Below are 72,089 nucleotides of genomic sequence, written 5' to 3'. Positions count from 1 at the left end.
GCAAGGAAGAGGAAAATACCGTCTTCTCCTTCATCCTCTTCCTCTTCTTCATCGCTATCAACCTGTGCTTCAAGATCAAAAAACTGAGACCCGTCACGCGGAGCCTTGTGTCGTTTCCCGCGGCCACCACCACCTCCATAATCCTCATCGTCGTCATCTTCATCTTCCTCGTCGTCCTCCTCCGCCAAGTCGTCGATGAAATCAGATCTCCCGCGCTTCTTACTCGAACCTCCACGACCTCTCCCTACGTCTTCGTCGACGTCGTAATCCTCGTCGTCCAATAACTGCTCTTCCTCGTCTTCATACTCTTCCTCTTCAACGTCATCATCTTCATCATCGAATCGTCTCACCATCGTAGCAAGTCTAACGAGGGCTCTGAGGTTTTTCTTTGTTAATGTATATATCCTATAATTTTTTTCTTTCTTTTATTGGGAAGCGAAACTCTATATATGGAAAGGGCAGATTACATAATTAAATAAATAGTGCGGGATTTTTATTTTCTGCAGAATTTTTTAATATGGGCCGGATGGAGTTCACTTGGGCCGACTTGAATTTTTACCTAGAAAAGACAATAACAAGGTTTTATGTTAAAGTTGAGTGACGATAAAATTGGCCCTTTATCGTATACGGGTTAATTATTTAGCCAATGAATATAAATGACTTTATTTTAAGAACTACGATAATTTCTACAGCGTTGAAGAAATTTATCATATCCATGTGATAAGCTTTTCCGAAAAATATATGTTAATGGACTCATGTATGTGAGCGTCGTGGGATTCAATATTTTATTATATTTTTTGAAACTCGTCGTGTGGGAGTAACGAGTTCCAATAGTCATATTGATAACTTTTATTAAATAGAAACTACTAAATTTTACATCAGAAGCATTAATTCTCACATTACATTATAAACATTAACTCCCATGTTACCTTAGAAGCAGTAACTCATATATTATATTATATTATATTATATTATATCATGTTAGAAGCATTAACTTGTACATTATATTACAATAAAATAGAAACATTAAATCGTTACCCCTACATTTAATTTTCATAGTTAGTTGACTCGTCAGATGTTAAGTTCTTCAATCCTGCATTCCTTCTCTTGTTTCATCTTATATATAAATAGTTCAAGTTCTTGAAGTTCAGCTTCTATATTGTCAAATGCGTCTTGAGATTTGTTTTTGATGTGAAAGGAGTTATGACTTGTTTATGATACTCGATAAATAGGTCAACCTTACTCATTGAATTGGTAATGTATGTGTCAATCATTGATCAGAATGTATTATCATTGTTTAGATAATCCATTGATGAATGTTGTGGAACCAAAGAAGTTGGAAACCTAAACTATAGTAAAGAAATTGTTGAATTTTCATTATCATTAGCTTCAACCATGTTTGAAGTTTTCGTGTTGAAGTCAAAAAATTGGATGTCTCCCTCGAAGGAGATGATGAAAGATTTCCCCTCACAATAAATTGTTGTCATGAAAATTTTCGAAACAAGAACTTGAACAATGAAATTGTGTCTTTCATATATGCATGACTATATAGCACTGGAAAAAAAAGAATTTTTTTCATTTATATATCACTAAAATGTCATTGTGAAATTATTATGATAAGATATGATCAATTATTAAATGTGCTCAACAAGTTCAGAAATGAGGTAATATATCACTGAAAAGAAAATTGACGTTTTGAATTCATATATATTGAAAAGTAATTTTGAGGTGAAATACCACTGAAAAGTCATGGTGAAATTATTATGATAGGATTTGATCAATTATTAAATAAACACTAAAAAGTTAAAAAAATTAGGTGATATATCACTGAAAAGAAAAATGACGTTTTTTATTCAAATATCACTGAAAAGTCATTTTGAGGTGTTATGTTACTAAAAAGTTATGATGAGATTATTATGATAGGGTCTGTTCAATTATTAAATGTGGTAAACAATTTCATAAATGAGGTGATGTAACATCCCAAAACTAGGGCTAGTGACTAAAATGTAAGTTTTGAAACCTTGAGGTCTAATTTTGAAAAATTGAAAAGTTTAGGGACTTAATTGGGAATATTTTGTGAATGATTGTTTAGTAAATATTTGATGGAGTAAGGGGTAAAGTGGTCTTTTCACGTGAAAATTTTTTATTTTCCCTTTATAAGGAATTAACCACGTGGAATGAGAAGGAAAAAGAAAAAGGAAAAGTCTGGAGAGTGGAGTCTTCTTCCTCCTTCAGTTGTGAACCTAGTTGTAAAATGTAACACTCCAATTTAAGGGTTAAATTTAAGAAATTATAAAGTGGTGAATTTAATTTGTATTTTTTGAAGAAAGTGGGGATTAAATTGTAAAATTTTAAAGTTGGTATACCATTTTAAGAAGTACATGAAATTCAGTGGCTAAACCCATGATTTAACCACTTTTTATATGTTGAACTATAAATTCCCCCGTGCGCAGGTTCAGCTGAGATTTTCCAGTTTTTCCTCTCTAACAACCTTTCTTTCAACTCCGATCTACTCGCCGTCCGACCTCCGATCGACGAGCTGAAACCACCATCGTGTTCGTTGTCAACCAAGGAATAAAACCCCTCAGACCTCTCGTCGTGAATCATCACCGTTCGTCGTTAATTTCAGTCGGAAGTATCGTCGGTAATAACTCAGTTTTTGTTGGTTTTCCATCGATTCACGACGACCGGTTCATCCGTTTACGACACCTCCCGCACCATCGTGTTCCTTGCATCGTTCCGAGTCTGTCGGTGTCATCCTTGGTCTCCGTCGATGGCGGCGCGTGAGGAGGTGAAGCGGTCAAAGTTTCCGATTCGTTGAAATCGAGCTCACCGTCGTTCAAAATTGTGAACCGAGCTTTGTAAGTATCTCAAAATCGCTTAAAATAATTTTTAGGAATTTTTCTGGGAATTTAGCACAGTCCACGCGCCGCCACTGTGCGTGAGGAAGGAAAAAATGACCGGTTTGACTGGTTTTGCTCCTATTTTGACCGGTTTGACCGGTCATACTCCGACCCGACCCGTTTACCCGACCCGTTGACTGTTGACTGGCGTTGACCACTGTTGACCAAAACTTTGACTGGCTTTGACCGGGCATTAAACGACATTTAACTTTGACCGAGTAAACCTATTCTGACATTTTTCGACATTCCAAATCCGATTCCACTTACCGTTTTTCGAAATTCGAACCCGAAGGCCTCTAAATTGCCGGTCAAACCCGTTGACTTTGATTTTGACCGAAAATTCCAAATTTTTGAAAAGTTTTATGCTTTCGATGTCCTGAATCCGAATCCGAAGTCTGTTTCGCCAAATTCGAACTCGGTAAGCTAATTTTCACTGATTTATCACCCGATTCGATCCGTTTATCGCAATTAAGCTCCATTTCTGATATAATTTATGTTGATATGGATCCGAGGATATATTGGAAGATGATTTCAAGATCGAGGGCGTTCGAATGGAATTTTTATGGTCGATCAGTATGGCATGAAAATCGAGGTAATACTTTACTACCTCTTTATGCTTTATGAAACATGTGAATATTGGTAAATGCATGATTAAGATAATGTTGGTCTCATTTGTGTAGTTAATTATTCTTTACACTCGATCTGAATACGTTAAAAGGGTTCAGTAATTGATTATGGTTCAGATGATTTTTATAAGAAATTGAGGGATTGTTAGAATTAAATTACAAGTTTTGTGCTTAGTGATAAAGAAATCAACATGGATTTGTAACTTATAGTTTATTTCATCAAAGGTTAAATGTTAAAGGTACTTGGATGGGAAATTATGAGAATATTCCGGTAGGGTAAAATTATGAAAATACCCTTATGTTGTAGGATGATAAGAATTGTCCCTGAAAGTTGGTTAATAACTCTAAAAAGACATATTGATCCGATATAACTACTGATGTGCATAAGAAATGTTAGTTTTATTTTGAAATTACGGATAACCGGTTTTTAACCCCTAGAGGGTTTGTGCAAGATATTAGAATTCTATTAAGGAATCAATTCAAGATAAGAGAATGTTCGGGAAAGCAATTGATCATAGAATCTCTAAATTATAATTATTTTCGTTAAGAGCTAATATTGAAATTATCTGGTTAAGAAATTATGGAAATGCCCTTGAGAGGTAAAATAATCCGAGTTAACATTGAATGAGAAAATACTTTGAGAATTCGTACTTAACTTGATTAAGTACGAATTTTATTGTTAAGATCCTGACTTAGTTCAGGAAAATTCATGATATTCTGTTTGTAAAATCTGAGAAGACACTTGACCCAGAAATATCCGAGTTATAAGTAAATACCTGAAGAATAATTTGTCGGGGTGCTCTGTTGTCAGAATTGTTCAAAAGGACTGAAATAAATAATAAGATTGAATTTAATAATAAGATCGGACGGAAGGAAATGATTGAAATACGCTGAATCTGTAAAATGACCAAAATACCCCTATAATGTAAATGACTCAAGAATATCACCAAGCTCAGGAATGATTGAATATCCTCGAGCTCTGAAATGAATGGAATAAAATTGAACATCAAAATCACCAAAATACCCTTATGGCCTATTGATGTAAGGTAATTTTACCTTCTCGTTTGATTGTGGATCTAGGAAGGAAGCAAACAACCTACACAAGTGAATGGCTCAAAAAGAGAGGGTTAAGGGTGGTGGATGTATGGTGAATAGGTGGGCTGTTTAAAATGAGAGATGGAAGCGGAAGATGATTGAAATGGTTATGGTTATGGCGATGAAACAAAAGGATGGTTGTGAGGATAGTATCTTGAAGAACGCTCAAAGAATAACCAATGCTATAGAGAGCAAAGACCCAATCTTTATATTGTTTCTTCAAGGGGTGGTGATAAGTACTTTGACCCACTAGTTATATGAACTAGGAACCAGAAGTATCAAGATGAAAGAAGAGGGTTGACGCCACAAGTATAAATTATACTTGATAAGTCGATAAAAAGTCACTAGGACTTAAAGAAGAGAATAATCTCACTTTGATTAATAAAAATGGTCTGATTACAAATGAAATAGGAAAGCCTATTTATAGTTTTTGAAGGGACTTGGCCGAATAGGTACATGTTGGTTCGGCCAACCCTTGTACCTTCCTAAACTAACATGATTTTTAATGAAAAAACAAGACTTTAATGAAAATACATGCTCTTGGCCGAATGGTTATGTGTTGGTTCGGCCCTAAGGATGATTTGAATGCATTTAAAAGTTATTTGGGCGCCAAAATGAAGAGGATAAAGTCTTTGGCCGAATAGGAAGCATCCCTTGGTGTTTTGGCACCAATTTGATGTCACATGGAGTGCACATGCTTGAATTATGCATATGGCAGCCTACATGAATGCACATGGGTCTTCTTGGTATGCTTTGATGAGGTTGCAACCATAGGATGATGTCTTGAAGTCCATGGAATGAAGATAGGCAACAACTAGGCGTGAATTAGCTTCCAGCGTGTATCTAGATGACATGGCATCCATTGGGCAGCCTAGAGATGAACTAGCTTCAAGGTAAGCTAGATGAGTGTCTTGGTAGCTAACTAGGTGAGTTATAGCTTGATAAACTCAAGCTAGTTAGCTTTGGTCTTCTCAGATCCTCAGCTACTCTCCCAGCTACTTCCAGCTACCTTTAGTTCACTTTTCAGCACTTTGGTCCAAAACTCTCCTCCAGCTAAGTTCAGCTACATGCTAGCTCCTCCAGCTAAGTTGAGCTTTCCTTAGTGTTCCACGAGCTGCCATAATCCATGTGAGCTATTTGTGAGCTACATTTGATGTCCAAATAATCCACCAAGCTACCCCAATGTGTGCCATGATCCAATGTACCTACATGTGCAAGGAAACAAGGTAAGTCCATGATATTGAGCTGTTATGAGCTAAATACCTTGCTGCCATGTATGATTATGGTGATGTGAGCTATGTTTGTAGGTCATGAGCTAATTATATCATCTCAAATTATGTGTAAGATAATGCATGAAGCTTAAGAGCTAATATGAATGCATATGAACTAATGAAACGATTTATAATGATGCTGCCTTGATGTATATATGATAATCATGCTTAATATGATTATAAGACTATCCTAATATGCTTATAACATTGTGTATCAATCATAAAGATATGGGTATATGTTGTATGCATGAATATCTATAACATGGTATTCATAAATGATAAATGGAAACATGTAATAATAATATCCTAAGAAATGATATGTAGTCATAACATATATTTGAATAATATGAAAAACATAATCAAATAAGCATATGATGGAAATAATAATATGATAATTTATACTAACATGTGAATGCATGCTTATGATAGAATAAAATGTATAAATGATATAGTATAAGATAGGGTAATGAAGAACTCCCTTAGAAATAGCTTTGAAGAACATCCATGGTGTGTTCAAGTCATGGAAAAAGTTGGAGCTAGTTTGGATCGTATCATCCTCCCCTTCTTTTAGGCGATTTGTCCTCAAATCGAAGTAGTTTCTCATTGAAGACATTCTTAATGTAGGAAGGATTGAATCCTTATGTTTTCCTCCAATAAATGCTTCACACGAAATGTTGAAACTCTTGGCTTCAATTTTGGTAACTTCACGTCCTTTTATGGGAGGACACAATGTTTGGGAACCATCATATGTCCTTTGAACGGGAGAGACATATCGTTTGGTGAAGATAATAACTCCTTGGTGCTGATTTAAAAGATCATGTCCTTTTACCTTTGTGCCTCTCCGAATGATTACCTTTAAGGTTGGTAGTATTTCACCATAAGGATGAAACAAGTTGCTGCAACACAAATCAAAGTTAGTAAATGAAAAACTATTAACAATATGAATGGAAATAGCAAACCATGGAGGATGTTTAATGGGTGTTGGTTGCTTGATGATGAAAAATTCCATTGGTTGCTGAAATCTCTTCAACAGTTGTAATGTACTTGGAGCCTTAATGATCACAACTTGTGGCACTTCTAGTGACACATCTTTTTGAACTTCAAGTGGCATAATTGTTGGAACGTCAAAGGACATGTCTTGTGGATTACCAAAGGTCACACCTATTGGTTCTTCAGAAGACACGTTTCTTGAATTTTCTACTTGAAAAGATATGTCTCTTTGAATATCCTGCAAGGAAAAAGAAATAGTAGAAGAATAATTGTTAGGTAAAATATACTCATCCTTTTCAAATTTGCCACTTTCAATTTGCTCCACTACTTGCAAAACATCCTTTTCAACTCCAACAGATTCATTTCCAATTGTTCTTGTCTCCTCAAAATGTTCTTCTTCAAAGCTTCTTTTTATGGCCTTCATTTTCTCCCATTCTTCTATGCGTGACTTAAGGGTCACTTGGCATTCATGGACTTGGCTTGGTAACAAGGGTGCCAATATGATTTTCTTTCCTTGATATTGGAAAGAGTACTTGTTAGAGAATCCGTCAAGGGTAGCTTTCTTATCATACTGCCAAGGTCGCCCTAGTATAAGGTGACTTGCACTCATGGGCACCACGTCACAAAGGACTTCATCTCTGTATCTTCATATTGAGAAAGGTACAACAAATTGTTTGGTTACCTTTGCTTTACCCACATCGTTGAGCCACTGAAGTTTGTAAGGATGAGGATGCTTGGAAGTCTTGAGACCCAACTTTTCCACCATGTGAGTACTTGCTACATTTGTACAACTTCCTCCATCAATGATCACCACGCAAATTTTATCTCCCACGTGACATTTGGTATGGAAGATGTTCTCTCTTTGTTCATCCTCTTGACTTTGAATGTTCAAAGTCCTTTTGACTACAAAGATGTTGGATGGAAGAGACATGTTAGCAAATAAGGAAAAAAAACGAAATGTGTGTAGGACCTTACCAGAATGTACTCTCACAAAGCCTCATGAGTCACTCCAAGGAAACTTGAATGTCACTCAATCCGCTCGTGTTTGCAACTCTAGGACTTAATGGCTTTTACTTGTCCTCTTCTGATCTCACACACTCTAGCCTTTTTCCTCTCGATTCTCTTGTCCCAAGTTCTAGAGAACTTTACTCAAAACTGTATCAAGTAAATTTTTACTTGTTTGGCGTCGGCTGCAATTGGGTTAGTTGGAATAGAAAAACAAATATAATGAAATGGTGGCTTAGAAATAGAAAGAATAGAAACAAAAGGGGTTACTCACACAAGTCACTTTACAACCTTCTATCACCACAATCAAAGGCTTACTTGAATGGCTTGGTGATGAGAATTGTTGATGAGTGCTTCTAACTTTTCTTTCTTTCTTTTTCTTCTTTTCGAGTGCTTTCAATTTCTTCTTTTGAGTGCTTTTATTTTCTTTGTTGAATTTAAGAAATTATAAAGTGGTGAATTTAATTTGTATTTTTGGAAGAAAGTGGGGATTAAATTGTAAAATTTTAAAGTTGGCAGACTATTTTAAGAAGTATATGAAATTTAGTGGCTAAACCCATAATTTAACCATTTTTTTATATGTTGAATTATAAATTCCCCCGTGCGCAGGTTCAGCTGAGATTTTGCTATTTTTCCTCTCCAACAACCCTTCTTTCAACTCCGATCTACTCGCTGTCCGACCTCTGATCGACGAGCCGAAACCACCATCATATTCGTTGTCAACCAAGGAACAAATCCCCTCAGACCTTTCGTCTTGAATTGTCACTGTTCGTCGTTAATTTCAGTCAGAAGTATCGTCGATAATAACTCGATTTTAGTTGGTTTTTCATCAATTCACAACGATCAGTTCATCCGTTTACGACACCTCCTGCACCATCGTGTTCCTTGCATCGTTCCGAGTCTGCCGGTGTCATCCTTGGTCTCCGTCGACGGTGGCGCGTGAGGAGGTAAAGCGGTCAAAGTTTCCGATTCGTTGAAATTGAGCTCACCACCGTTCAAAATTGTGAACCGAGCTTTGTAAGTATCTCGAAATCGCTTAAAATAATTTTTAGGAATTTTTCCGGGAATTTAGCACTGTTCATGCGCCGCCACTGTGCGTGGGGAAGAAAACAATGACCGGTTTGACCGGTCATACCCCAACCTGACCCGACCTGTTCACCCGACCCGTTGACCGGCGTTGACCACTGTTGACCAAACTTTGACTGGCTTTGACCGGGCATTAAACGACCTTTGACTTTGACCGAGTATACCTATCCTGACATTTTTCGACGTTCCAAATCCGATTCCGCTGTCTGTTTTTCAAAATTTGAACTTGAAAGCCTCTAAATTGCCGGTCAAACCCGTTAACTTTGATTTTGACTGAAAATTCCAAATTTTCGAAAAGTCATATTTTATGCTTTCGATGTCCTGAATCCGAATCCAAAGTTCGTTTTGCCAAATTCAAACCCGGTAAGCTATTTTACACTGATTTATCACCCGATTTGATCCGTTTATCGTAATTAAGCTCCGTTTCTGATATAATTTATGTTGATATGGATCTGAGGATATATTGGAAGATGATTTCAAGATCGAGGGCATTCGAATGGAATTTTTAAGGTCGATCAGTATTGCACGAAAATTGAGGTAATACTTTACTACCTCTTTATGCTTTATGGAACATGTGAATATTGGTAAATGCATGATTAAGATAATGTTGGTCTCATTTGTGTAGTTAATTAGTTTCTACACTCGATCTGAATACGGTAAAAGGGTTCAGTAATTGATTATGGTTCAGATGATTTTTATAAGAAATTGAGGGATTGTTAGAATTAAATTACAAGTTTTGTGCTTAGTGATAAAGAAATAAACATGGATTTGTAACTTATAGTTTATTTCATCAAAGGTTAAATGTTAAAGGTACTTGGATGGGAAATTATGAGAATATTCTGGTAGGGTAAAATTACGAAAATACCCTTATGTTGTAGGATGACAAGAATTATCCCTGAAAGTTGGTTAATAACTCTGAAATGACATATTATTGATGCGATATAACTACTGATATGCATAAGAAATATTAGTTTTATTTGGAAATTACGGATAATCGGTTTTTAACCCCTAAAGGGTTTGTGCAAGATATTAGAATTCTATTAAGGAATCAATTCAAGATAAGAAAATGTTCGGGAAAGCAATTGATCATAGAATCTCTAAATTATAACTATTTTCGTTAAGAGCTAATATTGAAATCATCTGGTTAAGAAATTACGGAAATGCCCTTGAGAGGTAAAATAATCTGAGTTAACCCTGAATGAGAAAATACTTTGAGAATTCATACTTAACTCGATTAAGTACGAATTTGATTGTTAAGATCCTGACTTAGTTCAGGAAAATTCCTAATATTCCGTTTGTAAAATCTGAGAACACACTTGACCCAGAAATATCTGAGTTATGAGTAAATACTTGAAGAATAATTTATCGGGGTGCTCTGTTGTCAGAATTGTTCGAAAGGACTGAAACAAATGATAAGATTGAATTTAATAGTAAGATCGGACAGAAGGAAATGATTGAAATACGCTGAATCTGTAAAATGACCAAAATACCCCTGTAATATAAATGACTCAAGAATATCACCAAGCTCAGGAATGATTGAATATCCTCGAGCTCTGAAATGAATAGAATAAAACTGAATATCAAAATTACCAAAATACCCTTATGGCCTATATTAAGTAAATGTCTTGGATTAATTAAGGAATCCAAATAAGCATAGGTGTTAGACTACCTTTAGAAGTTATGGAATAACTTAAGTGAGCCCATCAACCGTAATGATATGTAAGTACCTGAACGAAATAGGTATCAGTTGAAGATGTGTTCGTCTTCTCAAGTGTGGTTCGATGGTAATTTTAGAAGTACTCAGCTCAGCTCAACTCTATATCGTATTCGGTAATAAGAAATGGATATTTGTTAGACAAATCAACCACAAAGACCAAATTAAATTGAATGAAAGTACAATATGTATATGAAATTCAGAAACGTTTGGATTACCCTGGAGAACTCAGAAGTAACTAGAATGGACTTGACTACTAAATGAATTAAGTAACCTTAAAGACTATGGATTAAGTAAGTGATTTGGATGAGTCTGGAAACATTAATGAACATACATGATGTAATGTTCTTATGGATCATGAACTACAAATCAAGCACGTCAGCATTTCATGATATAGTGAAAGCGTGAAAATAAAATAAATACATTGGAAGATCTATTCAGTGATGATTCCGAAGATGATTTATGGATAAGAATTTTTGGTATTAAAGTGTAAATACCTTGGAAGGACAACGAATTGACCAGTCGATAAGTATTAGCTCTGGGAATTATTCATCTAAGAGTTGTTCGATAATCCGATCAATCGACATAGATTGTAAATGTCCTGAACCTTCAATTCTTCCTTATCAGCTCAAGTCTCATTTTGAATAACTGATGATTCTGTCAGTTATTGATCTATTCCAACAGTGACTTTAAATTCCAACATTCTATCGACATACTGAAGATATGTGTTTTTCTGTTTGATAAGATTATCCAGTACCTCTGAATAATATCTGTAAACTTTGGTGTGTTCCCTAATTATATAAATATTTTATCTGATTTCCGACTTGAATTTTGTTCTGATACATTACCTGAATTCTGTTCTGATTTTTGATCTGGATTCTGTTCTGATATCTGATCTGAATTATGTTTTGATTTCTGATATCTCCATTTAACGACGGAGAAATGTTTTATCTGGGGGGTTTATTGTTGGAGGAAGATTATCTGCAGGCTTCTCGGCTATGTGCTCAGGGCCTTACTGGTTGAACAATATTGATACCATAAGTCTGAATTTGACAAAGGCATTCATGGGTATCGATACCTGGAAGGTAATATCGATACTAAGAGTACCGATACCATAAGGTCAGTAGAGGATTTCGAATGCAAGAAGGGTATCGATACCTTGGTATCGATACCATAGCTAGGGAAGTATCAGGACCATGTATGGGGTACCGATACTACTCAAAGTGGAAATTATATTAAGCATTTCGCTTAACTTGAGTTAATAAGGATCAAATTATATCACTTAGAATTCTGAAATACACATCAAATGTTTGAGTGTGTAGATATTGATCGGAAGAAAATATTTTAGGAATCAATGAGATAAGATCGAACAAGGAATAAGTAAGAGATTGATATTGACTAGTGAGGTCAGGTGAGTGCATATTAGATAATATATGATGTTTAATGGAAATAAGACTTACAACAAGTTTATTTCCTATTATAGAATGCATGAATTCATTAATATGAGTATATGTTTAACATGATATATGTGTGTTATTGGTTATTGCATATGTTATATGATATATGTTAGTACATATTAGTGCAATTGTGAATAAGTATAAATGATATATGTGATAATATAAGAATATGTTATAAGATATATGATATGAACATAAAAGATCATATAAATATGAGATATGTGATTATGAATGAAATGGTATGAGCAATATGAAAATAAGTAATGTGCTTATATGATCACAAGATATGAGACATGACATGAGATATATGAAAGTATATGTGATAAGGTATGTGATATGTGAAAGTGAACCACATGTCTATATGAATATGGAAAATGATATGAAAGAGAATGTCCATGTTATGTGAAATGAGAGCTAGAGGTATAGTTGGCATGCCAAGAGTCGAGGGTTCTACGTGGTCCTTTGGGACATATATGTAATCCTTTGGAACATATATGCGGTACTTCGGTACACTTATTTGGTCCATTGGAATATGTATATGGTTCTTAAAGAGTGGTCCTTTGGGACATAGTGGTCATTCGGAACAAATCCTACGTGCCCCTAGTGGGAATTATACGAGCTGTGGTGATAACATATATGCACAACTTCTATGTACTCACATATCTTTAGTTCTCACATGTGTACATCGGCTAATAAAGAGATAACAATAAACGTATTACATGTGATGTATATACTTTTGTGATATGAAATGTGTTACAGAAATTTTATGATGATGATGTATACATTGTTTGGTTAACAATGTTAGGTACAAGAGCTTATAACTAAGAGATATGAATGATAATGAGGCTAATAATAATAAGGTCAATAAAATGATATGTATATGTATGTATTTATATTTTGATGCATAATGCGTTCTATAGTTTATTATGATTACATGAAGTGTGCATAGTAGGAATTAGTAATGATATGTTATAGTAAGTTTATTTATGCCTTACTAAGTCATCGACTTAGCGTGTGAGTGTTTCATACGTAGGTTATGAGAAACAATAAGAGAATCTAAGAGGAGCACGACAAGTTAGCCTCTCATTTATGAAGTTCAGATTAGAAAAGACTTGAATTATATATATTTTGTTTTATTGAAAGTAGTTGGCATGTAATTAATGTTTTGAATTATATACGTTCCTATCAGTTTTGTAAACCAATTATTTTAAATAAATTTGAAATTCTTCATTTTTTTATAAAAGTATATGTTTTGGAAAAGACAATGTGACACCTCGGACTCGGATCTGGGTCGGATACGGGTTGGGGGTGTTACAGGTGATATATCACTATAAAGAAAAATAACGTTTTGAATTATTATGATAGAGTCTGATTAATTATTATAATAAGGTTTGATATATCATTGAATTTAGGTGATATATCACTGAAAAGTTCAGAAACGAAGTGATATGTCACTAAAAATATTCTCTGTCATTTTTCATTCATTGGTCACTTAAAAGAAAAAATGATGATTTTATTAAAAATGGTCAAAAACATCATTCAATGGTATGATATATCACTGAATTTAGGTGATATATCACTGAAAAGACAAAAGACGTTTTGATAAGGTCTTTTAAATTGATGTATGTTCTTTGAATCTTAAAAAATACATCTACTTTTTACAAATTCCTTAAATCAACACAAAATTCTTTGAAACTAACAAATTTTTTTACAGTTGTTGGTTCCAATGGTCAAATTCTACAAACTGATGATGGCGTTGTGTTTACGTAACAAAAGCCGATAAATATGATGTTCCATGTAGATTTATCTCATCGTCAAATAAAGTAAAAAATTGAAAGAAAACTTGGAGTTTTTATTTCATGTTTGAGTTATCGACACATGATCTCATTAACTCTACTCACATATGGAGCAATCCAAATCGAAGATAATGACAATATTGTTATTATGGTTGGACTGAATCAAAATAATCAAGATTTATGATAAATGACAAATGCATCTGATCTTTCTACCTCATCAACAATTGCACTCGCCGCAGAATAACTAAGAACATCTATATCACATGAAAGTGGTGCAGATGATAACCTTGTTGGTCGATTCGGTGAAAACCTTGTTGAGTTTAGTGAGGATGATGAAACCGTCATTCCAATGATAAAAAATGACGATACATCAATACTGTCATGTCAACACCGAACGGTCAACAATGAAAAATATTAGTCAAAAGACCACATTAAATTTATTTTCTGAGTTTGAGGGTCATATAAAAAGAAAAAATAATATGAAGGTCATATTGAGTTTTTTTTCTCCAAAAGAATAGTAACCTCTAATGCCTTATTACCATATTTTTTTGTCAAACACAAAAAAATGCAGTACAGGGTTAAAATTAACAAAAATAAATTTTAATTGTTATAATTTTAATTTAATTTTACGGAATATCTTTAATCTAGTTAAAAAAAATTATGTATAGCATGAATAAATGGTGGGTAATCGAAATGTCAAAATTTTGTCAGGTTAAAAAATAATAATAATAATAATTCTAGAGAAAATTATGCCCAACTCCATATTTCATTTTTTTTTTCCATTTAAAAGAAAAAAGGTCAAATTTGATTGAGTTCAGAGTCCAACTAGCCATAGGTTGACGCAGATCCAAAATTGAGATTGAACAAAAAGAAAAAAGGAAAAAAATCACTAGAAGCAAAGCTTTTCAATCAATCCCAGGAGAAAGCGGGGAAATTTTTAAGTCCTTATTCGTATAAACATACTACAGAAACGATCTTCCTCTCTTATTCATGGTCATTTTTGTTATGTAAGATCCTCAGTCCTAAATGCTTCATTTTTTAATGTTATTCTTTAATTTCGATGATGGAGGGAGTTTTATTGGCTTGATCACTTGAGGCAGTACATGATATCGAAGCTTGCTTTTTTTATTTCCATTACTATCTGAGATGTGGATTTTATCTGTTTTTTCATTAAAAAAAAACTGATCTTTGTTTTCTTGTTTATCTATGATAAATGATGTATTCAATAATATATATATATATATATATAAGTTAATTACTGGCTCAGAATTGGGACGTTTGATTGCTTGATATCCTTTTTATTTTTATATGGATTGTTCCTATTATTGGGGTTGCTATAGCATCTTTTAATTTCCATTTTGAGTTTATTGATGATCATGTTCTAGGGATGGTTTCGATGAGCATTTACTTATTATGTTGATATGATTTTTAGTTATTTTAATTTAACTCTCAACATTTGCCTCAATGATATTTGATAATAAAGTTATTGATTTTGTTTTAGGCTGTGCTTATAGAATAATCTGGGATTTGTACTTTAACAAAAGAGGCAGGTTCTCATGGCTACTGGTGCGGCAGCTTTTGTTGAAAGGGCAACTAGTGATATGCTGATTGGTCCAGATTGGGCTGTAAACATTGAGCTATGTGACATTATAAACATGGATCCACGGTATCAATCTTTTTGCTAATTGGTTTTGTGGCAAATTTCTGTTATTTTATGCATTTTTGCACCTGTGATTGTCATTTGGGAATTAGGTTATTTGATTTTCTTGGAAGCACAAGTAGTTTTATTGGAATCATGTGAATTGTGGTATGAGTTATGCTATGTAGGCTACTTAGGAGATTTTAGAACTTGCAACCCTTGTTTGCTGAAGAGCTGAGCAATCACCTCTTTAATTGTTTTAAGTCAAATTTGTGATGTAATCCATCTTTTGGTAGTGTAATATACCATCATAAGAGATTATGATACAATTTTGTGGAGTGTTTCACTATTATTCAATTGTTGTCCAATAATGGAGGTGGAGCTTGGGGGAGATTGCTGGGTTAACTTGATTTGTTCTGCCATTGCCATAGATGAGAGAGGTTTTTCAAGCTTCAATCAAAATGACTTTATTTTTTTTCAAAAGAGAATGATGAAGGGAGAGAGGCTGGAAGGATGAATTTTTTGGATATTTTGGATATGGTACCGTGTGCTATAGGTGAAGTGGAAGGACAATTTGAGTGGAAATTTATGTCACAAGAGATGTAGGATGAGATTTTTCAAGTCTTGCATATTTGTGTCTTGAACAAGGACAGGAAGCATCAGGCATTCTCATGTTTGTACCCTACGCTTGGATTCATTTAGCTTGACCACAACAATTAAAATGTTAAGACAAACACATTGGTCAGAATTCACAACTTCATGTGATGTAGGGCCTGAATGATGGCAACCTTCCTATTCTATACTCTCTTGTCACTTCTCAGTATTATTTGGTATATATATTTATGTATATGATACTTTTATGTTCTATGATTTCTTCTAGTTCTCTCTCTCACTCTCATTTTCTTCGGCTTTAATATCTTTCCTGTACACTTTGTACAATCAGATTTGTCTTGGGTTGTAATTATCTGTTTACTAGGAAAAGCATTCCAGGGTCCAAAGTGTGAACGTGGATGAAAATGAATAAACTGAAAGTTATGGTCCAATGCTAAGAAATGCACAATGTTTGTTATTATCACGGTATCACCTATTTAATTGTTTGAATTCTGATTCTATGCTCCCAAGGGGTTTTGTGTTGACATACAATCCCCCCTCATATGAAAGTTGCATTGTTGTCCTGTGATTGTGTTGAATGCATTGGCACCTTGCCATAACTTGATCCTAGTCTATTATTCACTTTCACTGATGCGTTTGGATCCTAAACCATCTGGACTTCAGTGATAATCTTAGTCGAGGTTTTTGACATTCTCTATTTGTCTATTGTAGACAGGCTAAGGATGCTTTGAAAGTCCTCAAGATGCAACTGAGCAATAAAAACCCAAAAATACAGCTACTAGCTCTTTATGTGAGTTACATTTTTCTCCCTCATGTATTGTATATATTGCTCTTTAAGATATTTTCTTGGGAATCAACTCTGATGGTGTAATAATATGTATACCGTGGATATCTTCAATAATTTGATTTAATCATGTGGTCTCAATTGACTATTTACATAGTACCATCTATGTTTTTCCCTTAGTGGCGCATGATGATAAAGAAGTAAAATTATAGCATGTATCTTATATATTCAATGTGGTCTCAATTGACTATTTACATAGTACCATCTATGTTTTTCCCTTAGTGGCGCATGATGATAAAGAAGTAAAATTATAGCATGTATCTTATATATTCATCCAGGTATTAGATGCTCTCACCAAAAATTGTGGAGAACATGTTTTTCAGCAGATTGTTGAGTGTGATATCTTGAACGAGATGGTTAGAATCATAAAGAAGAAGGTGATCGTTGCCTGACCTGTGATATCTAACGTTTTTTTTGGTTTCCTCGCTTTTGGTTCTTACTAGTCGTATGCTTTCTTCTGGTAACTGCACAGCCCGACTTGAACGTCAGGGAAAAGATACTTACTTTTATAGACACATGGCAAGTAGCCTTTGGAGGCCCCGGGGGAAGGTATCCACAATATTTTGCAGCATATAAAGAACTACGGGTAAATTCTCGGTTTTCTGTTTACATGCCTTTCATTTTGTTAGCTCTTCATAAACACCTGTTTTCCCAAGGATGAATATTATTGAACTCGTTCTTTTTGTGCTTGGATGTATTAGGTTTCCATTCATTTTCCATAGTTTGATTTTTTTTTTCATGTATTTGGAGGGTCATATCTACATACCCATGTTTGGGTTTGTGTCGGACATGACTCCATGAGTGTCAAGTATTTGAAGAAAAATGAAGAGTTGGTGTAGCATAGTCTTTTCATATCTGTTTCTTGAAGTTGAACCTTATTTTGTGTTTGTTTAAGGTTGCTGGAGTTGAATTTCCTCCTCGTGAAAAGATTAGTGTACCGTTATTCACTTCACCTCAGGGCAATCCGGTAACACACCAATCGGTTCCAGCATGTCAAAATGCTGTTATTGAGGTCTCTAAACAGTCTGATGATGTTTCTGGCTTGAGGTACTAATGTGCTAGGCCATTATATTCTTGTTGTGGATTAAACAGTTGCCTTTGGCACAAGATCTGTCTGGTAAAATATTTTTGAAACCTTTTGCTTCACTTGATGACATGGATTGAAAAAAGAAAATCAATTTCTTGTTGCTATCTGCAACTCTTTTGCTTGGATCAGATCTTTCTTCCCTTGCTTATCATGTTTTTGCTTTATGTTTGCTTATAATTTGTAAATTATTTGTGAATATGTAATATATATATCTTCACACCTTTTAAGTCATCATTGCTTATGCTAAATTGTATACATTATGATTTACATAATTATCTAACAGTTTCTGTTATGTGTTCATTGGCATATTTAAACATATATATGTTTGTATAAAACTATAATAATGTTGAAATGATTTTTTTGAACTTAACTTCTTTGATAAATCCAAAAGTGATATTACAAAATATGAAGATATAACACGGACACAGCATGAATACACAAATTTCTTAAGTTCTATATGACATAAATTATTAATGTGTTAAAATTTTCATAGAATATAAAATATCTGAAACATGATTATGACATGGCAAATCATGAACACAGTGTGGATTATTTCTAACCGTGGGACATAAAGCTTAAGACTTAAGCTATCCCTTTTCTTTGTTGAACCATTATAAATCACTTCAAAGGTACTACGCTGTATATCTCTTTCTGTCTTCACAGTTTAAAATCTTTCCTGCTACACATAAACGAGGGCTATTGCAGTTATCATTACCCTACAATTACAATGAAACTTGTCTACTTGCAGCTTGGCAGAGATTAAAAATGCTAGCGAATTAGCAGATGTCTTAATGGAAGTGCTTAGTGCATTGGAGCCCAAGACTCCTGAGGTAAAAACTTTGTTCTATAAATGGACCATTATGCTTGTCTCGTGTGCTATCCTGTTCTGTTTTTTCAGATTATTTGCTCATTGATTTCGGTTGATTTACTTGTTTTAATGTGCAAATTGCAACGAGTTCATTTTTCTCTTGGTTTTCTATTTAGTACCACTGAAGCTTATTGCTCTAATTGTTAATATGTTTATCTGGGATAAATTCCGTCAATCCTGTTTTCCGGTTTCACTTAGTGCAGTGTAAAAGCTTGGTTTTTTTTCCTTGCCGTGGCATGGAAATTGATTCTCCATTTTGACTATATTTTTGGACTTATTGCATCAATGAAACCTTTTCCATATTTTAAATGGAATTAACATTTTGCCTAAGCCCATTTTTCGGGTTCAATATTTTTATCCTAACTTTTTCAAATATCGATGGGACTTCGGACTAGTTATGTAGTCCGGTCCTTAGACTGATCAAGATGAAAAGTAACCCTAGAAACTAAATATGTGCACACGCATCTATCAAAACCAAATAAGAAATAAATAATATAAAAGTAATAATAAATATGATTAATAAATATTACATACTCTCCAATGCGATCCTCATGCATGCCACAGATTAAGTTAATGCAAATCAACTGATTTTCCAGAAATGAGCAACTTTTATCTCAGGGATTAGCATTAAATGATCAATTGCAGCGCGTTCTTTTGCAGCATGATGATATTCTGAAAGGAAGCATCACTAGTGCTACCACAGCAGTAGCAGAAACTCATATTATGCCAGTTGTCAATGTTAACCATGATGATAAATCGGAAGATGAATTTGCTCAGCTGGCTCACAGGTGACTTATACCATGTTATTTTTCTGCATATCTTTTTGTTCAAACATATTTCTGCTAGTTTACCAAAACTATTTACAATGTGCCGGATTAACCTTGAACTTCAAAACCATGAAAAATTTGGACAAAGAAACGTCTACCTGTTCCAGTTCATCCTCTTAGCACATGGAAACAATTTAAGGACATGCAAAATCTCTTGAAGCAATGTTGCTCCGGCCTTTTATTTTTCTTGAAACATAATATCTGATATTCATGTTTGATGCATATATTCAATCTTGGGTATTAGGATATCCTTAAAGGATCCTCTAAATATATGAAAAAACTTTTAAAAATAGTTAAATCCCTGTATTGGATGGATACTCGATTGACATATTCCCCATTGAGTCTGAGGAACATAATGTTGATGCGCTGCATGCACTGCTCTCCGTTGGACTTTTTGTTTTCATTGAAGGAACAGCTTATATATAACTGAAACTTAAGTGGAAATTGTAGGGGTTTTGTCGCATCTTCTCTTGGATACGCTTAAAGATTGCTTTAAATACTGGTTCAATGGGATTAGTCTCTGCTTAGACCGTTAAACGGATGGGTGGGAGACACTTGTGGTTCATACAGAAAAGATTGTTTTGAATATAGTTTGTTGGAAAAGAATGGGAATGCTCATATCGAGTGCATCCAATATAATATTTGAGAGACTAATCCTTTATAAAGGGAAGTCTTTTTTATTTTGTTGTTTTGGTTTTCATCTAATTTAATGAATCTCTGTACTCTTCTATTACAGGTCGTCAAGAGATAATTCTCGAGGACATGTCCAAAGAGCACAAAACAGTGAGCCTCCTCGAGCCATTCCACTTCTTCCTCCTCCTCCCTCGTCGAAAAGGCCAGTTACTACAAATGCCAGCATGGTTGATTATCTCAGTGGTGATAACTACAAGTCCGGGGACTCCACTGAAGTTAACGAACCTGCTCGTCATTCTGATCCTACCGATGCACTCACGGACTTCTCCCCTGCAGCTAACTTCAATTTTAGCTCCATCATCTTCTTCCCATTCGGCTGACCCTGGATCCGCACCTGCATTCATTGGACAAGCTAAACCAGCTTTTTCCTTAACCAAACCTGCTGATGCTGAGCAGCAGCCTCTGGCTCCATTGGACATTCCTGCGGGAAACTATCTGCCACCTTCAGATTTTAATCAGAGACATCAATTCTTTGAGCAACAACATGGTTATACTGGTAATTCTTCTCATTCCATTGATGTTTTAGGTTCCTCTTATGACAGCTTTGTTGGACGAACCCAAAATCTCTCCATTAACTCGAAGATCCCAACCCAACAAGTAAAACCAGAAGATGACTTCTTCAAAGATCTTCTTGATTTTGCAAGTGCCAAGCCATCTTCATCATCCAAACCAAATAATATGCCGTTTTGATTGCATCGGTTACCCTGTAGCCCTAGCAATTTGTGTATTTTACCGTTCATAAGCGCGTAAGGTATTATACTAGTATGAATTTTGATAGGTTATTAACTCGTATAGATTTTGAGACATTCGCTTATTCATAGTATTCGTTTTTTTCCCTTTTTCTTTTCAAGTATTTATGTTGTATTCATATAGTGTTTAGGTTTGCAAATTGCTTATGATTTGTATGGCCCTAAATCTCAATGTCAGATTGTCTGTCCTCTTTGGTTTATATGCAAAGCTTTGGCTATTTTAAGTGTAATTTAGCCCCTATTTTAATTATTATCTATAATTTAATTCTTAAATATTTTTTAATATAAATTAAATTTTAATTAAATATTTGAATTTATATTAAATGATAGTTTAAAATATGAATCTTCAAAAAATGCAAGTTTTCTAAATTCTAAAACCATGGTCGCTTTCTTCCTCCTTTCTCTTTCTTTTTTTTATTCTTTACAAATTGTGTCAATTTTATTGATTAATCAAATTTTTTCTTCTATAATTTTATTTAACAGATGACGACACCAGTTTTGAAGTTAGTTGTTATCGTCGATTGTTTTTTTTTTCTTTAATTTTTTTAGTTTTTTAAATAAGAATATTTATGTCTTTGTGACATGTTCTCTGCCTTTAAGACACGTTTTTCTGTCTTTTGGTAGTTTACGGTTTTTTTTGCCGATGTTTTCATTTATCTTTTTTCTCTGGGTTGGATTTGACATCGCTACGACTGATCTAGATGCGCTTATTTGTTATCGATCTTCTCTACTTTTGATCATCATTGATTTGGATACGCGTTTTGCGTTCGTGAATGATTTTCTCACGTCGCTTGATTCTGATTTGCGATTTGTCGATGGTCTTCAGTAGCTTTATCCCCTTTTGTAGTTCGTTTTTCGATGCAATAAGATTTGTTTGTATCTTTATTTTGTTCGAGCATTGGTTAGATTTTTTAATTTTTTTTGTTAGGTGACTAGTTTTTGTGTTAATAGTTATAAGAAAATATCCTAATTATAATTTAGTTCATATTTACATTTATACTAGTAAACATTCATTGTAATTTTGATTTTTTTTATTTTTAATAAAATCAACGGCTTTCTATAAAAAAATATGAATTTTTAATATTTTACATAATAAATAAAATTTTAATCATTTTTTATAAAAAAAATATTTTTTTAAAATTATACAATACATGTTAAAACTAAAATCAATGATCAAACTACATAAAAAAATTAAAATTAAAAGCCAAATTACATGCAAAAACAACAGTAAAAAATCAAAAGACACATTAATCCACCTATAAATATCAAGCAGCCCGGTTCGCAGAGTCTGAGCATTAAATCTGAAATTTTGACGAATCGGCAAAGCAATCGGAGAGGGATCGGGTGGCTACGGTTTAAAAGGTATGGCCTTCGAAATTTGAAAATTCCCTTTGTTTATACAATCATCATCTCTTCAATTTTCCTGTTTGCATTTTCTTTTTATCTGTTTTGATCGGATAGCGAAGTGGATGAGATCTGACGTACATAATAAGATTATCATTCAGTTAGGGGTTTTATCTAAATTTCACGTTTTAGTTTCTCATGTTTCAAGATTGTTATCTAAGACTAGTGTTTCTGATTCTTTTTTTTTATTCAACGTGAAGGCTATGGCGGGATCTGGTAGTTCAATGCTGTATTCATTTCTTCTATTTACTGTGATTCTTTCAATCCAAGGGATGTATAGAGGGAAGTTAGCGTCAACAGAGCTTTTTACAATACTTGGAGGATTAATCAGCTCCTTACTGTTTCTGGTGTCACTAACGGTGAGTCGTAAGCCCGGATTCCACCCCTTTTTCTTATTTATCCGTTTTATGTTATGGGTAATGGTTTTAATCTGATTGTATTATGCATTTTTCAATGTTGTAAACTACGTTATTTTGAGTTGTGTCGGATTCTGGTGTGTCCGTCACAGGCATTTAAAATTTTCCAAGTCTTTTTCATGTACTTGATTTAGCACAGTAATCATTGTTTTTCTTTCCTTTTGTCATCTTAGTTCATTGGGAATTTCCAGGAAACATCTGGAATGAGAACTGGCTGGGGTGCTGGTAAGTATAGATTGCCTTTCTTTTTCCTTATTTATGGTTGTTCATCATTAACAAAGATCAGAAAGAATGAATCTTTAATCTGAAATGCACGTGTAGCTTTGCTTTCATCTTTCATGAAGTTTGATACTGAAAAATTAAACAGTAGTAAGAAGCTTGGAAGGTTAATATTCAAAAGCTGTTGGTTCCTAGTATTGTTAACAGTTAGTGAAGAACCTGCCACTAGTTTTTCTATTTAATTTGCACACTGTTCTCTTGGTTCTCTGTTACATAATTTGTCATTTCTTAAGAGCTTAACGTGAATTGCTCTTATTGTTTTCCTTTTGGCAGTAATATTAGCAGAAGTGGTTTCACTGATTGCTGCTAGCGCTGTTCACCGAGTTTCTATCACGACATGGTAATGTTAAGATTTGATTCATTATCTTCATTTTCCTTGCAGTTCCTACCTTGCATGCTTCATGAGATTTTCTTATTTCATTGATGGTATGGTTTTGTAAGTTTAAATTATGTTGGAAGGAAGATCATTCATGTTTAAGCAAGGTAGCTTATGATTATGAAGCAATCCACTGTCAGAAAGAAACCTGTAGTTTCTGTCAAGAATGTCTTATTGTCTTGTAGTGGAGCCAGTGTGATGAATTTGAACCTTAGATTTCCTGTCAACAACTGTAGTTGTATAGTCAGCACGCTCTCCCACACAGGAAAATTGAAAGAAAAAAGGATGATAAGTTTGCTCCCTGCTGTCGAAACAAGGTCAGTCTGAGCATGAAAATCTGAAATGTTTTTCAATACAAGACATCACAGCTTGGTTGGTTGTAGGCTTTCAGTTTGTAGAAATAAATTTTAAAATAGTATGGACCAACCAGTACTACTAGTAATGGCAAATCAGTTGTTTTTGTTCACAAATATGCATACTAACAACTGCTTTTTATTTTTTGTATTCAACGCAGTTTCTTGTTTTCGATTGGATTACTTTATGAGATCAACAAGATTTCAGGAGTAGTGCTTTCCAAAAGTGAATCCAAAACAAAGAGGCATTGAGTTGAAGTATTATTACTCTTCATCGTAATGGATATATGATTAGAATCTTAACCTCTTTGTGCTACAATGGCGAGCTGTAATCTATAGTCATCGAAGATTTGAAAATATTTTTATTGCAGCTGTTGCTGCTAGTCATTATTCGTGGCTTCAAGGACATATACATAGGTTATTGGATTTAGCTCATCTCCCACTTTCCCTCACCCGAAATATTTCCTTTGTGAACACAGTTTTGAGAATTGCTAATATTTTCCAGTCCGTTTCGCTTTGTGCCATTTGTGCTTTTTGCTAAATTAACTTTGGTGACGTATTCTAATGAAAGTTAATGAGACATGGTGTTAGTACTCTTCAGTTCTTATGCAATCGAATTGGTGGTTCATGTTCATATTTTCATGGCATCATCCATGGCCAACATGCAATGGATTCCTTTGAACTAAGAACTTTGAGAATCGTCATTGTTTTCTCGACCTTTTTTACTTTAGTGTCATATGTGCTTGCTATATTAGTTTTGGTGAAGTGTTCTAAAGAAAGTTAATGAACATAAAGTATTTTATTTTGCAAGCAAATCTTTGGTCAATGTTTATGTTGACATGACATCGTCCACGGCCAAATTAGCGATGGATCCATTTGAATAAAGGGACTCTGAGAATCGATATCGTTCGGTGTCATTTGTTACCACAAGTTGAATCTATATTGTTTTCTTGACCAATTTTTCTAAAGAAAACGTTCCTCACCGAAAGTTGAACGATGCCAAATTTTCGTGCTGTTGTTGGCATAGATTTTTGAGACGTTAGATTTCACCCAAACACTATTAAATGGGTAAAAATAACTAGACTTGGGATTGAAATCATGATTTAACCTGTATCCGAAATGCAAAGAACGTAAAAGTTGTTTGGAAAATTACTGTTGAGACTAAATTTTTACCAATCCAATTATATTCTATTTAACCTAAATATTTCTTACAGTTCTGAACTAGCAATAGATTGGATTCAAAGCATCATATTTTAGATATTGTATTTCCCAAGTCCCTGATACCCTCCGTCTTTGGAGGCCTATTTTGAGGGATTGTTTCAGGAAAGACGGGTTAATATACGGTTAATATACGGCAGTACCGGATACATTAAAATGTATTTAATAAATTCGGTTTAGCGGTACCTATTATGTTGACAACTAATAATATTTTAGGTAGAAAATATGAAAAACTATTAAAAAATTTGGTAACCGGTAAACTTTGGTTATCGGTAAGTATCTATCATTTTTATAAAAGTGTCCATACTTTTAACATATCAAGTAAATTTTACCGGTTTTGTCATAATGAATCTGGTTTTGTCATATTTTTACCTGTTATATTGTAATGTATCTATCCTTTTTATAAAAGTGTCCATACTTATTTCACTGTGAAAATATATTTATTATTATCTTTGGTTAATATTGTTAAATTTAAATTCTAAATAACATTTTATAAAATATCAAAACAAATTATTAAATTAATATGTAGGTGGAAAACATGAAACACTATTAAAAAAATTGAACATAAATTACATAACTTAAAAAAAGTATATCATTTTTATAAAAGTGTCCATACTTATTTCACTGTGGAAAACATATTTATTATTATCTTGGTTAATATTGTTAAATTTAAATTCTAAATATATTTTAAAATATCAAATAATCAAATAATCAAATAATTTTTGTGTAAATGAATTATTAAATTAATATTGTAGGTGGAAAACATGAAACACTATTAAAAAAAATTGAAACATAAATACATAACTTTAAAAAAGTATATATCATTTTTATAAAAGTGTCTATACTTATTTCACTGTGGAAACTATTTATTATTATATTTGGTTAATATTGTTAAATTTAAATTCTAAATAATATTTATAAAATATCAAATAATTTTTGAGTAATGAAATTATTAAATTAATATTGTAGGTGGAAAACATGAAACACTATTAAAAAAAATTGAAACATAAATTACATAACTTTAAAAAAGTATATATCATTTTTATAAAAGTGTCCATACGTATAAAGTAGGTCTAAGTCATGAAGAAATATTAAAACGTATACCAGGTAAAAATATGATAAAACCGGTAACAAAATGATAAAACCGGTAAAACGTTACCGGATATGTTGAAAGTGTCGATACTTTATATAAGGATCGACACTTTGTGAATTTAAAAGAGAAGCAGTTTTAGCGCTTATAATGTGTCGATACTTTAAAAAATATATCGATTCACAACGATAAAAGGTAAAAATATGATAAAACCGGTATCAAAATGATAAAACCGGTAAAATGATACCGGATATATTGAAAGTGTCGATACTTTCGTAAGTACGTGTAATAAATTATCGACACTTTCAAAGAAATAGGTAATTATCCTTTCGAAAGTATCGACACCTGACAAAAGTATCGACACTTTTGTATTTGTATCGAAAATATAAATAACATATCCGATCAAAATATAAGCTAAATCTCCTCTGAAAATAGAGAGCGGACGAGTTTTGAAAGCGAAGCGTAATTGTTGCTGCATTCAGAAGGCGTTTCTAAAGCGAAGTTTGTTTGTTTGTTGCTGCAGTCGAATCGAAAAGTATGTTGTCGAAACCCTAATTTTTTATTATTACAGTAATCGCGATAGGGTTTTTATGTGTTGTTTGGGGTTTTGTAGTAAAGAAGCATTTGGGAACGATTGCAGGTAGAAAGTGATATTCAAGGAAAAATATAAATGTCGATACTTTTATTAAATATTATAGGTAGAAAATGATATTAGGTTGTATAAAATGTGCCGACACATTTTGGTGTGGCATTCAAATTCTTTTGAAGAAAACCGTTTTACCACAAGAGTAGTTATCTATATTTGTATATTGAATAAAGTGTATGTAACAAAATAATTTGATTTGCGTAAACTGATATATGAAGGAAAAATGGAGTCAATGGGTTGGAAAATTGTTGGTGGAGCAGATGACTTTGAAATTGAGGTCGAGACTCGAAAGCAACCCAAGGGTGGATATATGTACTTCTAGTAAGTATCAATGTCTTTTTTATTATTGTTGAAATGGTAATTGGATTAAAGTATCGATAAACTTTAAATTGATTACAAATTTTAAATGTTGACAGTATGGCCGAATGCAAAAGGATGAAGGAAGATGACACACAGAGCGGTTCGGTATGTAAAATGAAATTGACATTGAGTAGTATTTAGTGTTAATGTATTGATTAAGAAACGTTTATGTTTTATATTAGGTGACAAAAGATGTGAGGTCCAAATGGAATTCAATGAGTGATGCTGAAAAGGAACCTTACATCACACAGTCAAGGAATGATAGTAAAGAATACAAAGAACGGAGGAAAGCACATGAAAATAAGGTATTCATTAAACTTGTAAATACGTTGATACAAAATATAAGAACTATAACATTATATTGTTAAAAATGTAGGAAGTGTCGACAAGATGTAGTATTAAAAGGGTGAATTTATTAATTAAACACCTTAAGGAGAAGGGTCAGTTGAATGTGCTGGGAGAAATAGGTTTTGGATCGTGGTAGGAGTAAGGGATCGACCTATTCGGAGGGAATTGTGTCGATCCTTGATGGCGCAATTGATGTCAGGCAATGTATTGCTAAATATGGTGATTTTTCATTTCCTCTCGGGATCCCATGCTGGCAGCCGTATTGGGGGGTAGAAAATAAGGCAAAAGTGTTGTAGAAGTCTGTCAGAGTAAGGACTGGAAAGCACTTGCCTCCAAATATGGTTTGAAGCATAAGGTGACATATGCTGAAATTGAAGACGAAATAAAAGTGGATCTTACGTTGGGGATGAGCTGAAGGCCAGAGTTCTATTATACCTTGTCGGTATCTTTCTTTGTCCAACGGGTAATACGTCAACGAACAAAGAACATATGAAGCTCATTGTGATGAAGGCTTGAAGGGTGAATTCAATTGGGCTAAATATATCCATCGAGATTGATTGAATCAATAATCACCTTTAAAAGGGCAGCCAGAGATACCTCAAAGGGTGCATAGCAATCTTAGAGGTAAATGAGTTGAAGAACTTTTTTGTGTTTTTATATAAAAATATAATTTATTATAAATGCAGGTTGCACTGTTCGATTTTTGGTCGGGCTGTGAGGCAGTGCCGGCTTATGAAAGAACGGAGTGGCACGCATCCGTGCATGGGGGAAGGAAGAGGTGGTTAGAGTGATGGTGAAGTTGAAGTTGGATAGAGCGAAGAACCAAGAAAGGGTAATAAATGTAATTAAATAATATTAAGAATATAATCAATGTCTTAATATTGTAATTTAATTTTGAAGGTTATTGGCAAGGATGTAGAGGAGGCAGTGGAGGCAGAGGAGAAGAAATGAGGGATGGTTGTATTGGGGGATGATGGTGAGTGGGACGACGGTGAGGGAAAACGTAGTAACTTCGACATTTTGATGTCTGAATTGGCTGATATCAAAAAAATCCAATTTGAAATCATGCAAAGACAATCAAGAGTCGAAGAGAAACTTGAGAGAGTCGAAGATACACTTGAGAGGCATAAGGGGGTAGTGGAAGGAAAAAAGATGGAGTGGTGAAAGAAGTAGAGGTGTTGAGGGGTGAAGTGGTGAAAGAAGTTGGGGTGTTAAGGGTGATATTAAGATGGTGACGGGTGAAAATTTGAGGGAGTGGTGAAGGAGGTTGTGGAATTGAGGAGTGAACTTACGGGGTGAAGGGGGTGGTTGATAAATACTTGGATGAAGGAGATCAATTGAAGGGTGAAATAAAAGAGATGAAGAGCTATGTAGAAAAAAATACGATGAACTGAAAAAATATGAAGAAGAAAAGAGGGAGGAGGAAGAAGAAGAGATGGAAGAAGTGAGGAGGAAGGAAGTCAATGTCATTTATACACCGGAGAGTGTTATAGCAGCAGATTTGGATTCGGAATGTCCTGCACCCCAGAAGAAGAAGCAGAAGGTAAGTTGAATAAAAGAAAACTTAATTTGATTTTTATTATGTTGTTGTGAGAAAAATTTGTATGCAAAATTGTAGGTTGAAAAAGCGGATATTCCAAGCGGAATTGATGACATCGAAGCTGCAATTTGTGATTATTTATGGAATAGCGAGTTAGAATCGGAGTAAGTGAATATATTGTTTTGTGAGTGATATTTAAATATTTCATGACAACATATTAATCCTAATGATTCATACAGATATTCTGTAATCTCAATGGGAAATCAATTCGCTATTGTATACGACGTTGCAACGTTGAAGCCTACGGAATGGGTTGGCGGTGTGGTAAGTAGAAAGTAGAAAATGTTAAAACTTATTGAATATGTTCTGATTGTGTAATTAATTTTGTTAGGTTATCGATTTGCTCGCCTGGACAATATGCTACGATTCTCAAAAGTCACTCCGGATGATTGGCTACCTTCCATACCTCTTAGCGGTGAGTTAAATTAATAAATGTTGAAAAGTAGTGTTATAGACGGTAAATTAATAATGTTTGTTGCGTAATTACAGCAACAGGCGTTGGATGCCAACAACAAAGAAAGTGTTGAGAGTATTTCTACCTTCTGGGGTCTCATATTGGATAACTATGTGAAATTCACCGACTGTGAGAAGGTAAGACACCATACCAATTGCAAATGATGTTTTCGGATATAGAATGTTGAATTTTGTCAAATTAGGTGTGAAATTTGTTGCAGATCATGATCACAATAAACTACCATAATTCACATTGGTATCTGTTGGTGTTGGATATGGTAGATCGTGTTGCAACAATATATGATAGTATGTTTACAACTGAAGCAGCTAAATAGAGAGTAAAGGATGCTAAGAGATTGGTATGTATGTATGTATGTATGAAAGGACATTATGTAAATTATAATGCATAATTTTTTTGGTGCATAACTTCTTCTATTTTAATACAGATTAAAATATTAGATTCTTATAATAAGAAACGCATTTGGGTTGAATCCTGTGGATCTCTAGGAAAGTATCCCTTGAAAAATTTCAAATTTGTGGAGCATAAGAAGAATAAGCAATTGAATGGGTATGAGATGTTATCACAAATAGAAAGCTTAATTTATGCAGTATTCATCATAATTGACATGTGTGGTTTTCAAATTTTGTAACAGACATGATTGCGACATGTATGTGATGATGTGGATGGAATCGATCGGTTCTATAGGGGCAACTGGTGATTTTGTAAGTGGATAGAAAAATTTGTTTGTGGTAAAATTGTTAAAAGTCGTAGATTGAATGTTGTAGTTGACAATACTTAACGTTCTGACAATTTGAATATAGGTTGTTGGAGACTGGGATCGATCGCGAATATTAAACGATCTCGTAAGCCACAATCAAAATGAACGAAGACAGGAGATAACAAAAGCTGCCATATTACATAAGAATAACAAAAGGATGCAATGATGTAAATGTAGGGTTAATTTTGTATAAGATTTATAATTTTGTACACGATTTATATTTTTGTATGTGAATATAATTATGAATGAGATGAGAAAAGTTAGCAGTATGTTGTTGTACATGTTTCTTATACACATTAAGGGTCATGTTGATACTTTGAAGTAAAAGGCAAATTTATAATATGGCCAACAGGGTGCAACCATAAAGTGTCGATCCATATATAAAAAGTGTCGATCCCAAAAACATCGAAAACCAAAAGTATAATGTAATATGTAATTTTTCAATCTAACCGGTACAAGTATACCGGTTTTATGAGAGAATATGTCTAAATAATGTGTCGACACTATTTTAGTTTGTGTCGATATTTTTGTTCCAGAATAAATGGAAAACAGGGTGCAACCATAAAGTGTCGATCCATATATAAAAAGTGTCGATCCTAAAAACATCGAACCCAAAAGTATAATGTAATATGTAATTTTTCAATCTAACCGGTACAAATATACCGGTTTTATGAGAGAATATGTCTAAATAATGTGTCGACACTATTTTAGTTTGTGTCGATATTTTTGTTCCAGAATGAATGGAAAACAGGGTGCAACCATAAAGTGTCGATCCACATATAAAAAGTCTCGATCCCAAAAACATCGAACCCAAAAGTATAATGTAATATGTAATTTTTCAATCTAACCGGTACAAATATACCGGTTTTATGAGAGAATATGTCTAAATAATGTGTCGACACGTTTTGTGTCGATATTTTGGTCCAGAATGAATGGAAAACAGGGTGCAACCATAAAGTGTCGATCCATATATAAAAAGTGTCGATCCCAAAAACGTCGAACCCAAAAGTATAATGTAATATGTAATTTTTCAATCTAACCGGTACAAGTATACCGGTTTTATGAGAGAATATGTCTAAATAATGTGTCGACACTTTTTAGTTCGTGTCGATAGTTTTGGTCCAGAATGAATGGAAAACAGGGTGCAACCATAAAGTGTCGATCCATATATAAAAAGTGTCGATCCCAAAAACATCGAACCCAAAAGTATAATGTAATATGTAATTTTTCAATCTAACCGATACAAGTATACCAGTTTTATGAGAGAATATGTCTAAATAATGTGTCGACACTTTTTAGTTGGTGTCGATATTTTTGGTCCAGAATGAATGGAAAATAGGGGTGCACCCATAAAGTGTCGATCCATATATAAAAAGTGTCGATCCCAAAAACATCGAACCCAAAAGTATAATGTAATATGTAATTTTTCAATCTAACCGGTACAAGTATACCGGTTTTATGAGAGAATATGTCTAAATAATGTGTCGACACATTTTAGTTTGTGTCGATACTAATTTAAATATCAAGTGTTTTTCCACCGTTCACTATATATAGTACTCTTAATCGAGAAACCCTAAACATAAAGGCAAGCAGGCAGAAGATAACTCTTCCTCTTTCTTCTACCGTTATCATAAGTGACGATCAGATATTCAGGTAAATTTATCGATATTTTATGGGTTTGATTGATTTCTATATTGGAGTTTTTTTCCTGAATGTGTTTGTGTTCCATTGTAATAGCATCCAACCAAAATGTCTCCAAAACGTCGGCGTCAGAAGCGAGGTCTTTCTCAAAGCTCTTCTCAACCCAGTTCTTCTCAACCATAACCTCCTTCTGTAACAAACGATTCTTCTGAGGAAATCAGGTCCTTCGAAACTCTGAACTTTAGATCCGATATGGAGAAACAAAGATGGCAGACGAGTTTTAAAGTAAGGAAGATTCGTCCCGACCGTGTCATTGACCTGGGTTTCTTGTTTGATGATAAATATGCATTTAGTTTTAAATCCACATTTACATCTTGGGGTTGGCTTGAATTCCTTGGTGTAGAACCAAGATATTATCTCAACCTAGTTAGAGTCTTCTACAACAATGCTTCCTTACAGCACGAGCCTAATAAGACTAATATAATAGGAATTAATACACATGTCATGGGGAATGATATATATATCTCCAGAAACTATTGCGGAGGGTTTAGGTGTAGCGAATACAGGGGATTCAGATGAAAATGGTGTAGATTAGTCTACAATTAAACGGGTTGCTAGAAATAGCCCAATTCACCTCGATGTAGAGTCGAGAGTGTTTCACAAAATGCTCACATGGTATATCCGGCCTAGTGGGGGGAAACATTCAACGCTTCGAGACAACGATTATTGGTGGATAGCAAAGTATAAATCCAAAACGGCTCCAAACATTGCAAAACTCATATTTAATACAATTGTATATATGGTCACAAAGGGAGCAACAATTTCAACTACACTACCATATGGATGTGTCATCACCCATCTGTTGAAGAAGAAGGAAGTTGATTTTTCGCATGACGCCCCTGTTTGCTTAACTCGCAAGATTGACATGGTATTTATTAAAAAAGCGAGATATGATTTTGTTGAAAAACTCGGTTGGAAGCGTGTCAAGGAGGTCGGATTAGATCAAGAGAAGGAGGAAATGGACCCCGTTGGCCATGAAGAAGAGCAACCAAGTGGAGACGCAATGATGGAAGAAGCTCCAGTTGCAGAGGATGTCACAATTAAGACTGTGATGGAATACATGGTCAATTTTCGGGAGCATATTGATTCCCTTGTGAGTGGAATGCGATCCGATACTTCATCATTGCAACGTGAAGTCTCCATGTTGCGTAACGAATTACGTCAACGACATCAAACGAGTTAGGTAATTCATTATCTATGTTTCTTAACATTTACACGTTCTGAACTTTATTTTATTTTCTTTTAACAGATGTGGACAACCAAGCGGTCGCAGAAGATGAAGCTGACGATGAAGATGACGATGATGATGACGATGAAGATGATGACGATGATGATGATGATGATGAAGATGATGATCCAAACAAGTATATCGTGTCTGCAACGCCGCCTTCAAGAAAACTTTTAATTTTTGATCTCAATAGTGTTCGTGCCTACATCCCAAGACTGACTGCAGGTTTTAATTCTATTATTTTGTATCCATTATTTTAACATATAAGCGTAGAAATTTAATCTCATTTTCTTCATGTTGTAGATGTTGTCCTCAGAAGAGGATTATTTGAATTTATGCAATTTTGTGTCGACAATTTTGTTGTTGCCCTTTGGTCTTCAAAGATGAGGTTAGTACATGTTTGAAGCAATTGAATTACTGTAGTCAAAATCGTTAATATACATTTGAATGTTAACATTCAAACTTGATTACAATCTCAGGCATAACGTCGACCGTGTACTTGAGAAACTACCTGTATTTTCTGAGCATTTTCTATTCGTGTGGGTAAGATGAATGTCATTACAGTTTGCTGACTTTTCGTTGTCTATGATTCCTACATATTTATGTTCGACTGTTTGTGATTGTGAACAGGATCAAAAAAAATGCAAAACATACGATTCTGTTACCTACTGTAAAGATCTCAATGATGTTTGGAACGTGTGTCCAGATTTTAACGAGCTAAATACACTTTTGGTCGATGATTCAGCGGAAAAAATGATTTATAATCTGGTAAGTTGCATTTATGCAATATGTTTTTCCAGTTGAACAGGTGTTCAGACATTGATTATTTTAACAACTTATGTGTTTATATAGAAATACAATTACATATGTCCACATACCTTTGACGCTGCTTCCCATTCGAACGACAATGCTCTAGGTATGACACAAATTTATTCATGCTTATGCGAATTTAGTTTATTGTTAGTAAAATTGCACCTCATTAGTTTGATAATTGAAATTATTTATGTATGTCCTCAGAAAAAGGCGGAAACATACGAGAATATTTGGAAAATTTGTTGAAGGCCTCTAATGTTCCGGACTTCGTTAGAAATAACCCTTTTTCATCGGATTAATTTTGTTTGTCGGTACATTATTTGAACATTCTTGTGTATTTATATTTTGGTGTGATTATATTGTGTGTATATTTTCATTAATTATTCCATATTTGCTTCTATGTGTACATATACATTTGAGTGTCTATACTTTTTTAATATATTGTAAAGTATCTATCCTTTTTATAAAAGTGTCTATACTTTTTTCACTGTGGAAAACATTAATTTAAGGTTATCTTTTGAGTGAGTTTTAAGATATTAATTTAGTAATTATAGGCGTCTAATGATTTTTTTTTACGTTACGATATATATTATTATTAAATTAAAAATTCTTAATATTTTTATAAAATATCAAAACAATCAAATAATTTTTGTGCAAATGAAATTATTAAATTAATATTGTAGGTGGAAAACATGAAACATACTTAAAAAAAATTGAAACATAAATTACATATCTTTAAAAAAAATATCGATCCTTTTTATAAAAAGTATGGACACTTTCAACATATTATAATAAAATAGGTAAATTTGCAATGCTATCGGTATAAATATACCGGTTTTATGCGTGAATAGGTCTACAACATGTATTGACACTTTTTAATATTGTGTCGGTACTTTATGTCCAGATTGGAAGAAAAATGTGTCGATACATTGTCAAAAAGTGTCGACATTTACACATCGGAACCCATAATTATAATGTAATAGATAATTTTGTAATATAACCGGTATAAATATACCAGTTTTATGCGCGAATAGGTCTACAACCTATATCGACACTTTTTAATATTGTGTCGATACTTTATGTCCAGATTGGAAGAAAAATGTGTCGATACGATTTAAAAAAGTGTCGACATTTACACATCGGAACCCATATTTATAATGTAATAGATAATTTTGTAATATAACTGGTATAAATATACCGGTTTTATGAGCGAATAGGTCTACAACCTATATCGACACTTTCTAATTTTGTGTCGGTACTTTATGTCCAGATTGGAAGAAAAATGTATCGATACCATTTAAAAAAGTGTCGGTAATTTTAAGTAACGCGGTTTTTCTTCCTTCATTCAAAATATTTATATGTACATACAATAGGAGTCATGTTGATACTTACGATATATTATATGGAGATCGTTGTCATTCCATTCCGTCTTCGAAAAAATCAGTTGATGTAGGCTGTGTGCTTGTACTCAAACTGAGCTTGACTTGAGGACATGTTAGTTTGTTATGTCCCTCACCGTTGCAGTACCCACATCGCCTAATTTTCTTCTCGACCTTGTTATTCGGCACTTCTTTTCGCTTGCGTTGTTTTCGTTGAGGGTCACGAACATTGTTTACTACAATGCTCTGGTTGACTGAATGATTCAAACCAAACGAGTTTTCTAATTCTTCTATTAGTTTTTTCATCTCATCTCTTGCGGTTTTGAAAGACTCGTCTGTCTTTGATGCAATGTAGCATAACCTACTTGAAGTTGAACGTAGAGCAGCGAACCTTGCCATTTGCATCACTTCTGGAGACACATTCAAATCAACATAGCTGGGTGCAGAAGCCTTCGCATCATTAGTCCACCTACTTTGAATCAAAGTCCCGGGCAAATATGTGTAGTCCAATTGCTTCAAAATGTGAAGTTGATGGCGACACGGAAGTCCAACGGTCTCGAATTTTTTGCAGGAGCAAATTAGAGTTTTCGTACGAGAATCAAAACTAATTTCAAATTTCCTATTTTTTTCTGCGTACTTTGACAAAATATAATGTTGACATTCATCTGATAAGGACTTAATCTCTGCCTCAATCCGGTACAATGTCTCCCGTATAAGTTCATCTTGGAACACACGAAAAGATTCGCGGGTAAAAATCGCAGTGGCATGGCTTTCAAGGTCGACCAGTTTTGTGATCTGGAAGGGCTTCGTATGGGAACTTAAGTAATCCGCTTTCAACTCGTTCATATGCATTCTACTAATTCCATCTTCAATTGCACAAACAACATCTAAATATGTCTTCTTGTGTTTCAGTGCAATAACTAGTGAAGCATTCATAGACTCGCACCTTTGTGTTGAGCGAATATTGGCAAAGAAATGACCGGTTAGATATGCTTGTGCCTATAAGTGTCGTGTATTTCCCTTCTCAATCACCCATGGATGCTTTTGGACGTTGAATTCTGAAACAACCGAACGCCATTGAATATCAAATTCCTTGGTTGTCCACCAGGAAGCCATACATTTTGAGAATGCTGCTGTAAACTTTGGGTCACCAATGTTAGCTTGTGCATTGCGAGAAAGATGCCAAGAACATAATCTGTGCTTAGCATAAGGGATAACAGATTTGATAGCCCTCTGTATTGCCCTATCCCCATCGGTTACAACGGAAATAGGTGATTTATGGCTTCTAAAAAATTCTGTAGCACCCACTCGAAAGATTGAGACGTCTCTTCAGCGATTATGGCAGTGGCAAACACAATTGTGTTATGGTGATGATTGACACCAACAATAGGCATAATTGGTCGACCATACAAATTATCTTTGTACGTTGTGTCGAATGCAATTACATCACCGAAGCATGTGTAATCCGATCTCGATGTAGAATCCGACCAAATAAGATTATACAATGCCCCCGATTCGTCTACCGAGTATGTCATAAAAAAACCCGGGATCATCATGTTTCTTATAATCAAAGTAGGCAATAAGCGCATTCACATCCCCATCGACGATTTCCTTTGCTTTACCTATTTGAAGTGCATTGTAGAGGTCTTTATGTGTAAATCCAACATTATGATAGCCCCCTGCCTGCTGCGTTAAATAGTTCATTACTTGTGACGTGCCAACACCGACCTCTTTCAATGTTGTTGCCTCATCGATATCAGCCTTACTTACAGCTCTATTAGAACGCATAAATGGTGTCATAGCAGTTGTGCACAATGCATGATTATGTTTCTGATCAGACTTACTTATAACCCACTGATCGTTTGTATTTGTTGCTGTAACTACGACTCTAGCCTTACATCCTGTTCTTGTGACTGGCGTATGAGCACGTTGACGATCAACAGTATTGACTTTTGATACTCGAAACCCTTCTTTGGAACAACAAAATTCTTGTGTCTTCACATTCCCTTCCACGTCAAGCCGTGTTGTTCCCTTACGTGCACTAAACCCATGTTCCCGTGCGAATCCCTTGTAAAAGTGCCAAGCTTGATCACGTGAACAGAAGAGCTGACCAACGAATCTGTCAGATTCATCAACATTATGTACTTCATGGCATTCCTCGGTTGGCTTAACATTGTCTACATCAGTATTATCCATGGAAAAAATTTTGTTGTGCAAGTTCAGTGCTCCAGGAGTTGATGGAGATGTAAGCAAAGGTTCATTTTGAACATGTTTCAGTCGTGCTGCTTTCAATAGGATGTGGCATTGGTAGTGGTAGTTAAAGGGTGGGTACAACATTAAATTTCCAGTACATATTTAGGTATGTACAATAACTACAAGTATATATTATCATTAAATTTAGGTATGTACAATAACTACATATTTAGGTATGTTTGTTAACTACATATTTAGGTATATACATCTTTTGAGTGAGTTTTAAGATATTAATTTAGTAATTATAGGCGTCTAATGATTTATTTTTTACGTTACGGTATATATTATTATTAAATTAAAAACAATAAACATATATATTACATATTTATTATTATCTTTGGTTAATGTTGTTAAATTTAAATTCTAAATATTATTTTATAAAATATCAAAACAATCAAATAATTTTTTGTGTAAATGAAATTATTAAATTAATATTGTAGGTGGAAAACATGAAACACTGTTAAAAAAATTGAAACATAAATTACATAACTTTTAAAAAAAATATCGATCATTTTTATAAAAAGTATGGACACTTTCAATATAATAGGTAAAAATATGATGTAATAAGTAGCGCTTATATAATGTAATAGGTATCGTTTATATAATGTAATAGGTAGTGCTTATATTGTAAAGTATCTATCCTTTTTATAAAAGTGTCCATACTTTTTTCACTGTGGAAAACATTAATTTAAGGTTATCTTTTGAGTGAGTTTTAAGATATTAATTTAGTAATTATAGGCGTCTAATGATTTATTTTTTACGTTACGGTATATATTATTATTAAATTAAAAACAATAAACATATATATTACATATTTATTATTATCTTTGGTTAATGTTGTTAAATTTAAATTCTAAATATTATTTTATAAAATATCAAAACAATCAAATAATTTTTTGTGTAAATGAAATTATTAAATTAATATTGTAGGTGGAAAACATGAAACACTGTTAAAAAAATTGAAACATAAATTACATAACTTTTAAAAAAAGTATCGATCATTTTTATAAAAAGTATGGACACTTTCAATATAATAGGTAAAAATATGATGTAATAGGTAGCGCTTATATAATGTAATAGGTATCGTTTATATAATGTAATAGGTAGTGCTTATATTGTAAAGTATCTATCCTTTTTATAAAAGTGTCCATACTTTTTTCACTGTGGAAAACATTAATTTAAGGTTATCTTTTGAGTGAGTTTTAAGATATTAATTTAGTAATTATAGGCGTCTAATGATTTATTTTTTACGTTACAATATATATTATTATTAAATTAAAAATTATAAATATTATGTTATAAAATATCAAAAATAATTTTTTGTACAAATGAAATTATTAAATCAAATAATTCAAATTGAAAATTAAACAACAAATCAATTAAACATTGTTGTGGGTACATTATTTGAACATTGTTATGGGTACATTATTTGGAAAAATAATGTTCCGGACTTTGTTAGAAATAACTCTTTTTCATTGGATTAATTTCGTTTTTGTTGGTACATTATTTGAACATTGTTATATATAAATTTGTTGTGTATGTATGTTTTGGTTTGATTATATTGTATGTATATTTTCATTCAGTTGAGATGAGTTATGTATAACAAAACAATCTATCTCTTCCATGTGAGTACTTTATTCCAACCATGTGACAAGTGTGACAACTCCATCAACTCACAACTCAGCTTATTGGAGTTTGAATTTAATTTCAATTTGAGTTTGAATTTCAATATATATTTCGGCCCACTATAAATATTAGCCCAAGCCAATATGCATGTTATCATTGATTATTTCTAATTTTAATTGTTTTTTTCCAACGTTTAACGCGAGGGAAACCCGACCATTGTTTTTTTGGTCAACTTTAAAGCGTCAGAAACGTTTCGGGCGTATGATCTGGGTGGTATACAAGAATGTAACAAATAGCAACTAAAATCATAAGTCCGAAATGCTTCTGAGTACCACCCAAATCATAAGTCCGAAATACTTCCGATGCTCATCAAAATCCAAAGCTCATATGGTGCAAGCAAAAGAAAATCCAAATCCAAATCTCTATGATGCCAAGCAAAAGGAAATCAAAATCTACAACTTGAGTTTGAACATTGATATGATATGTTCAGTTGTTATCATGTTGGGATTTTCTCGTTTTTGATTGCTTGGATAGTTGTTCTCTTGCTTCTTCAAGTGTCCTTAGCTTGTAATTTATAGCTTGGAATGTTTGATGTTGTATATTATTATTAAATTAAAAAAAAAAATATATATTACATATTTATTATTATCTTTGATTTGTTTTAAATTTAAATTCTAAATATTATTTATAAATATCAAAACAATCAAATAATTTTTTGTGCAAATGAATTATTAAATTATATTGTAGGTGGAAAACATGAAACACTGTTAAAAAAATTGAAACATAAATTACATAACTTTAAAAGAAGTATCGATCCTTTTTATAAAAAGTATGGACACTTTCAATATATAAGTAAAAATATGATGTAATAGGTAGCTTATATAATGTAATAGGTATCGTTATATAATGTAATAGGTAGTGGTTATATTGTAAAGTATCTATCCTTTTATAAAAGTGTCCATACTTTTTCACTGTGGAAAACATTAATTAAGGTTATCCTTGAGTGAGTTTTAAGATATTAATTTAGTAATTATAGGCGTCTAATGATTTTTTTTACGTACGATATATATTATTATTAAATTAAAAATTCTAATAATATTTTATAAAATATCAAAACAATCAAATATTTTTTGTGCAAATGAAATTATTAAATTAATATTGTAGGTGAAAAACATGAAACCTATTAAAAAAATTGAAACATAAATTACTAACTTTAAAAGAAGTATCGATCTTTTTATAAAAAGTATGGACACTTTCAATATAATAGGTAAAAATATGATGTAATAGGTAGCGCTTATATAATGTAGGTAGCGTTTATATAATGTATAGGTAGTGCTTATATTGTAAAGTATCTATCCTTTTTATAAAAGTGTCTATACTTTTTCACTGGAAAACATTAATTTAGGTTATCTTTGAGTGAGTTTAAGATATTAATTTAGTAATATAGGCGTCTAATGATTTATTTTTTACGTTACGATATATATTATTATAAATTAAAAATTCTAAATAATATTTTATAAAATATCAAAACAATCAAATAATTTTTTGTGCAAATGAATTATTAAATATATTGTAGGTGGAAAACATGAAACACTATTAAAAAAAATTGAAACATAAATTACATAACTTTAAAAGAAGTATCAATCTTTTTTATAAAAAGTATGGACACTTTCAATATAATAGGTAAAAATATGATGTAATAGGTAGCGCTTATATAATGTAATAGGTAGCGTTTATATAATGTAATAAGTAGTGCTTATATTGTAAAGTATCTATCATTTTTATAAAAGTGTCCATACTTTTTTCACTGTGGAAAACATTAATTTAAGGTTATCTTTTGAGTGAGTTTTAAGATATTAATTTAGTAATTATAGGCGTCTAATGATTTATTTTTTACGTTACGATATATATATTATTATTAAATTAAAAATTCTAAATATTATTTTATAAAATATCAAAACAATCAAATAATTTTTTGTGCAAATGAAATTATTAAATTAATATTGTAGGTGGAAAACATGAAACACTATTAAAAAAAATTGAAACATAAATTACATAACTTTAAAAGAAGTATCGATCCTTTTTATAAAAAGTATGGACACTTTCAATATAATATAATGTAATAGGTAAATTTGCAATGCTATCGGTATAAATATATCTGTTTACTTATAAAATAGGTAAATATAAGCGCTACCTATTACATTATATAAACGCTACCTAGTATGTTATTGTACTTTATAATATTTCTAGTTAAATAACATAACATAACCGGTCTAAATTTTAACCGGTCACTTATTTAACCGGTCACGCCGTATATTAACCGTTTTTTAAGCACCGCACCGTAAAACTACCCCTATTTTGATGTACAAGAAAGAATATTGACATAGCATACCAAAAGAGCACAAGTACCAAGGAAAAAACGAACATTAGCTTTCATTCACTTTGGGATATTCTAAAACTTTTAGATAATTTATTTATATAAAATTAAATTTTGGAAATCAGTCTCAAGAATTCATAATTAAACGCGAAAACTACATTAATTGTAAGATATTACAAACCCTAAATAGCTTCAGGTTACTTCTATTTTTTGAAGCTGAAGATGCTTTCTTACACTGTCCAGGCTATGGTCGTCTCCTAAGTGCAGAAAATGAACCCCCGACAGAATTAGACAAAAAAAATCCAAAATTTATTTTCAAGTCTTCAATTTCAACCAAGACCAGAGCCAGTCCCGGAAACCGACCTCATTAGTGGATGGTTAAGGGTAGGTTGAGCATTCCCCCGAGGAGTTGAACATGACATTAGGAGGAGCTGATGTGGATGATTGCATGGCTGTGAGGGGCATCCTCGGACCCATTGGAAACATTGGTTGGCGTTGCATGAATGACATCTGAGGATGTACTGGTTGGTTGTTGGCATACCCAGAAATGCTCGGCGGCGAAGGCAAGGCTGACATTACCTGTTGCATGTTGTTGATGTTATTGTTAACCATGGGAGAAGAAACCCCAGGTAGACTAATTTGTGAAGTGACTCCAGCAGGTCCGAATCGAGATGATATAACGTGAGCCCTCTCAGCAGCAAACCTTTGCCTAGTTTTCTCCACTTGTTCACATTCCTTCACGAGTAATGTTTCAACTTCAGCGAACTGCTTCAGCTTCAGCTCCAATCTCTTCAACTGAGATGCAGATTGAAGAAAGTTTATCTACTATCTATAATACAAAATGAAAGGAGAGAGAAAAAATAGGAAGTATCGGAATTTCTGAGTACGACAACTTGAAGGAAGCATGAATGAAAAGCATTTCACTAGATTTATCAACATCCCAGAAAGGAACTCAGGACTCCAGTATTCAACGCTACATGGAAGAGGGGGGTGGACAGATGTATGAGTAGGATTACTCGACGTACTCCTATAAACCATGTCTGAATATGAATTCTGAGTACGACAACTTGAAGGAAGCATGAATGAAAAGCATTTCACTAGATTTATCAACATCCCAGAAAGGAACTCAGGACTCCAGTATTCAACGCTACATGGAAGAGGGGGGTGGACAGATGTATGAGTAGGATTACTCGACGTACTCCTATAACCATGTCTGAATATGCATCAGATATAGGTGTTGGACTTAAGTACTTCAAGGGAAACGAAGGGTCAATGAGTGTAACAGATATGTGAATCATTTCAGGAACCAAACAAACAAGTAAACTTCAACTTAGAAGCTGCATCCATAGAAGATTGAAGGTAAAGACCGATATAGAACACGTAGCCTATAAACGGATCTCGACAGGTATAGAACTTCTCAGTTAGTCCTTCAAATTTTAGACATCCCTAAGGATGAGTTTATAGTTTCAAAAGCAAATGCGTGCACCTTTGGCTTTTCTTTTCTTTTTTCCCCATTGTCCAGGCTAAATAACAAGGGTATGTCGTATGCGAGTTAATGCAACATTAAGTGGCTGAGCACTTTACCGGGAATATATGGCTGAAAAAACAGACACGTGAAAAAGACGAGAAAAATACCTGATGATTTATGATGTTAGCTGATAACCTTTGAATTTCTCGTTCCTCATGATCTGCAAAAAGTTTTGCCTTCATAGCTGCAGCTGCTATGCCAGCTTTGGAAGCAGCTTTAACTTTTTCAGCAGATGGTGGATGAATCTCAGCCTCGTTTTGACCAAATGAACCTTGTATTGCTGAGTTCTCTGAATTTTTTTACAGAAAAATAATTTAAAACGCATAGCACTAATATGTGAGAATAAAAGGAACTAAAATAAGTGAAATCAGTGTAGGTTAAATTTATGGCCTACCTTTTTTATGAACGGGAACCATGAAAACCACCTTCTCCAGCATGTACATTCTCTGTATTCATCCTTCATGGTTCAAAATGGACAATAATTAACAAATTAACATGCAATATTTTGATAAAAAAGCGATAGGTTGGTCCAATCCAATCCCATCCAAGCAATGACATGCTCAAATAGTCAATCCACATGATCTTCATAGTTGGATAGAAGCCACAGTAAGTGCATAAAAGTGATACTAAAGAGGAACCTCATAATAATAGCATTCAGTGTTTTTTGGAATCACAAGGTTATGCACTAACCTATTACCATGCCCGAAACTTTCTTTATGTCCATCTTCGGCCAATGCTGCCAAGGATGCATGCGCACAGGCAGCAGCAACTCTTGGTCCAACAGCAGATGCCAAAAATGCAACCTAGAAAATTTTCACGTGTTAGACTCATGCATGAAAAAAAAAGTTAGCAATACCAAGAGATTAAGATTGAGTAAAATTGCATCACTATCTCAGCCCTCAGGGGAAAAAGTTTAGCTCTTCCATTTTTAAGAAGAAATTTTCAAAACAAAATAAATGGTGCCCAATTTGGATCCATCTTTGCAGTACCAGGAAACCCATCTTTGCATTTTCATCACAATTTCAATATTGTTGAAATTATGTTTTCATAAATAAAGGTTCCTAATTGAAAACAACTTTAAGAAGCGATCAAACCCTCACCAACTTCTTAATTTTTTTTTGGATCCATTTACATTTTTTCTGGTCTCAAATGCCTCTTGCAATAAGGAAATCGTACTTGAACATGACCTTGACATAAGATCAAAAACTTTCACTATTTGTCAGACCAAAAAGATAAAAAGGTAATTCCAATATTACCACTTCCATCTTCCCTGTTTTTATTGTGCCTAAATATGTTACTACAATTCCAGAGAAAAACATAAAAATGCAATTATTTAAAACTTAAAATTGAGGGCATTACATGAGAATAAACAATATCTGATCCAATGCTCACACTCCACAGTGGTATATGCACAATTACAAATCATAAATGAAAAAGCATTAAAGACTACTGAGGTGTCTAGCATACCATAGCCATAACTGGATTCCCAGAATTAGCAAAAGGAAGCTTGCATTCTGAATCTGAATCTTGAAGGCTGGGCCCTGAAAAGAAGGCAAAAATTAGATTAAAGGTTTACAAGCATAACATCTTAATTTCCATGGTGGGTAGTCTCCCTAAGTAAATAAATAACCTGGTAGACTCCCATTCATGTTTGAGTGCAATTTTTGGGTGTCTCCATTTGAAACAATCGTTGACTTGGGCATGCTTGGAACTTCCAATTTTTCCAACAGGACATCCTCCATGGGTAGACGTAGAAAATGAAGTATGCATTGTGCTTTTGACTTGGTGCCAACATGCTCAGCTATTTCATTCCAGTTTTCATTGTAAATTTCCATTGCCTCAAGCAACAGTAATGTTTCCTGGTCAGTCCAACTATCACCATCTAGGTCCTCATAATCTTTTGTTGAATCTACCCTAACAAAATCTATGCTTGAGTGACCAGAAACAAATCTCCCATCATGGAAGCAATTAGAGCACAGCAATGCATCAACCTGTTAATGAACCAAAATAGAAACAAATGAGTATCATTACCACCAATATTTAGGTAACTCAACATCTTGAAAGAAAAATTTACAAAAATCCATCAGTAAATGTTAATGTACAAACTTGACATTTCAGAGTCCAGGTACAGCACTCAGCTCCACTACAAGTCCTCGTCCAATTTATCCCTTTTATACTAGAAACAAAAGCAATGTTCACCTCATGATTCTATCTTCTGAATATTTTTAAACAAGTATTTATTAAGATATTATCTAACTGATTTTTCATAATTTGAATCTCACATTATTCCTTATTGCTATCATCAGTTATTACATCCAAAATACACCACAAAGAAACCTAAACCACTCACTGAATATAAAGCCAAGCCAAATATCAACCCCAAATACACCCCAAAATGCACCTCAAACAGTCAATTCGTGCTCAGAAAAAAACCAAAATTTCAAGCCAAGCCTCTACGTCTGCTTTCTAAACCACATCTCCTAGTTCATAGTTACTAAAAGTGCAAGCTTAAGAAAGAAAATTAATTCACTATAAATGAGGATAAAGATTGTTATTTGTTCCTTTCATGACCACCAAAATCAAATAAAAAACCACATAGTAACCTCTCACCACATAAAAAATATACTCTCAGCAACTTTCACTCCATAAAGACAGATTAATGCAACTGCTTCCTTTCTGTTAATGACTATAATCAGATAGGAAAGAGTTTTAGATAATCCATGTATAGATCCCAGTTCTTCCAACTTTACTGAACTGCATCTAGAGATCATTAAATTGTTTAAAAATGGTAGCTATAGCAACCTCCAATAGAAAATTTCCCAAAAACTAAAGTATTAAAGTTTTACCAGACAATTAACATTTAGGATGTTATGCGCATGTACCAATGGTTTTAAAAAAGTATATATTGTTAGATGAAGACTCAAAGATTCGTTTGAGCTAGGAAGTCGACATGCTGATATATTGAAGCCTTAAGGGGTTTCCTCTGGGAACATCTAGAATGGAATTATTTTTCTCCAAAACCTGTAAGAAGACCAGTACTTAAACACCAGAATCTTATTCCTTCAAATATGTTAATTCTGAGTATGTTTCATATCAAGCATACCTCAATGTTTTTTTAATATTAAATGGTCCTAATTCAATTTGTTTTCAGCAGTTCACTAATTTTAAGGAAAAAAGCATAGATATGCAGCAAGATATTTGTTGGATGAACAATGGGAATAATAAGGATCATTAAGACTGATCATAAAATAAGAAAAATTAACAGAAAAAAAATCACATACATCCTTCTGCGACCGATAAAATAATGTGGAAACAGGCTGCGAACATGAAGTGCAATTGTTTTTTCATAAATGCACTCTCGTATTCTGCTGTCCAAGTCAGAGAAATCATCACGGTATGGCAATGATGAATAAACATCAGCTACCTTAAGCCTACATTTTGGCTTGTCGAATCTGATCAAGCTATCAATAGACTTTAAAGCAGCTGATGGCACATGAACCTCACCATTTGGTTCCTCCCTCAAGTAGGACCCAGCATTCCATGGATTGTGACATGATGCAGCTGCACAATAGTTGATAATTCCCCAATGATCAAGAAACCGAACAATTCGAGTTAAATCCTCTCTGCTGATTCCATCTATCAACCCTTGACAATCAGAAACTGTAATTCTCTTTTCTGGATTGTCCATATACTTGGCAACAATGTGGTTTCTACATTCCATATATTTTTCTGGCATGTGTTCAGGAGATTTTCCAGAGAAAAAATGTGGCACAACTTGTCTTTCCAGTCGATGCACTGTAGCTGGTGAAAACCAATCTGCTCACAAGGGAATCCCAAAAATATAACTAAATATTAATACACAACTAAGAAAAAAATGTGCAAGCAAAGGTCATTGCTGAACAAAAAAGAATTTGAGGTGCAAATATCTTGTTCACACTCTTTAAGTGACATACATAACATTAAACTCAATTCAAGTAAATAGAACGGACCCAAGTGCAATTTGCTTAACTTCTACTTTAGCTTAGATTGCATTTCTCACCCGAATTAAACCAAAACCTCTTATAGAATATAGAGTCCAACTAAAATCAAGCAAAATAAAAAGTAGTATAAAGTTCCACAATCAAATACAGTACGGTACACAAGTATACACTTTCCCAATCCCACCAGACTTCTCCACCATTGCGTCTTAACATACAAGCAAGCAAATGAAACATATAGTCACAAACTATAACAAGGTTACGTTCACTAACAGCATTTGACAACAGCCAAACCTTTCAAACTCTTAAAACCTATTAACAGCAACAGTGTGTAATCTCATGAAAAATAAACCAGGAGTTGTCCTTTGAAACTCAAGAGTTATCTATAGATTATTGTTTTTCCTTCGCCCTAATTAGACTAGGAACTGAAACCAGGTGAAAAAAATCAAAGCATAGAGATATGAAAGAAAGAGAGGAACTGAACCTGAATGCATTGGCAGGACATGAACCCTACTCCCAAACCTCTTAATAACGCCACGCCCTTCCATTATCGGAGGAGGTGTAATCACATACTTCTCCGGTTCAACAACAGGAGCTTCAGTTGAAACCGCCTGTAACTGCCCGTAAGAAACATTCTCCAAAACCGCCAAAGCCCCCTGCTGGTGGACCTTGCTATCCCCAACCATGCCCGCCCGTTCAGCCGCCACGATCGCCAATACAGAACCATGAGGGCGGTTCACGGCTCGCTTCACCACGGCGGGGAACTCTGAGATGCGAACTCCTCCATCAGCCAAAACATCAATCTCTCCGGACCCCGCAAAAGAAGGTTCCGTAAATCCTCCGGCAGCATCTTCGCCGGAGTTGTTATCACGGTGATTGTCGATCTCGTCGTTATTTTTATCTTCTTCTTCAACATCTTCCTCCAGAACCGCATCGTTATCTTCTTGGAGATGTTTGGGCCTCCGGTCTCGCTTCCGCCGCTTCCATCGTCCTCGACCATCTGCTGAAATAAAAATTAACGCATTAATTTAAATTTAAATCACAGAAAAAGGGATTTTTAGGAGTGAAGAGTTAAAAGAGAGAGATTGCCTGAATGAGAAGAAGCTGGCATTGGTTTTGAATAATCGAGAGAGGGAATTTAGAGAGAGAGAAATGCGGAGAAATTGTGGGGTCGAATTGACGGAAAGAAGAGAATGGGGAATTTCAGGAGAGGGAAGGAAGGGCAAACACTGACTCACTGAGCCAGCCAATAATACTAATTATATTATAAATTAAATATACGATATTAAGGATTTTTATTTTTTCTTTATCCCACTCCTTCCTTAGACTCGGCCGATAAATTGGGGATCTACTATACATATTTAATTCGATATTCTCTTTATTTTTTAACAGTTTAATTTGATTAATATGTTTATTTAATTTTAATCTAAGTAAATTAACATTCATCTATAAATAAATATGTTAGTTAAAACTAAAATCAAAATATGATATTGTATTAAGAGTTTTGAGAATAATGCAAAACCCTAGCGTTCAAAGGTTGAATGATGGTGGCCCGACGGCGGATCATTCCCTTATTCCGCCCAAAGAACTGGTGCGGAGTCGGTTGCGATGGAAGGAGTCAATATAGAAGTTTTGATTGCGTTGGAGAGGCCAGGATCGCCAATAGAGAATGAATGGGCAGTCAAGAAAGGAAGGAATGAGGATGGTGATATGGGTCGTGACATGATAGTGGTGGATACTATGGGAGAATCTGATAAAATCAGTAAGATGGCTGAGTCTGAAGGGGGAGACAACACAGGCAGAATGTCGTATGCAGGTGCAGTATCGAGAGGCTCTAAGGACAGGGTTTCGGATTATGTACCGAGTTTAACTGAAGTAGTGGTGGAAGAGGGGGAAGTGAAAATGGATACTTCTGAACCGATTCCATCGGTTGAATTTTCGGAGAAAGTTCATGAAAGGATTGATCAAAGTATGCGCAGATCAGTCATAGTTCGTCTGCTTGTACGCAAGATTGGTTACAAAACATTGCTGAATCGAATCAATCAGCTCTGGAAACCTAAGGGCAAATTCCAGGTAGTTGACCTGGATAATGATTATTATGTAGTGATTTTTACGAATGAAGAAGACTAAGGGTGCTTACGAATGGTTCGTGGACGGTGTATGGAAGTTATTTGACTGTACAACCGTGGAGTATACCTTTTCCACGGCCGAGATGTTCCCTTCGCAAGTTATCGTATGGGTGCGTATTCCTAGATTACCCTATCGGTATTATTCGAAGGCGCTATTCCGGCACATTGTTGTTGTTATTGGAAAGGTTGTTAAAATAGATTACAAGACTTCGGCGGGAGACCGTGGAAGATTTGCTAGATTGGCGGTCATGGTTAACTTAAACAAACCTCTTATCCCGATTATTCGGATTGATGGTATTGTTCGAAAGTTAGAATACAAGGGACTTCAACAGATTTGTTGTAAATGTGGTACTTATGGGCATGATTCGGAAATATGTAGCCTCGTAGAGCCTGAATCAAATAACGAGAGCCCGACAAATGCAGAAACCCAACCTAATCGGGAGGCGGAGAATGGAGAAGGTTCAATCTATGAGCCATGGATGATTGCAGCAAGTAAGAAGCATGCGCCACGGAAAAATGTTGAGTCACTTGATAAGGGTAAACAGAAGGTGGGTCAAGCAACAGGGTCTCGTTTTCAAATGTTGGAAACAGTAGAAATTGATTCTTCTGGAAGGAGTGGAGTACCATTAAGTTCGACCAAGCTGGATCCATCGGTGGCGCAGTGACTGGATCAAAACAAGATTGTCAGCCATGCCCCGATGCACAAAGGAAAAACTACGTTTCGAGCTCTTCTAAGGCGTTACATATTGATGAAAAAAATCAGGAGAAGCAGACCAAAGGCGAGGCTATGGTTATACTCTCGGGTAGTGGCAAAAATATTTCAGCTACCGCTTATGAAAGTGCAGCGGGCAAAGGTTATCACACAACGATTAAAATTGTGGAAAATGAAGGAAATTAAGCTCGGGGGATAATCATCAGGGTGGTAAGAAGGTTGGAAGTAATCTTAAGGGAGTTGCACGAGTGAGTCGTAAAGGGATGAAAGTTAAAAAAGTCGAATTTGTTTCTATAACTCCCTTTGCTACGCTGCTGTCGGATTGGTTGAACGGCATTGACCAGGTAAATCGAATCAATGCAAAACCTCAGGATCCTGCTGGATCAGTACCTTTGCGCATTGAGCATGTGCCTATTGTTGTTATTTCGAAGAATGTGGACATGGTTATGAGGGACACCATCAACCAGGATAGTTCATCGAATTTGACGAATGGAAGGGTGCAAGACGCAAGGTTGGTCTTTTCCTTTATTCCAATGATTAATTTTTTGTTTTGGAATTATCAAAGGGCTGCGACCCCTATGTTTTGGAGATATTTTTGTGAATTTTGTGGGTATCATCAACCCAAAGTGGTGGCATTATTTGAGCCTCATATCAGTGGCACAAAGGCGGATCATGTGATTTCGAGGTTGGGATATGATCGTTCCTTTAGGGTGGAGGCTGACAGATTTAGTGGTGGCATTTGGGTTACGTGGTCGAGATCAGTTTCGGTTGACATTCTTCAAATTTCCATTCAGTCTATTCACGACCATGCCAAGGAGGAAGGATCTGGACAGTGGATTTTCTTTACGGCAATGTATGCAAGTCCTAATGTTGCAAAACGACGCCTTGTTTGGGATCTTCTTGCTCAGTTGAATCCTGGTGAAACGAAACCTTGGATGTTGGGAGGTGATTTTAACTCTACAGATCGAAGAGAAGAGAGACAAGGTTGTGCTAGCCGTGGTAATAGAGTCAGCTGATTATTTCAGGAATTCATTTTTGAGATGGAGCTTTTGAAGGTTGAAATATTAGGCACCCCAACCTTTGAAAGAGATTAGATAGATGCCATGTGAATGATAAATGGATTAATTAATTTCCCCAAACAATAGTCACTCACCTTGATCGAAATGGTTCGGATCATTGTCCACTTTTATTTCATGCTCCTAATTTAAGTGGCCCGATAAATGAACGACCCTTTCGTTTTATTGCAGCATGGCAGAATCATCCTGATTTTTTGGACTTGGTGAATCGTTTATGGAGGGCTGATCAAAGTGTTCTGGGCAATGTTTTCAATTCGACAGTGACGGAGTGGAACACGACCATTTTTTGACACATTGGAAAACGAAAAAAAGACTCTTGGCTCGTATTAGGGACATTGATAAAGTCTTACGGCGAAACTATTCGGAGAGATTAGTGAACTGGGAAGGAGAATTGAGAAAAGAGTTGGAATATATCCTTACTCGGGAAGAGAGCTTATGGTTTCAGAAGTCGAGACAGTAATGGTTTCTTCATGAAGATAAGAACAGTACATTTTTTCATGCCAGTACAATGCAGAGAAGAATAGCAAATTATGTGCGGGCGCTCAAAATGCAAGATGGAAATTGGTGCTCAGATCAGGAGCTGTTGAGGAATTTGGCCGTGGATTTTTATAAGGGCTATTTTCGAGCTCTAAAAAGAATGGGTATAATTATAGTATTCGTGGTTTCTTTCCTGCTGTTCCGATGGATTCTTTGCGGAGTCTTAATCGACCAGTTACTAATTTGGAAATTAAGTAGACACTATTTGAAATGGGTCCTTTGAAAGCGCCTGGAGCAGATGACCTCTACGCTTTCTTTTAACAGCGTAACTGGGAGAGAGTAGATGATAGTGTACGACGTTTGGTGAAGGATGCATTTGTTGGTACAGAGATTGATGAAGCATTGAACCGTTCACTGCTTTTTTTAATCCCAAAGGTGAAAGCTCCTGAAACGTTAGCTCAATTCCGTCCGATCAACCTTTGTTCGTGTTGTACAAAATCATTACGAAGTCTATTGTGAATCGTTTGAATCAATTTCTCCCTACTTGGATCTCACAGAGTTCTGTCCCGGGTAGAGCTATTACGGAGAATATAGTTATAGCGCAGGAAGTGATACATTCCATGCGAATAAAGAAAAGAAAGAAATGTTATATGGCCATCAAAATTGACTTGGATAAGGAATATGATCGACTTGAATGGGAGTTCATTGATGACACTCTCAAAGACATTGGATTGTCAGATTCATTGCGTAAGTTGATTATATGTTGTCTCGACGGTATCCACGTAGATACTTTGGAATGGGGCATCCACAGTGCCTTTCAAACCAACGATGAGCATTCGACATGGTGACCCGCTTTCCCCATATATTTTTGTGTTGTGTATTGAGCGATTGGGGCAGACGATTCAAAAGAGTATTGTAGAAGGTGATTGGAAACCAATTCGTCTTGTACGTAATGGCCCGGCTTTTTCACACCTTTTTTTTTTGCAGACGATATGATGATTTTTGCGGAAGCATCAGAGACTCAAATGGAGGATATTATGAACACCTTGAATGATTTTTGCAAGGCATCAGGGCACAGGGTGAGTATTGCGAAGACTAGCATTTTGTTTTCAAAAAATGTGAAGCAGCAGTGCCGTGCAATGATCAAATCGAAGTGTGATTTCGTGGAAGTGGAGGATTTTTGTAAGTACCTAGGAGTACCTTTAATCCATGGTCGGGTCACGAAGGATACTTACCAATATCTAATTCAGAGAATACGTGATCGCCTTGATGGTTGGGTGGCAAAAAAAATTGTCATTTGCTGACAGAATCACATTGGCAAAGTCGATCTTATCGGCAATTCTGTATTATTCGATGCAATGCACGTTACTTCCAAAAGGTATTTGCGGAGAGATTAAGAAGATAATTAGAAGCTTCATTTGGGGAAGATCTGAACCCGGTAAGGGGATAAACCATGTTCATTGGAATAGTGTCTATGCTCCTATCTCTGAAGGAGAACTTGATTTCAAACATTTAGAGAGGCAAAATTTTGCGTTTTTAATGAAAATTGCCTTCAATTTGGTGACCAAGCCAAATCAATTATTGGCGCAAGTGTTGCAGACAAAGTACAGATAGAACGGAATTGCACCTCTTGATATTTCCCAGAGGAATGCCTGGAGCTTATGGAAAGGAGTAAGCTTAGTATGGAAAAAGGTGAGATCGAGTCTTGTCTGGATGGTTGGCGATGGATCGCAAATAGACTTCTGGAGAGACCCCTGTTTGGGCAACGTTGGGCCGTTGATGGATCATGTTGCAGATTGGAATGTGGTCGTGGCTTTACCGATCACTGCAGTTGCGGATATGGTCAACGAACATGGGGAGTGGAATTGACACTTGATTAATAACATTCTTCTCCGGAAAATAATTTATAGATTGATGGCTACAATGACTCCGGACAAGGTGCAGGAGAACGATAAAATTAGTTGGAAATGGAGGCCAGATCGTTTGTTCACAGTGAGTTCAACGTATGAACTTGGAAGAGCTGCAGAGGTGGGTTCGGTAGACATTTTATTGAATACTATTGCAAAGTTTAAAGGGCTACCTCGGGTGAAAGTTTTCCTTTGGTTGCTTGCTAGTGATAAATTGCTCACTAATTCGGAGCGGGTTCGTCGACATATCAGTCACTCTCCTAATTGTTGGGTTTGTGATGCTGCGGAGGAGTCGACATATCATCTTTTTCGAACTTGTCCGACGGCGTTAGAGGCATGGAAGCGGTGAATACATCCCATGTTTCTTAATGAATTTTTGTCTATGGATTTTCGCTTTTGGTTGTTAGCGAACTTGTTAAATTCGAATCAGTTTGGACGGGAGTCCAAGGAATGGAGTTTGTTCGGGGCAATTGTATGGAATCTCTGGAAGCATTGAAATCTTTGTGTTTTTGACAAAGATAAATTGGGTTCTACTTCGGTTATGGAGAAAAGTATTCACCTTTATGAGGAAAGCTTGTGTACAGTGGAGGATATGAACATCATAACCCGAGTGGTACAAGCTACTCCTTGTCGGCGCACATGAGCAGCTCCTCCACTAGGTTGGCTGAAATTAAATGTGGATGGTGCTAGAGACAAGAACGAGAACGCTTCGTGTGGAGGTGTCATCCGTAATAGTGAGGGAGATTCGGAATTCGGCTTCGCGTGAGCTGTTGGGATATGCTCTATTTTTGAAGCGAAACTTTGGGGTGCGTTTTAGGGGCTGAAACATGCTTGGAATATTAGTGACCGCTCCTTAATTGTGGAAACGGATAATGCGGAAGTGTTCAAGGTGTTACACAATCTGTGTAGACAAGGAAATTCACTGGTAGTTTTGATGCATATCAAGGAGTTGTTGAGTTGGAGTTGGAATATCTCCTTTTCTCATGTGAGACGTGACGCGAATATGCTAGCCGATGGTGCGACCAAGCTGGTTCTCAAGGACGACTTTACAGGAAAGACATTCTACACAGTGCCGAATGTACTTTTGCCGCCCCTGCTTGGAGATAGTGTGAACAGTCGAAACTAGAGGATTCGTTTTCTTTTGTTTACCAAAAAAATATATGATCTTGTATTAAGAAATGAATTTTAATTAATGATTTAGTGATGTCGGTTAAAATGAAAAAAAAATCGGCTGAGAAATTTAATTTTTTTCTGTTAACACAATAACTGGTATGATTAGATTGACGTGTCAAGCAATAATGAATATCAACTACCAATACTTTACCATATCATAGGATTGTTTCCTATTTTATTTGTGTATCTCGTTTTATAGAGTAAATTTCTAAATTATATTATATGTCTTTAAATTATAACTTTTATTTTAAACTAAATTTTTAAATATTTTAATTTAATAACCAAATTATGAATCTCGTTTTATATTAGTATTCATTTTTTTTACATTTTAAATGTGTTTTCAAATTATGATCTTATATCTTTTTTATTAATTTAGGTAATTGTAACTATAATGTATTATTTGTTCTTAAGATTCTCAATTATTTGACAATGAAAGTTTAATCACTCTTATATGTCTCTGGTGCTCAAATCTGAGACTATTAGGGATAACAATAATCCTTTTAATCATTGAATTAGTTTGGTTCATGCATGATCTTCATTATATGTTAGACATTTACACTTTTGAATTCTTTAATTTTGTCTCTCAATTTTAGACGATTTAAAGGGATATTATTGAAACCTTCAAAATTATGGAAATCAATATAAAATGAGATTGTAGTTTAAAGATTAATTTATAATATTTAAAAGTTTATAAATTAATTTGAATTAAAATTTTAGAAAATTTAAAGATTTATTTCAAATAAAAATTATAATTTAAGAATATATGTTACAACTAATTTTGTAATATATTAGATATATCGGGATAGATTCGATATGAAAATAATACGGATCGATTGTCCAAAGCCCGGCCCGCAAATATTGGATTAAAGCTTGGAGCTTGAGAAGAACTGGAGTGACTTCCAGTTTCCAGGCCATATTCAAGTCTCCGTCAAGTCTTCTGCTTCGTCATTTAATCTCAAATTGTTAAAATCAAATCACTTTCTCGTGGAATTTAGTTTCAATACCTAGAACCCTAGAATCCTCAATGTCGGTACGTGATTTTTCTTTTCTAAATATGTTTTTTTAACTCTAATTCTTCGAAGCTTATAACAGATGGTTTATTTCTGTTTTTTTTTTTTGTAGATATGAAAGCCATGGTACAATATTAAAATTATTGATTCTTTTCTTCACTTCTGTAGGTGTGCTGCAAATTTATATATCAAATACGTTACAATGGCACCAATTATTTATGGATTTTAGTTATCCAGACATACCAATATATCAACATTCAAAACAACCAAATGTTTAGTTAAAATATCTAGACAGGCTGTCATATTGGGGAAGCCAAGTATTAATATAGTTTGCCAAACTTGTTAGTCCGGGCTATAGTTCCCTACTTGTGTTGACAAGCCTTAGCTAGGTGGTTTAGGGTTTACTAATAAGTTTGTTTTGACGTAAAAAGCTAATCAATAATCCATAAAAAAATCTCTCATTTTTAGGCAAGTTCCAGGCTTCGTTGTATAATTACCATAACCTAGAGGTTGGCTTCTTTTAATAGTAAGAATCAATATATGGTATTAGTAACAGAAAAAATATATATATATAATTTGACCATCCATTATATCTTGAACACCATAATTAAAATATTATTTGGAATAGCAATGGAGATTGGATTTTCGGTTTCTGTACGAATATTGGTCGATGTTCAGCAACCCAGGCTGAATTTTGGGGTGTTCTTTACGGTCTTGATCTCGCGTGGTCCCTCGGCATCACTCAGCTTTGCGTGGAGGTCGATAGCAGGGAAGTCGCTAAATGCATTGATTCGCCACCTTCCATCTATGAGTCGGCTGTTGTTAGAAGAATCCGAGACTACTTAAACCGTCCTTGGACGGTATCGGTCAGCTGCATTCCCCGAGAGGCGAATACCGTGGCTGATAGTCTAGCTAAAACCATTAGACTGCTGCAACTGGGATGCACTGTTTTGGACCACCCTACTGCTGATGCTCATCGCCTAATCCTTGCTGATATCGCAGAGCTTAGAAGAAGGTCTCTCCACTAGTTTTAGTGGTTCTTTTTGTAACAAAAAAAAAAAAAAAAGAAGAAAGGAAGAAAGAAAGAAAATAAGGGTAAACACTCCACCAAGAGACAAGAGTGATCATGGCATGTTAACTATTATGTTTTTTATTCTCTTGAGTAATTAATAGTAATTTATTAATTTACAGTTTATAATTATTTTTAATTTTAATGATGTTTTTACTATTTTTATTTTCTAATAATATTTTATTTTTTTAATATTTTTATATTTAATATTTTTAATGTGTAAGCATTTTTATATTTTATATTTAAAATAATTTTTTTACAAATATTAAATAAAATCTCAAATTTTCTAAAATAAATTGACCATCAAATTTGATAAAAATTAATTTAACCTATTTACTACGTCATAAATCATCTCATCAACATCGTGAACTATCACATCAACGCTATAATAGTTAATATATTTGATTTCGTTGATTAACAAATTAAATTAAATTATTATTATTTTAATTTTAATTTAAAAAACAATCAAATGTCACCCAGTAAGATTCAAAATGTGAATTATAAAAGAAAGGAATTGATTCACATGCATAACACTATTTTTCAAGTTTTTTCTCCCGACATTATTCAAAAGAAAAAGAAATCGGAAAGGAAAATTAGGTGGCGAGAAAATTCAAAATTATATATTATATATACACGTATTTTTATAATCTAATTTAAATCAAATTAGATCAAAACCTTTTATTTTAAATTAAAATTAAATTAAATCTAATAAAGACCGTTTGATTCAGATAATTTATTTTTCTTTGTATATTCAATGCTAAAAAGGCAAATATATGCATCACAGACTAACGCAAACATAAAACGGTGCACTTTATGTTTGAGTCGCGATTTAATTAAATAATTTTATAAGATCCAAAACTCACGGGCTAAAATAATAACAAAGCTAATTAAAAAATACAAAAACAAACGTGCAATGTCCGATTGGTTCGGTATTACAGATTAGCATCATCCCCACCAAAAGAAAATCTCGACAAATTTAAAAAATTGGATATACTTTCCTTATTTTTCGATTTTTTCTCCAAATCAGACGAATAAAATCCATAGATTATATTCCACGTTGAGATCAACGGCGTATGAAGCGCGTAGGTTGTCATTGCGTTTCGAGAGCGTGATCTATACGAACTCTTGTTTTTTGTCTCCTTCACTCTCGAAACTCCTTCGCTGTTACTACTTCAAAACCCTATAAATCTCAAACGAAAGAGAAGAGAAAGGCAAAATAAGTGAGGAAAAACAGAAAGAGAGCTCCGGGAATGGCGAAAACTGTTTCTGTCTGGTTTGCTTTGGCCGTCATAGCTTGCTCTCTAACGGCGATCTTAGCTGAAGAGAGCGGCGAATCGAAAGAGTTTGTTTTGACTTTGGATCATTCCAACTTCACCGATACTGTCAGTAAGCACGATTTCATCGTCGTTGAGTTTTATGCTCCTTGGTAAACTTTTCTATGTTTCATTTCCCTTTTAATTTAGATTTGCATGCTTTTAAAGACGTTTATGTTTATTTTTTAAGTTCATGCTATGAGTTTTGTAGCCGATTTCAGATCCGATAAATCCGGTCTAATAATTTGTTAAAAATTCAATGCTATATAAGTGATAATTCTTTTCTGTTGAAGATTTTTGTGCGTTTTACTTTGATTTTTATATTTCCCAGGAAATATTTTGATTCAAGTCGTTAAGAATTAAGATCTGCAATCATAGGATTGTTTGGTTGAAAGTAGCAGTTTTTATGAAAAATAGAATTCGTAGTTTGCAATCTGTCATTTGTTTATATGAAAGGTATTGAAATAGATTCGTTATGGAAAGCCAAAACAGCATAATTTTCCTTTTGCAGCAGCGAGAGACTTGTTGATTCTATGCTTATACATGGAATATGATTTGATATTATTAATGCCGATATGGCAATTTTGATCTATGTTTGTCTGACTTTTATTTTCCTTGAAGTACCCTTCTCCGACACTCATCTTTTAGTCCGAGTAGCGTAGTTATAGATAATTGAGTTGCTCATGCTTTCTTTTGTTCTATATTTTGGTAATTAAATGAGGTTTGGATCTGGTAGGTAGTTGAATTTTGATTTTTGATTTTTTTTAGTACAATCTGCTCATGTTTTTTTATTTATGGTATATGAAAATTTTTATAGACAAATTTTGTAATACCAGGCTGCTTTTCTGGATCCTTTTGGCTTGTTATTATTTATTTGTTTTTCATTCATAAAATATTTTTTGACTTTTGTTTTGTACAATGATTATTTGATTAGCTATGACATGCTTCAATCTTGAGAGATTTAACTTCATTTCTCTGTTTTGTGATTTACAATTCCTTTTGTTTTCTTAAATGAAAATATCGTTGTGAATCTTTCCTCAATATATGCGTTTTTAGTCCTTGCTTACCTTCTCTGCACTAAATAGCCTCCTTTGACATCTATTTTTAGGTGTGGGCACTGTAAGAATCTTGCTCCAGAGGTAAATGAAATTAGATTTTCCATGAACTGCTGAATTTTGATTGATAATTCGTACTCTTTGTTGTGTAGTGACAACGAACTTCTTGTTTGTTGACTTGTTGTATAGTATGAGAAAGCAGCATCTATATTGAGTAAACATGATCCTCCAATCACCCTCGCTAAAGTTGATGCCAATGAGGAAGCAAACAAAGGTTTAGCAAATGAATATGAAGTCAGGGGATTCCCAACTCTTAAAATTTTGAGAAATGGAGGAAAGAATGTTCAAGAATACAAAGGTCCACGTGAAGCCGACGGTATTGTGGAGTATTTGAAGAAACAAACCGGTCCTGCTTCAACTGAAATCAAGTCTGCTGAAGATGCCAGTAACTTTATTGGTGACAAGAAGATTGTAATTGTAAGTTATTTGATAATACTTTGCTTTTCCATTTTCTTTAGGATTTCATTGTGAAATTTAGCTGATATGTCTCTAAATTGTCTCTAGGTTGGGGTCTTCCCTAAATTCTCTGGTGAAGAGTTCGAGAGCTATATTGCTTTTGCTGAAAAATTGCGTTCTGACTATGAATTTGGTCATACTTCTGATGCTAAACACCTTCCACGAGGTGAATCATCTGTTACTGGCCCTGTGGTCAGACTTTTCAAGCCTTTTGATGAACTATTTGTTGACTTTAAGGTAATCTGGAAATCTTACTGTATTCTACATCGTCATTAAAATATAAGTTGTGTTTATGTTATATAGCTTTTTACCATTTGCTATTAGCTATTTATTCAGAAGCTATTTGGCTGCAGGATTTTAACGTGGAAGCTTTAGAGAAGTTTGTTGAAGAATCTAGCATTCCTCTTGTGACAGTCTTTAACAGTGACCCAAGCAACCACCCCTTTGTTATCAAATTCTACAACAATCCTCATGACAAGGTAAATTACACAATTTTCATTTTCTTGTTCTTCATTCTAATATCATTTTGTTTTGAAGGTAATAAAGTATAATAATTTGTTCCACACATCCTTCTAGTTCATCTTATAATAGGATTTTTTAATATGGTAGGCTATGTTGTTCGCAAACTTGAGCAGTGAAGGTGTTGAATCCTTACAATCTAAATTCCGTGAAGTTGCTGAGCAATACAAAGGACAGGGCATTGGCTTCCTCTTGGGAGATCTTGAGGCCAGTCAATCTGCCTTCCAGGTTAGCATCTACTCTAACGTGACAGTTCCTTGATTTTCTAATTAAGTCCAATTCTTGTTGTAGTTTAATTTTTCTGTTGACTGCGAAACAGTATTTTGGAGTTAAAGAAAGCCAAGCACCTCTTGTGATCATTCTGAATAAAGATGAGAAGAAGTTTTTGAAGGCGAACGTGGAAGCTGATGACATCGCATCATGGTTTAAGGATTACAAGGTGACTTTTATGTAATTTTTTGGTATTGGATTGTAGAACTGCAATGTTCAAGTCATGGTTTTAGTGATATGATAACTGCCCCCGAGTTGTGTAATATTTTTGAGTGTTCTCTTTTTTATTTGACTGAAGTACTGCTTTGCAGGAAGGAAAAGTTCCACCATATGTGAAATCTGAACCTATTCCCGTAGAGAATAATGAACCTGTGAAAGTGGTTGTCGCTGACACCCTTGAAGACATGGTTTTCAAATCGGGAAAAAATGGTTCGTGTTTTTTGCTCTGCTTGATGATTTTCTCCCCCTTGCTATATTGGTAGTCATGTTACATGACACCCATGTTTACCATCTTCAAATGCAATTTTCTTTAGCAGAATCGTCATGTATCGTCTTTACTAAGACATGGAGTTTTTTTTCTTTCTACAGTCTTGCTGGAGTTTTATGCTCCCTGGTGTGGACATTGTCAGAAATTGGCACCAATCTTGGATGAAGTTGCTGTACAATATGAAAATGATGCTAAAGTTTTGATTGCAAAACTTGTAAGTTTCTATACTCGTTGATTTTGAAGGTTTCCGTTTCTACTACATTCCTCATTGTTGGAACCTGCACCTCTTGTGTATGACATATTCTTGCATGTTAAATGACCTAACTTTGGTGAAGTAATTGCTTTTTTTTTATCCAAATTCTCTTTGTAGGATGCAACTGCAAACGATATTGAGAATCCGAACTTTGATGTTAAAGGTTTCCCAACCGTTTACTTCAGATCAGCTGACGGAAACATAACTCCATATGATGGTGATAGGACCAAGGAAGACATCATCGACTTCATCGAAAAGAACAGGGACAAGACTGTTCCTCAAGAACCAGTTAAAGATGAGCTCTGAAGAGGGGTAAGTTTTCCTGCTGGTATATAATTTGTATTCACTGCTGTTTGTCTTATCTATTTTCAAAAAATAAAAATTACTATCAAGTAAATTTCTAGTTTTGCTTGCAGGACTTGAAAACAGAGAGTAACGGTGCATTGTAAGTTTAAGTGCGATGACTTATCATCCTCCTCCCCCCACCCCCCTTTAGCTTTTACATTTGAGGAAAGAAACCTATGAATAATGACAGAGGATGTAATTTTATTATTTCTGAAAGTTTGACGATGTTTCCTCGGCTTTGTAACAGTTAAATTTGCGACAGAAACATCCGAGCACTGTCTAGAGAGGATATTTTGATTTATATTCTCTTCTGCTTTTATAAAAATATTTAAGTATGAATTATAAATTGTTAATTAAAGAATTATTAAAAATTACTAATGGATCAAGGTCACATCTTATACCTATTTGTTCAGTTTTATCCGAAAATCATGCTTCCAATAAAATTCTTTTTCTAATCATTATTGAATTCCTCACTCCAACTCTTCATTGGATTCCTTATAATACTCGAACTAAGTACACGTGATTATAAAAAAAAAATTATCTCTTCGATTACAAATAAAATGTTTACTTGAAAAGAATGATATCAAAACCTAAAAAGAAACACCCTATGGTTTTCTGTTATGACATCAACATTAGACGAGAACGAGATGTCTTGCGAGAAAGTTCCAAAGAACCCACCTGATGTTTTTCACATAGTTATACAGTTCTGTTCCATTTCATCTCAAAACGCAGAAACAAATCATGATTCATCGTCCAAACTTGTTTTTTTTCCTGAAGAAAATCATCAAGACATCATTGTTTCCATAGTGTTCCCAAGTCGGGAGCCACTTAACAATTCAATGAGATCATTGTTTTTCCTGAGATCTCGAGTTCTATAAGGGATGCAAATAGAGCCAATGAACCTTAGACGTAAAGTAATTAAGATGGAAGTCGAAGTCGAAATGGGTATTGATATGAATATGAATAATGATGAAGAGTGACGATGAAGCAACGATGGATTTCGAGCTTGCAAGTAGGTGATCGACTCAAGGTTTGAAAACGATTAAATGGGATGATAATGAAAAGATGTCTTCCATCGAAGAAGGGGGAATTGGGGGTGGGTCTTTGGTCAAAACAAGAATGCGTCATTTGATTCAATGAGTTGGTCCACGGAGACGTGGATGCTTTCATGACCAGAGCTGCATGACTAAGTGGTTGGAGATCAGTCATTTACTATGACCATAGAAAACGTTAAGTTGGTTTGAAGATTAGTTTGATCCTTATTGCACTTGTCCAAGTTAAGAATTAAACGTTCTATATACCTTAGGATATAAATTTAAATCTAATAATAATAAAATATTCATTTTCCTTTAATAAAATTTGTGTGGCTCTCTCGATCATCTTAATCATGCAAAACATCCATGGGAATTGGGATGCTCCTCACATCATCCGAGAGTGCATGAGATCAGCACATATTTTTTAAGGATCAACACATTGATAAATAACTAACCTAAGCCTCTTTTTGGCCAAACAATGTGATATGAATTATAAACTTCAAAAAGAATGTGATTTAAATTATATTATATATGAAAAATAAAATAACGAAATATTTATGAAGTTAGAAACGGATGAGATTAGATTCAGGCCTTGATCATTAAAACTTTAAATTTAACATATATTTTAAACAAATTTAACCAAACTCCATTCCCAAACGTAATATTTTAGTCAAATCTTTTTAAATTTAGAAACCTTCAAATTTGGTATCAACATCTTAACTTTTAAATAAATCTATCTATAAATGACAGCTTGGCTTGGCGAATGATATCTTAGTGACTTCTCTTATAGAAAAAAAAACTCTTTAAAAATATTTAAAATTACGCAAGTAGGCTCTGGACTTTAATTATATGTATATAATAAGCAATAATTTAGTGTTATTATATATATTATAAAAAATTCAATTAAACTTAAAAGATATTTGAATTGAAAATTAAAATTTTTATATTCAAGTTATTTAATAATTTAAATTATTTGAAGTCGAGTTAAATTTAATTTTAATTGGAGTACTTGTAATTTTTGTGCCAGTAGTTTGTGAGTTCGAGAATGTTTTTGATGATGGAAAAGTACTTTTCTACTCCATAAGTAACATCAAACATTTAAATTAAAATTATGTTTTAAAAATTAATTTTCAACTTAAGACCTCGTATATTTTAGTTTTTGGTGTGGCTTTTGGATTAAATTATATTTTTATGCTTAATTATTTAATTTAAATTTATAACATAATGTCTTAAATAAATATTTTATCTTTCTAAAATCATTTTTTATTAAAAAATCTTGGAGAGTTAAATTTTAAAGGGTAAATTATACAAATGATCATTTTCCTCACTGAAGTTTCAAAACTAATAATTTAGTCACTAACGTTATCAATTTATAACAAACCAATCACTCACGGTTAACACCTTTAATACATGGGTAATGGAATGCTGATGTGGCACATTATAACCATGTTTATCACTCTTTGACTTCAAAAAAAAATATTCTTTTCAATAAACTCCCTTTCTCCTTTTCAGCTTGGTCTTTCATCATCTTCTTTAACAATGAAAGACCCTACAAGACTAAGAGATCCCATCTCATTCTTAACTTACAATCTTTCCACATTTTTTAATATTGTTACATGTTTGATTCGGGTTTTTGTTTATGCATGCTTATGAAGTTACATGTTTGATTCAGGTCTTTGTTTATGCATGCTTATGACATTTTGTTTACGGGGTAGAACTTAGATTTTGTTTACCAAAAGCAGGTTGAAACATTAGTCTTGTCTTGATCTTGTTTTATGTTTATAGTTAGAACATCTGTTGTCTAAAACGACAGCAATAAGAATGAAGATTTCAAGGAGAGTTCGAATGCATTCTCTACCGATGCCGAAGGAAGAAATAAACAACATAATTTTGATTCTGTGAGAACTGGAAATTGTACTGATGAGACTGACTGCTACATGTAAGTTGTTTATCTGTTACTTTCAATCGAGTTCGTATGTTCTGTTTTAGAAGCCTTTGAGGGAAGTGTTTTGCGAATAAAAGGGCTGATGAAGAGGTAGTAAAAAAAACCCTTCTAATTTCTCAGTAAGCTTAGCTCTCATCCTTTATATGGCTGACTGATCGTTTTTATGTGATACATGATCATGAATCAGATCGAGCATGCTTCTTTGAAGGAACATTTGCCATTCACGCTCAACCAATGCATCGACAAGCTCCAACTTTAGAGATATTCAACAATTCAACCTTTGCGTCTGCTAACTGTCTCTGCCTGTGCATCAGGGTAAGATCACTAGAGTGACAATGTGGAATTCATCCCGACATTCGATTCATACCTCCTCTTGTAGGGAAGATGATGAAAGACATATAAAAGAAGGAAAGGTGGAAATGAAAGAGGGGGTTTATTAAAAATATTTTGTAGAAATCAAGAGTGGTGAATATGATTATAATGTGTCACATCAATATTTTATTATGCATGTTAAAGTTTGTTAAAAGTGGATGATCAATTTGTTATAAATCGATAACGTAGTAATCAATTTGTTAGTTTTAAAACTTTAGTAATAAAAATGAAATCTTACTCAAACATTAGTGAACATTTATGTAGTTTACCCAATCTAAATTATACTTTTTAAAAATATATTTTTCACAACATTTTTCAAGTTTACTTTTTAAAATCAATACCGAACTGGGATTATTTACATTTTACACTCGATTTTAACGAAGCTTCGCTCCAAGGGGACAAGCGGAGTAAAGTTTGCGCGTTAGTGAAGCAATCACATCTCCTCCTCCAAAGACGCAAACTCTTTCTCTCCCCTTCTCACTTCACCGTTAAACATTTTCTTCATAAGCAGCCAAAGCAATGCCTCGAACGCATCAAAGTTGGAGCAGCACCAAAGCAGCTGTCTTCTTTTCAGCAACTCTGCTTCTCTGGGCGATCACTTTTTTCTTCGAAATCGTCTTCAACAAGCGGACAGAGCTCATTTACATAGTTGCCGGACTTTGTTTTTACCAATTAGCTAATTGGGTCATTAGATTCTGTGTCTCCCGTGACCCTCTCTTTGTTAACACCTCCGTTTCTCTCCTTCACTCTGCAATAACTTCCACTTCAGGTTCCTATCATTTCCCTTTGCTTTTCCTTCACTTTTGGCTTTTGATTGGATATTTCTAGCTTGGGTATTTGTTTCCTTCATTCTTTGATTGTGTGTTTTATATTTTGGGTAGCTGATCTTTGCTTCATTTGTTGGCAGAGATTTAGGTTTAATTGTTTCTAGCTTTTAGGGCTTTCCTTCTAAACAGTTGTACCGTTTGAGTTTTTTGCTCAGCTATTTTGAAGAGATTTGTTTAATTTTGCATAGGAGTGTATTGCTAAGAACATCACTTCAAGCTTAAGCCTGAAACTGTTGTATTAGTTAGATCAGTGTTAAGGGTATGGTATTGGTTGGTCCTTGTTCATGACCAAAATAGTTGTTACCTGATGAATAGTCGTGCATATAGTACTAACGGTTGGTTGTGAACCTTACACTGTGATTTGTTTCCAAAAATAACTATGTTTCTAAATTGTGGATGCGGTGTCGTGGTGATCTTCAAAAAACGTTACAATAATTTAGTTCTATGGTCGTGCATTATGTTGATATGCCGAGTAAGGAGCATGTTTCATAACATCTTTGATGAGTAAGCTATCCCTATCTTAATTGGACTTGGTTGAGAGGGTAGGGTGTACTGGATATGGATATGTGGGTATGGTAGTATCTCCATATCATATGTTTGGACGATCCTTGGAGGCTGTATCTCCATATCGAGTACTCCAACACAATTAAGTCCATAAGCATAATCTTCCTTTTGTTTCTGAGCAGTTTTGTTTTGATTATGTTACGTTTTTTTTAGCTTTCTTGAGTTCCATTGTTCATTTCCAAGCAGTTTTGTTTTGATAATGCTACTTTTTTTTTCTTAGCTTTCTTAAGTTCGGTTGTTCTGCAGTGATTTTCATTCTGGTTAATCAATGGTCCGTAACTGGTTTGAAGAGGATGTTTGAGCATAAGCAACTTGTTGAGGGTACTTGGCCATGGGCATACCAGGCCCTGTGCTTCTCGTGTGGTTACTTTGCATATGATCAGCGAGATATGCTGCAATACCGACTATATAGTGGATTTATCCCTTCGATTTTAATGCATCATCTGCTACTACTCATTTGCTTCACCCTTGCATTGTATCGACATATAACGATCAATTACCTTATCCTCACTCTCATTTGCGAGGTATGTTTCAATTCCTTTTCTTTTAAAAAGTTGCAAGTACTATGACTTAATTCTGTGTTGCTTGGATTCTTAATTTTTTTTTTTTTTGGAATACCCATATCTGAAACTCATGTCCGACACGTGAATATGAGCATATGAGCTCCAAAGATCCTCCGAAGACACAAAAAAACTTCAATAATATCCGACTATACTTATATCAATCGCATGTTGGCATTCACACATTAATCTGAGTAACCATGGAAACAGTTAACATGATCGGTAGATCGACATTTGTTTGTGAGACATGCATCTTAGTGTCAGATATATCTTGCTAGAACTCTACAGCTTAAATTTGGCTTTCCACCTATGTCCCTGGCCAAGTGACATAGGTTGCTCATGAGGGATCCTTTTTCTACTACTTTTGGAGAACTCGGATGATGTGTGCTTAATTGTTATTCCAATGTTTATGGTGCATGAATGTTTTAAGTCTTCACAAAAAAGAAATGTAAATGGTCTAATTGAGCTCGGAGATTTGGAAACGTTTTAGGTTTTATTAATTGCAAGCTTGTTGATGCTGTTGTAGAATGCTGAAAGTTTAAATTTTTGTTCCGATGTCGTAGCTGCATTCCGTCTTTCTACATGTGAGGAAAGTGAGGCGGATGGCCGGCGTTCGTGATGCCGAGAGCAGAGTCGTGAAGGTAGAATGGATTCTTAATTGGATCATGTTCGTTTTCGCGAGATTTGTACCGCACATTCTGATAACCGGAAAGCTAATCAAAGATGCTTCCATGTTCGAAAAGGGTATCGAATGGCCTCTTGCTATGCTCGGAATGGCCGGAATGAATTTGCTTAACGCATTTCTCGGCATCGACCTCTTCAATGCTTTCATGAAAGATAAAAAACCCCCGAGGAATGATCCGAAGCGCCACGACTAACAGAAATACTTGGCTCAATCTTAAAGCTATAGAAGTTAACAATTTCATGCTGGAATTTCATTTTCATTGTTTAATGCAAATATGATTAGGGACGACAATTGATATATGATTCGGATATTGTAGATATGTAATTAATATTTTGATTTAAATATTTAAATTATTACATTCAATGAATTAAGAACGGATATAAATATTAATTTTCTGTATGTTTGGACATAAATATTACTTTGTTCAATTCGTAAGAGCGTAAAAATTGTAATAATTACGTACGTAATTGATCATAATAATTTTAAATATTTTATTTTTCTTTTGTTTGATGGGTCACATTAAACTATATACAATTATACTTTAATTAAACATATATGAAAACTACAATTCTTTATAAATTATAAAAATAAAATTATTATATAATAATTATATTTTTAATTACTGATTTGACCGATACTGTAAATTTAGATATGGGAAATTGAGGATGGACTCTCTCTAGGCATACGTTAGCAGAACTAATGGATCTCTCATAATGATCCGTCGTTGTTGATCCTCTTCTTTTCCTTGCGTTTCTTGCTACTCCTGGTTCGGTGTCGGTGGTTTCTATGGATGCTACAGCTTCTACTTTGGACTGGATGAAGTTGTTTGGGGGAATGATTGATCAATCCCTAGATTACTTTCCGCCTGAGATCACAGAGGGAATCTCTACTGTCAAACCTCTAGCTGCTGTGATTGAAGAAGGAAGAGCAGAGTGGAGCCATGCGGTGGTGGGCCAATTCATCGGAGCGTCTCCCAATTTTGGTTCAATGCAACGTATCGTTGATATTCTTTGGGGGAAAGCATCAACGGTTAAGGTAAGCTTGGCTGGCCCTAAACTCTTCGTTTTCTCCTTTTCGAATGAGGCCATTAGAGATTGGGTGCTTGACAACGGGCCTTGGCACGTCCAAAATAAACCACTGTTGTTGAGGAAGTGGGAGCCTAACCTGCAAAAGCTCAATTTAGACCTTAAAAGTATTCCTATTTGGGTGCAAATGTATAACATGCCATTAGAGCTCTATTCTAGGATGGGACTCAGCTATATTGCAAGTGTTGTAGGATGACCCCTTTATATGGACTATATTACTAATTCCAAGGAGAGGCTCAAATATGCTAAAGTCTGTGTGGAAATAGGGATAGATGCAGTTATTCCTGAGACTATAAATGTAGATTTGAGTGATGGTTCTGTTGTTAAGGTTCGTGTGTATGTGCCTTGGTTACCTAAGGTTTGCTCTCACTGTAGGATATTTGGGCATCACCTTAGTGTGTGTACTGAGAATCAAGCTCCTTTAAAGAGCAAAGAAACTCTAATGTGGAGGAGAAAAACTGCTAATGACTCTTCTGTGAATAATGGTAAAGAGAAGCAGTTGGATAGCTCTAAGGGGTCTGATTTGAACCAGGTTGTCCCTTCTGTCTGCCTTGTAACTGTTAGTACTGACTATCCTGTGAACAATGGTAAAGTGAAGCAGTTGGATAGTTCTAAGGGGTCTGATTTGAGCCAGGCCATTTCTTCTTATTGCTCTGGTATTAATGTATATGATGGCATCTCTAAAGGATTGGAGCTGAAGGGTGGCTCTGCAGAGGAGCTGACTGTGGAGACCTTGCAAGAGTGTAATGATGATATGGCTACTCCTGTCAAGATAAATGCTAAAGGGGTAGATTTGATTGATAATGCTGGCGATGTGGTAAGGATGGACAAACCAAAAAATGTTCTTACTCACAATCAACATGGTGGAGAGTTTCCTACCTTGCAAGATTCAATGAACAAGAAGAAGTCTAAGGGTAGGAAGAAAGAAAATTCTGGCTCAACCAGCAAATTGGAACATTTGACTGAAGTATGAGGAATTGAATATACTAAGAAGCCTAGAGTTGCTGCTTTGGGTGTTTCATTGCTTCTTAATGAGATCAAAGCTAAGAAGAAAGACATGATTGAAAAGGTTGCTGGCATTGGTGTTCCTCCTAATCATGCTCAATGATTTGTCGTTTTTGGAATGTGAGGGGTATTAATAATACCCTTAAACAAGGAAAAGTGTTGAAGATGTTAGAGAGTATTGGAGTTGATGTGGCTTGTTTTATGGAAACCAGGGTTAGAAGCATTAATAAATCTAAAGTGCTTACTAGCATTGCTAGATAGTGGCATAGTGCTACTAACTATGAGCACATTGATGGGGGTAGGCTATTGATTCTGTGAAAGAGAAACATGTCATTTTCAGTGTTCAAGGGCTGTGATCAAGCCATTTCCATTAAAGGGGATGTGGCTGGTCATAGTATTGTTATTACTGAAGTTTATGGGAGTAATATCAGCCAGCAAATGAGAGATCTTTGGGAGCATTTGAGGTCATTGGAGAGTGATATTGGCTCTATTCCTTGGGTGATTAGGGTGACTTCAATGTCATTGCTAAGGCCTAGGAAAGTTTAGATTATTCTACTCTTGGTTCATATGTCTCTCTTGATATGGAGGAGTTTTAGGGTTGTATTCATGATTTGGAGGTGCAAGACCACCCTTTTGTGGGCCATCTTTTTACGTGGTTAAACAAGCAAGAGAGGTCATACCTGGCTAGAAAATTGGATAGGATCATGATAAATGCTTAGTGGTTACTGGAATTTCCAGTTTCTTTTGCTGAATACAAGGCTCCTGGTGTATCAGACCATTACCCTAGAATCCTATGGACTTAGAGGGGTATTCTGGCCAGCAGACCGAAGCCCTTCAAATTCTTTAACTGTTGGGCTGCAAATGTGAACTACTTGAGCAGTGTGAGGGACTCTTGGCTGGGTGGTTGTGGGGGTAATGCAATACATGCGTTGTTTAACAAGATGAAGAGATTGAAGTCAGTTTTAAAAGAGTTAAATAAGCAGCATTATTCTGACATTTTTGCTAGGGTTATTACTAAAAGGGCTGAACTTGAGAATGTTCAGATTTCTAACCTAGCTAGGGCTAATCATCATGGAATTGAAGAGGAAAGAAGAATCTAGTCTGATCTGGTTAGTCTTGAAATTGCTGAATGGGAATTTTATAAACAGAAAGCTAAAATGCACTGGCTGCAGGAAGGTGGCCTTAATACAAGATTCTTCCATCAAAAAGTGGAGTCTCATAAGAAGTTGAACACTATAAGGGTCATCATGGATGAAGCTGGGCAGTATCATGAGACTTTTGATGGTATGGCCACTGTTTTGTTAGAATTCTATAGCAAACTGATTGGAGCAGTAAATCCTTTGGTTCAAGGTTGTCAGATGGAAGGGTTGAGGGATCTTTTGTGTAACATCCGAAAAGCCAGGTCGGTGACTAAAATGTAAATTTTGGGAAATTGTGTGCTCAATTTTGAAATAAGTTAAAAGTTTTGGGATTTAAGTAAAGAATTTTGATGATGGATAATTAAAGGGGCAATTTAGTCTTTTCAGCTTAAAGGATATTTTGTATTTCCTTTAAATACAAGTGATACACGTGGGTTTTGGGAGAGTTCTGGAAGCCTTCTTCTTGCTCTCTTCTTCTTCTCGTAGCTCTAGCTTAAAGGTAAGTTTGATTTTTAACTGTTAATTTCTGGAATTTATAAGTTGGTTTTGAATCTTTGGGTATTAAATAAGCTTAAGGAAAGCTTATATGAGATTTAAACAATAAGATAAAAGAATTATGAAGGAATTTGCAATATGAGTTCTAAGATGAAATTTTGATATGGTATGGTTGTTGAAGTTTTATGGATGAATTTGACTTGTCATCAATCTAATTAAGAAGTATGAAGTGTTAGAATTGCAATTAGAGCACATTGAAAATTTGGTATGATTCTTGAATCTCATATGGAAGATAGGATTTTGAGGTTTAAGATGAAATAAATGAATATAGATTGGTTTAAGTATGTGTACTAGAGTTAAGAATGAAAAGGGGATGATATATGAAGTGTTTAAGAGAAAATGAAGTAATTTTCGGGTTGAAAATATGATTTATGGGCAAGGGGAATCGGTACCCATTCAAGGGGAACCGATACCCCTTCAACCGAACAAAATTTCCAGAATGTCATGAGGGAATCGATACCCCCTCAGTAGGGAACCGATTCCCCCTAAAGGAAAAATGTGAATATTGGTTTGATAAGTTCGTTTAAGTTGCTAGTATCCA

At 34.4% G+C, this 72,089-nt stretch overlaps 4 protein-coding genes and 2 pseudogenes across 6 annotated transcripts in view; 4 read left to right on the top strand and 2 right to left on the bottom strand.

The window, feature by feature from the left end:
- The window catches only part of LOC120157560 (putative transcription elongation factor SPT5 homolog 1), a 7,331-nt gene extending 6,898 nt beyond the window's left edge, over positions 1-433 (bottom strand). Inside the window, exon 1 of one of the 2 annotated variants that reach the window (XM_039168655.1) lies at positions 20-433. In XM_039168655.1, coding sequence (XP_039024586.1) covers positions 20-353 — 334 coding nt within the window. In that variant the 5' untranslated portion in view covers positions 354-433. The remainder of the gene's footprint in view (positions 1-19) is intronic. The other variant, XM_039168656.1, reaches the window with a different exon arrangement.
- Positions 434-14,761: 14,328 nt separating this feature from the next.
- On the top strand, positions 14,762-21,286 carry LOC120157626 (annotated as a pseudogene).
- Positions 21,287-22,532: 1,246 nt separating this feature from the next.
- On the top strand, positions 22,533-25,536 carry LOC120157545 (keratinocyte-associated protein 2-like). Its single transcript, XM_039168649.1, has 6 exons — positions 22,533-22,621; positions 22,858-23,025; positions 23,256-23,307; positions 23,635-23,701; positions 24,252-24,342; positions 25,525-25,536. Exons 2-5 carry the CDS (start codon positions 22,870-22,872, stop codon positions 24,340-24,342), a joined length of 366 nt encoding a protein of 121 aa, XP_039024580.1. The 5' UTR covers positions 22,533-22,621; positions 22,858-22,869; the 3' UTR covers positions 25,525-25,536.
- Positions 25,537-41,998: 16,462 nt separating this feature from the next.
- Positions 41,999-48,717, bottom strand: LOC120157675 (annotated as a pseudogene).
- Positions 48,718-58,141: 9,424 nt separating this feature from the next.
- LOC120157546 (protein disulfide-isomerase-like) lies at positions 58,142-62,078 on the top strand. Of its 2 annotated transcripts, none has more exons than XM_039168651.1 (11): positions 58,142-58,445; positions 59,441-59,471; positions 59,577-59,864; positions 59,952-60,140; positions 60,257-60,382; positions 60,513-60,650; positions 60,742-60,861; positions 61,004-61,121; positions 61,281-61,393; positions 61,550-61,760; positions 61,849-62,078. In XM_039168651.1, the coding sequence occupies exons 1-10, from the start codon at positions 58,270-58,272 to the stop codon at positions 61,736-61,738; spliced, it is 1,488 nt and encodes a 495-aa protein (XP_039024582.1). In that variant the 5' UTR covers positions 58,142-58,269; the 3' UTR covers positions 61,739-61,760; positions 61,849-62,078. The 2 variants fall into 2 exon arrangements, with proteins under 2 accessions (XP_039024582.1, XP_039024581.1); XM_039168650.1 differs by having other exon boundaries at positions 58,146-58,445; positions 61,550-61,744.
- Positions 62,079-65,616: 3,538 nt separating this feature from the next.
- On the top strand, positions 65,617-67,982 carry LOC120157484 (TLC domain-containing protein 2-like). The gene is made up of 3 exons (XM_039168589.1): positions 65,617-65,897; positions 66,766-67,043; positions 67,643-67,982. Exons 1-3 carry the CDS (start codon positions 65,648-65,650, stop codon positions 67,955-67,957), a joined length of 843 nt encoding a protein of 280 aa, XP_039024520.1. The 5' UTR covers positions 65,617-65,647; the 3' UTR covers positions 67,958-67,982.
- Positions 67,983-72,089: the final 4,107 nt, after the last annotated feature.

Source organism: Hibiscus syriacus, unplaced genomic scaffold, assembly GCF_006381635.1.
Source record: "Hibiscus syriacus cultivar Baekdansim isolate YM2019G1 unplaced genomic scaffold, ASM638163v2 tig00111273_pilon, whole genome shotgun sequence".
Classification (NCBI taxonomy): domain Eukaryota; kingdom Viridiplantae; phylum Streptophyta; class Magnoliopsida; order Malvales; family Malvaceae; genus Hibiscus; species Hibiscus syriacus.
Note: the sequence above shows the minus strand (reverse complement) of the source record. Positions and strands in the feature narration are given on the sequence as shown.

What these genes read in the sequence shown, in the direction of transcription:
- LOC120157546 (XM_039168651.1), top strand. Translation starts at nt 58,270, where the DNA reads ATGGCGAAAACTGTTTCTGTCTGGTTTGCTTTGGCCGTCATAGCTTGC. An exon ending in CATGGTTTAAGGATTACAAG is followed by an intron (nt 60,862 to 61,003) that starts GTGACTTTTATG and finishes ACTGCTTTGCAG; the next exon opens with GAAGGAAAAGTTCCACCATA. An exon ending in TTTCAAATCGGGAAAAAATG is followed by an intron (nt 61,122 to 61,280) that starts GTTCGTGTTTTT and finishes TTCTTTCTACAG; the next exon opens with TCTTGCTGGAGTTTTATGCT.
- LOC120157484 (XM_039168589.1), top strand. Translation starts at nt 65,648, where the DNA reads ATGCCTCGAACGCATCAAAGTTGGAGCAGCACCAAAGCAGCTGTCTTC. An exon ending in TGCAATAACTTCCACTTCAG is followed by an intron (nt 65,898 to 66,765) that starts GTTCCTATCATT and finishes GTTGTTCTGCAG; the next exon opens with TGATTTTCATTCTGGTTAAT. An exon ending in TCCTCACTCTCATTTGCGAG is followed by an intron (nt 67,044 to 67,642) that starts GTATGTTTCAAT and finishes CCGATGTCGTAG; the next exon opens with CTGCATTCCGTCTTTCTACA.
- LOC120157545 (XM_039168649.1), top strand. Translation starts at nt 22,870, where the DNA reads ATGGCGGGATCTGGTAGTTCAATGCTGTATTCATTTCTTCTATTTACT. An exon ending in TGTTTCTGGTGTCACTAACG is followed by an intron (nt 23,026 to 23,255) that starts GTGAGTCGTAAG and finishes TTGTCATCTTAG; the next exon opens with TTCATTGGGAATTTCCAGGA. An exon ending in CGAGTTTCTATCACGACATG is followed by an intron (nt 23,702 to 24,251) that starts GTAATGTTAAGA and finishes TATTCAACGCAG; the next exon opens with TTTCTTGTTTTCGATTGGAT.